At 44.0% G+C, this 60,031-nt stretch overlaps 2 protein-coding genes and 1 pseudogene across 18 annotated transcripts; 1 reads left to right on the top strand and 2 right to left on the bottom strand.

The window, feature by feature from the left end:
• The first annotated feature begins 6,959 nt into the window (after positions 1–6,959).
• On the top strand, positions 6,960–8,774 carry LOC103633611 (putrescine hydroxycinnamoyltransferase 3). The gene has a single exon (XM_020541160.2). The coding sequence runs from the start codon at positions 7,216–7,218 to the stop codon at positions 8,551–8,553; it is 1,338 nt and encodes a 445-aa protein (XP_020396749.1). The 5' UTR covers positions 6,960–7,215; the 3' UTR covers positions 8,554–8,774.
• Positions 8,775–9,856: 1,082 nt separating this feature from the next.
• LOC103633610 (phospholipid:diacylglycerol acyltransferase and 40S ribosomal protein pseudogene) lies at positions 9,857–13,030 on the bottom strand (annotated as a pseudogene). The gene is made up of 6 exons (NR_160855.1): positions 12,720–13,030; positions 11,695–11,916; positions 11,241–11,524; positions 10,590–10,681; positions 10,318–10,489; positions 9,857–10,235 (listed from the first exon to the last, which is right to left on the bottom strand). The product of NR_160855.1 is annotated as a phospholipid:diacylglycerol acyltransferase and 40S ribosomal protein pseudogene (transcript).
• Positions 13,031–18,049: 5,019 nt separating this feature from the next.
• On the bottom strand, positions 18,050–52,787 carry LOC103633607 (two-component response regulator-like PRR37). 16 transcript variants are annotated; one of them, XM_035961207.1, is made up of 11 exons: positions 52,475–52,787; positions 52,253–52,337; positions 51,753–52,108; positions 40,029–40,190; positions 39,780–39,916; positions 32,608–32,812; positions 20,869–21,055; positions 20,510–20,776; positions 20,003–20,417; positions 19,150–19,918; positions 18,050–19,025 (listed from the first exon to the last, which is right to left on the bottom strand). In XM_035961207.1, the coding sequence occupies exons 5-11, from the start codon at positions 39,827–39,829 to the stop codon at positions 18,921–18,923; spliced, it is 1,998 nt and encodes a 665-aa protein (XP_035817100.1). In that variant the 5' UTR covers positions 39,830–39,916; positions 40,029–40,190; positions 51,753–52,108; positions 52,253–52,337; positions 52,475–52,787; the 3' UTR covers positions 18,050–18,920. The 16 variants fall into 16 exon arrangements, with proteins under 16 accessions (XP_035817100.1, XP_035817103.1, XP_035817102.1 ...); XM_035961210.1 differs by having other exon boundaries at positions 20,519–20,776; XM_035961209.1 differs by having other exon boundaries at positions 20,869–21,049.
• Between the last annotated feature and the right edge of the window lie 7,244 nt (positions 52,788–60,031).

Here is a 60,031-nt window from a genome sequence, read left to right as displayed (position 1 = left end):
CTCAAATCTTGGGTAAGGACTAACTCATTCGATTCGTTGCACGCCCTAGATCGTTTAGCACCTAGTTGGGTTGTGGGACCGGCTCGGTAGCGCCAATTCGTGTGTCGCCGGCGATGCGCCGCCGCACAGCTTCGTCACCGCCGCGCTCGGCTGCTGGGATTGGGGAAGAAAAGATTGATCGTCAATTGGCTGATGAGCGGCTACGATTAGATGTAGATACTGATTCGTGGAGAATCCAGCGTGGCCACGAGATCTTGATCCTACGCGCGGGAGTGTCCCTCGCCACTTTAAATCCGAAGCGTTGATCTGCAATCCGAGGGCCGTGATCGCATACCGCTTCATTTTAATGACAATCTAATCCGGGCCGTTCAATCGTGATCTGGCGGCCAGTACTATCTGATACCCCTTCGGTATAAACGTTTTGTAAAAGAGCCCCTAGAGTTTTAGTGAATTCGCCCGCAGTCCAGGACCGTAGTGTGTCCATTGCAGAGAGGTCCAAAACTTTGTAGAAGTAACCCTGGGTTTCTGTTTCATCATGCGCTCAGTCCAGATATTGGTTATAACAGGGAAACTAATTGAGAAATTGATTTTTAATATAAAAACAAATCCCTAGAACTTGTTTAATCCCTAGAAAATTCATATTAAGTCCAAATGAGTCCATTCCAGTTCCTATAATTTCGTAAGATTATTGTTTATTAATTAGTGCCACTGTTTTGATAAAATTTATATCCTATTTAATCTTGTACAAAACACATAAAACCATTAGAAATTCATAACTTAAAATCGATGATTCTGATTTGATCCGTTCAAGTTGCGTAAGAATATTTACTATGCAATAACGACATTTATTATATCATGTCTTATCATTTTCTAATTAGATCATTATTTAACTTATGATGGTTAGTCTCGTTAAACTACTTATCATTATAATCTACTAGAATATAATCTATGGTCAATTTGTAACTTAGATTAAAGTTGTGATAATTATTTATAGAATAACCTTTCGTATGATTTATATTAACCAAATTATAATATAGTTTAATATTTTAATCACACAGATCTTTTATAAAATCATAACTCCTTAATCGTAACTCCGATCTTAGTAGCTCTCGATCCCGCGATCTCGTAGCAACGTGTAGATCATTATTATTCAGTTGGTTCTTATGTTTGGTGTGATGTTAATTTTGCTTATACCATGTTTGTCTGTATTGCTACGTTTAGCAGTGAGAACACGTGTCACCTGAAGAGCAAGTTGGTACCTGGAATCTCAAGTGCCAGGCAAGTTGTGCCCTTGATCACTTCTTTTTACCCACTCATGTTCTAATTAATCATAATGATCTGCATAGGTTAATTTTGATGGGATCCAATAGGTTACCCTAGTTTGATTATCTTTATACCTTGTTTACCACTGAACTTTTTGGGTAGTACTTGCTAGTGCTTTATGTGGTTTTGGGTATGAAGATACATTATTCATGATTATACTTTTGTTATCCGTTGTTATTTACTGTTCATGATAAGATCATTATGTTAATTGGAACATGGAGCGACCACCCAGGAAAACAGTGCTACCACAAGGGTTTATGGACGCCCTTGGCTGATTTATTACGAAAGCTAGTGGAGGACTACCTTACCCAAAAGGGGCAAGGGCAGTAGGGGAGTGGTCAGTGTAGGGAGGTCCTTGGTTGATTTTGCTGCGATGGCGGTCAGGCAAGGGATCCCTGCATTGGAGCTTCCTATAAAATGTAGCGGGTTTTCTGAAGCTAGTGGAACTTTGTAAAGGCCTCGTAGTGTTGCCCTGCCTCGCCTCCTCGGTAGCGGTGTATGGGAAGTCGTGATCCCTTGGAAGATGGGTAACATGACTTGTGGGTAAAGATGTGCAACCTCTACAGAGTGTAAAACTGGTATACTAGCCGTGCTCACGGTCATGAGCAGCTCGGACCCTCACATGATTAATTTATGGAACTAAATTCAAATTGTCATATGCATTGCATCGCAGGTGATGTTGTTACTTTTGTTCTACTACTTAATTGGGTTGGTATTTACTTATACTTAGTAATTGCTAATAAAATTTTGACCAACTTTAAAAGCAATGCTCAGCTCTAACCATTCTCTTTGGTAAGCCTTACACTTCACATGAGCTCTCACCTTTGGCGAGTTCATGCACATTATTCCCCACAACTTGTTGAGCTATGAACGTATGTGAGCTCACTCTTGTTGTCTCACACCCCCCCACAGGTCAAGAACAGGTACCGCAGGATGAGGCGCATGGAGGATGTTGTGGCGAGTTCGTGAGAGGTCTAGGTCGTCGTCTCCCAGTCAACTTTGGGTTGCTGGACCGTTGTCTCCTTATAATGTAATTATTTATTTTGTATAGAACTTCTATTATATAGTAAAGATGTGACATTCGATCATGTGCCATGATTCATCATATGTGTGAGACTTAGCCCCAGCACACCTGGTGATTATGTTCGCGCCCGGGTCTTGGTGCCCCTAAAACCCGGGTGTGACACCTAGGCCCGAATCTATTGAGACACTTAGACAAGCTATCAAGAATTCATCCATTGGCCATGAAGGGATGTCGAATTTGTTGATCCACCACTGTATACGCCGTCCCCTACCCAACCGTCTCCGCCCCCTTAAACTGCAGTTTCTATTGTACATCCATCATCACCTCCTCAAACTTTACATGTTGTTCCTCATTCTCTTTCTGACGCTCCATCTCCGCCACAAGCATCGTCATTCAGGGATCCACCACCTTCTCCTCCTCATCCTCTTGGTGACCCACTGTCTACGCCACCAGCAAGGGATACACCTTCTCCACAGCCATCAAGGGATCCACAACCATCAAAGAAATCTAAATTTTCTGTACCAAAATTGGTGTCCCCGTTCGAGAAAAAGAAGATTAAAGCTACAACTGCTGGTACAGCTCGATTTTTGTCAGGGATTGCATGGAGCCTCAAGTCACATATTATTGATTTGGTAGAGCACGAGCCTGCAAAAAAGACTGATGCAATGACCATAAATATAAAGAAGCCAACTAAGGCATATTATTAAAATGTGCATAAAATATATGTGCCTGACAGACCTCTACTCACTTTTGAGAATCTAAGGAAGCTCCCGGCTGGTATTAAATGGTTGCATGACTGGTACATGTGGGCATCTTCTGTTGACATCAACACTATCAGTGTGCATATACCAAACCATGCTTCTTTTGGTTAAAACCAAAAGGCCTTTGTTGCATTCGAGGACATATGGTTAATGATGCACCTTCAGATACTCGATGTGCAACTTGTAACAGTGTTTGCATTGTAAGTCACTCATACTTCCACATATATGTGTTATTATTAGTGAGCTATATAAATTTTCAATATCTGACATGCACATGTGCCTTGCAGAATGCAACATGATCAGCAGGAGATCCTTTACGATACCAATCCCAATGCCAGTGCCGCTAAAAGGGCTGGATATCTCAACCCAATACTGATATCCGAGGAAAACCACACTTTCAAAATCGGAAAATACAATGAAGAATTAAAAGGAAAGATAGACAAAGAGATTGAGAAGCTTATAGAGAATATGAAGAAGGATTTTGAAGCAAGATATGCCACGTACATAGGACACGCAATGCTTGAATTTCAAGAAAGGGAAGCCACAGTGGCTCCGTACAACTTAAGTAAGTGTGATCTTGCATCAACATCAACATAGCTTTTAGTCCCAAGCAAGTTGGGGTAGGCTAGAGTTGAAACCCAACATGATGTCACCAAAAGGGGAACGACAGAGAAAGGGGATGAAAAAGCTTTTGAGAGCACTAAAAGGGAAAAAGGCCTAATCACGGTTTGGGCACGTGGATAGCTTCTTTTCAAGAACTTTTATCCAAACACAACTCCATTGGGATATTCCATTCCTTCAAGTCCCTTTTGATTGCCTCCTCACATGTCAAGTTTGGTCGACCTCTACCTCTCTTCACATTATTGTCCCGTCTTATGATGCCTTTATGCACCGGTGCCTCTGGGGGTCTCTGGTGGACATGCCCAAAGCATCTCAACCGGTGTTGAATAAGTTGTTCTTCAATTGGCGCTACTCCTAGCTGATCGTGTGTGTCATCGTTTCTCACTCGGTCCAATCTTGTGTGCCCACATATCCAACGCAACATATGCATATCTGTGACACTTAGTTGTTGGATATGTCATCTCTTAGTAGGCCAATACTCAGCCCCATATAACATAGCAAGCCTAATCATTATCCTGTAGAACTTGCCTTTCAACTTCTGTGGCACTCTCTTGTCGCATAGGACTCCCGATGCTTGACGCCATTTCATCCACCCCACTTTGATTTTATGGCTAACATCTTCATCAATATCACCATCTCTCTGTAGCATCGATCCTAAATAATGGAAGGTGTCCTTCTTTGGTACTACTTGGCCTCCTAAACTTACATCTCCATCCTCACTAATTGTAGTACCAAAGTCACATCTCATATACTCGGTTTTGGTCCTACTAATTCTAAATCCTTTTGACTCTAGGGTCTAACGCCATAACTCTAGCTTTCTATCTACTCCTTCCTGGCTTTCATCTACTAGAACTACACCATCAGTGAAAAGCATACACTAAGGGATATCTCCTTGTATATCCCTCGTGACCTCATCTATCACTAAGGCAAATAGATAAGGGCTCAAAACTGAACCTTGATGTAGTCCTATGTGATCTTGCATAAATAAAATTAATAATTTCAATACACATGCATCACAAATGTGACTCATACAGGGACCACTGGATATGCTTCATCATTTATCCTAAGGTTGGAAAGGTGCTGGTGCTCGACTCCTTAAACTACGACCCTTCACATATGCAAAATTCCTCAGCATCTTAGTGTTGTAAGCTTTTTTATGCATGCATGCATGCTTGTATCAATGAGAATTTTAGAATTACACGGTGATTCTATTTGAGATTACAGGGCATATATGTTCTATAAGTGGCAAGGTGGAAAGTATGATTTATCGAAAAAATGTGTGCCACTAGACATCTATTATAACTGGTCGGTAAGTATGTGAATTTATGAATACATATCATACATGTACATATATAGGACAATGTTGCAACTAAATAACCAATCTCCCGTTATGTAGTGCTACAAGCAACCAGCTGGATCGGTCCTGTGTGGGTTCTATTTGTGTGAGTTCATGAGACAGAACAGACAATACATCACGAACCGTGGCCATAATTATTAGTAATAGTCATGTATGTATTTATGTCATTAAGGATAAAATGTGTTATCGAGTGTAAATAGATGATGTTTATAAACTTCCTTTAAAGGAATTTCAACAAGAAAAGCCAGGGAACTTGACCGAAGGTACATTGTATGGCATAATTGAGGACCTATGCACATTCACATTGAAAGAGGTCATTCCCGTTGAAGGAAAATATCACGATGCTACCAGTAGTTTAGAGTACTCATAGAAATTAATGGACTATCTCTTAGCGGAGATAGTTATTCCCTCAGTCCTAGTATATAAGGCATAACCACTTCTGGATCAAAGACCAAGAAATGCATTTAATTCTTTCTATACCACTGCATCGATGTACGTGTGCATAGAGAGAGCACGCCTTATATCTGGGACGGAGGGAGTAGAGCTTAGGTGAAAACTGTGATGTATAGAATTTGTGATGGTTGTAAACACAAGACTTTGGTGTATATAAATGTCTTATAGAATTTAATTCCATGTTGCTTTCAATATGAATATGAATACATATATTTGATTCTATTTGAGACTACAAGGCATATAGGTTCTATAAGTGGTAAGGTGGAAAGTATGATTTATCGAAAAAAATGCGTGCCACTAGACATCCATTATAACTAGTCGGTAAGTATGTGAATTTATGAATACATATCATACATGTACATACATAGGACAATGTTGCAACTAAATAACCAATCTCACGTTATGTAGTGCTACAAGCAACCACCTGGATCGGTCCTGTGTGGGTTCTATGTGTGCGAGTTCATGAGACAGAACGGACAATACATCACGAACCGTGGCCATATATTATTAGTAATAGTCATGTATGTATTTATGTCATTAAGGATAAACTGTGTTATCAAGTGTAAATAGATGATGTTTATAAACTTTCTTTAAAGGAATTTCAACAAGCAAAGCCAGGGAACTTGAGTGAAGATGCATTGTATGGCATAATTGAGGACCTATGCACATTCATATTGAAAGAGGTCATTCCCGTTGAAGGAAACTATCATGATGCTACCAGTAATTTAGAGTACTCACAGAAATTAGTGGACTATCTCTTAGGGGAGATAGTTATTACTCCCTCCGTCCTAGTATATAAGGCATAACCACTTCTGGATCAAAGACCAAGAAATGCATTTAATTCTCTCTATATCACTGCATCGATGTACGTGTGCATAGAGAGAGCACGCCTTATATCTGGGACGGAGGGAGTAGAGCTTAGGTGAAAACTGTGATGTATAGAATTTGTGATGGTTGTAAACACAAGACTTTGGTGTATATAAATGTCTTATAGAATTTAATTCCATGTTGCTTTCAATATGAATATCAATACATATATTTGTTTGTGTGTATATATATATAATTCAGATTTGTTTTGAGAATTTGAAAAAAGCGGGAAACTACCACTGACGATTCCAAAATATCCACAAGTGGAAATGTTGTTTTCACTGGCCCCTAGCACTGGTGGTACTGAAAAATACCAGTGCAAATATTTCTAAAACCGCCAGTATAGAGTTTCTATGTACTAGTGTATATAGAGGCTCTCTCTGCTGTTCACTATATAATATTATATGGATTAGCAAAAATAAAATAAGTATAACATATTCGAGGGTATGACAAATACGTACATATGTATAAAAATTTAAAGCAAAATATGTCTCTAATATAGATATTTAACATATAGGTGAAAAGATACCGAAAATGTTGTTGGAGGAATAGGATATAGAGAAAAAAAGAAATATAAAGGATAAGGTTGAAGACCGCCGCAATATGATTGAACATCCTTGGACTTAAATATACATCACTCCTGCGTAGAATTTTTCCCCCCTCAGATGATCCTAGGGGCCCCTCCTATATATATAAACAGCTTGCACGGCACGAGTGGACCACGCAGTAGCACGAGCTATAACTAACGTCGTACGTACAGAAAGGCCTTGTCTTGTTGTTATATCTTAAAGGTCAATCGAGAGCTAGCAATGGAAGTCAAAGTGCAGAGCTCCAAGCTCGTGAAGCCCGCTTTTATTGCCGCGCCGCCCCGTGAACATGATGATGAGTACGTCCCCTTGTCTGTGTTCGACACGGTCACGTACCAGATGCAGATGGCCATCATCTACGCTTTCCCGCCGCCGGCCCCGTCCACGGCTGCCATCGAGAAGGGCCTTGCAGCGGTGCTGGCCGAGTACCGCACCTTCGCGGGGCAGATCCGCGTGCCCCGTGACGGCGGCACGGCCGCGGTGCTGCTGAACGACCACGGCGCACGCATCGTGGAGGCTACTGTGGACGCCAACTTCGTGGACTTGGCGCCCGCCAAGCCCACCCCGGAGCTGCTGCTGCTGCACCCGGACATCGAGCAGGAGCTCCAAGAGGTGGTGCTCTTGCAGCTCACCCGGTTCCGGTGTGGCTCCCTCGCCATCGGGTTCACGTCCAACCACGTCGCGGCCGACGGCCACGCCACCAGCAACTTCCTCGTGGCCTGGGGACGCGCCACCAGGGGCCTCCCCACGGGCCTGCCGCCTCCCGTGTACTACCAGCCGGGCCAGTTCAAGCCGCGCCCCTCACCCGGACCCGGCCGCGTCGTCGACGACGACTTTGACCACCGCAGCAGGGAGTACTACCACCTGCCGTCGCCTGCTGCTGACAACAACCACGGCTACGGCGACGAGGACGTGATCGACAGCATCGTCATCCACAAGGCGCACTTCACCAAGGAATTCATCGCGGGGCTCCGCTCCAGGGCGTCGGAGGGCCGCGGCCGGCCGTTTAGCCGGTTCGAGACCATCCTGGCGCACCTCTGGCGCACCCTCACGCGCGCCCGCGCGCTGAGCCCCGACGAGACCTCGCAGATCCGCCTGTCCGTCGACGGCCGCCACCGCCTCGGCCTGCCCGCCGAGTACTTCGGCAACCTGGTCCTCTGGGCGTTCCCTACCGCGACGGTCGCCGACCTGCTGGCACAGCCGCTGAAGCACGCGGCGCAGGTGATCCACGACGAGGTGGCCCGCGTGGACGGCAACTACTTCCGGTCGTTCATCGACTTCGCCACGTCGGGCGCCGTGGAGAAGGAGGGGCTGGCGCCCAGCGCCGTCTGCAAGGACGTGCTGTGCCCGAACGTGTCGGTGGACAGCTGGCTCACGTTCCCGTTCTGCGAGCTGGACTTCGGCACGGGCAGCCCGACCTACTTCATGCCTTCCTACTACCCCAGCGAGGGGACGCTCTACCTGGTGCCGTCCTTCGGCGACGGCAGCGTCGACGCCTTCGTGCCCGTATTCAAGCACAACCTCGAGGCCTTTAAGGAATGCTGCTACCACGTGGAGTAGCTATCGCTATTATTATTAGGGCCGGTTTGATAGCTGAGCCAACAAATTAGCTCTGCCACATCGGAGCTAATAATTCTTTTCGCCAACTAGTTAGATAGCTAATTTTTCTAGCCATATATATATATGTATCAAACAGCTCCTAAAATAATTTATGAGATGTCTTGTATTTTTCTAAACATGATTGAATAAAGAAAACAGGCTCTCAGAAACAATTTTACGCATGCACGCGCCTAGAAATCGATTGCTACTGTCAATTAGTAACACCACCAAACATCCATATAAATGCCATCCATTTATCCTTAGGAGCCGTGAGTGTTACCAATCGGCTCTACAATATATATGCAAGTGACTCTCAGATTCTGAATGTGGAAAATGAATTAAAGCCCCAACATGCCCCACAAGAGCCCCAGCAACACTTGCCGCCACCCCGTCGCCTCGGCCGAGCTAGCCACCACCGCCACCGCTAGAGCGCCCCCTTCACTCCGCGTAGCTACTCCCCGACCAAGCTAGCATGTACCCATATCGTAGGTCGCATCTATCCCTACCCTCCACCACGTCTGGGTCATAGCCACCCACCTCCCCCGGCTGATGTCACCTCAGGCGTCCTTCCCACCCCTCCTCTCCCCCTCTCTGTCGTGTCGTCCCACACCTGGTGGCTCGTCGCCCATCCTTTCCACCTCACCACCTTGCACTCCCATCAGCTTCCCCTCCAAAGCCGGATCTCCACTACTACAAAACATGTTATATAAGACGGTTAATTTTCAGTTCTTAAGACGCTTATGAAGTGTCCAAATTTGATGGAGTCGTAAAAGATGTCTCACTTTTAAGATGGTTATAAACCGTTTTAAAAGATATTATATAAGACAATTTTTAATTTATAACCGTCTGAAAAAGGTATTTGTTTAAGTCATTTTGTCCGATAAACCGTCTTCAATTAGGTTTTTGTTTAAGACACTGCTTCTAAAGAACCATAGAGAATACAAACATTATAAGTCATAAAGTATTTATCAAACTGTCTCGAATATCCTACAATAATAGACGATTACAATAGGAAAACCATCTTATTTAGGTGGCTAATAATGGACGTTTTAGAAACCGTCTTATTTAGGAGACTGATATTAGACATTTTGGTGGCCGTCTTATTAAGATTTAAACGAAATGACTTACACGACAGTATCAGATATCACGTTATAATAATTTGAAAGAGAAATATACATACACATATATTGAACAACATTATAATTAATATAATAAAATAAGTATCATTCAATATATCATAAATAAGCATTGTCAAACAACGCATACATAAGTGTACTCTAAATCTAGACTAAAATACAACAGTTTGCACTAATGTTAAGCCTAACTTTATATGAAATCAAGTCTCCACACTTTTGCGGCCACCAAATTTGAATTTCATTCTATGTTTTCCTGTACAACAAAAAGGATAAAACTAGACATAGCAAAAAGCTCCAACCAGCACGTGGATGGTCTCGAAGCTGCCCTTCTGCTTCTCCCTGTTCTTGATCACTCCTACACGCCCGGTGTTCCTCCCGCCGGTCACCATGACCACGTTGCCGACGTCAAACATCAGACAATGGCCTAACCTTGGCATCCTCATCCCTGATTGGGTGAAGACGGAAGCAGCCTGTAGTTCTCGTTTGTCTTAGGGATAGAAATGACATCTGCCAAAAAAATGACACCACAAATCAGCAACCAAAATATGTGTATAGGTATCTTTATGCATTAATAGAGATATAGGCATACCCATAAACCCAGCAGGGTAGGTCTTGTCAGTCCTGACCTTGCCATCAACAAGTACATGGCGTTGCATCAGGATAGAAATGACCTCACGGTACGTCAGTGCATACTTGAGCTTGTTCCTAATGATGAGGATCAGAGGCAGGCACTCCCTGGACTTGTGAGGTCCAGAAGATGGCTTGGGAGCCGACAGAAAAAAAAACCAACCTGAAGCATCAGACAAATGGGGAAGTACAGAAGATTGTAGGTACCAAAACTAGAAAATATTGTTTACTTACAAAAGCTCCGCCAAGATTGTCGAGCATCCAATAATATTCCATTCTTTTGCTATTCCCTTTTGCTTTAAATAAATGAATCAATTACCTTATACCTGAACTAGAACAGTAGCATACATGGAAAAATGGAAAACGACATGCATTTCAAAAAATCATAGAATATTAAAGAGAAAAAATATCAGCTAACATAGAATGATTTTATGCAATGACCCCTATAAGCTAGATTGTGTACCACTTGATCCCCACAAACTTCATCACAGAGCAGATTTTAGTAATTATAGTCAATTCAAACAAAACATTTGATCTTGCATAAACTCAATCACCATGGTTATATGCTAATTTTATGTAAGGTAACAGCAACAATCAGAATGGCAGAGCTATAGTAAATAAGATACAAATATTGTCCAGGAACGATAAGCACAATTTAGAATGGTACTGAGTAAGCAAATAGATAAATGACATTAACAAAAGTAATATGTAAACTATAGTCTGATATATGCTAACTAGTATAGATAAAGAACGAAACATTTCAGACGCAATCTTATAAAGAACATCAATGTGAAACAATATTATCTCAGCAGGCATCACATAGTAAACTTCAACCCTGATAGCATGAAAATACCTACTAAAACTTGCAAACTCTATTTAAATTACCTAGCAACGGCAACATCTTTGGCTTCAGATGTGAAAAGCCCAGCAACAGCCTTGGGAACTCCTAAGAAAGGTCCTCCAATATTCATTACAGCTTTAATATGGTTCTCACACCAGTTCGGACCACCACCGCCCCCCATGGGAGGAGGTGCTTCGACCCATTTCATAAAATGCAGAAAATAGAGGACCCCCATGGAGTGTGGGATCACGACCACCCCATTTCCACCATTTGTTGCTACCATGAGTTCAATATTGCTCTTTATTCTGCTCAAAGTTTGATCATGAACCTGTATATAGTAATCTGTGTTACAAATATGGCAATACATTTTATACCAGAACCATTTACACGGTGGGAACTGGGAACTATCACTAAGCATCAAAAGTTCATAACCAAATAGCTAATCTGTGGTGACTTCTGACTAAAATTTACTTGTATAAGGCCATCCAAGAAGAGTACCTCAGTGTTCTGGAAAGATAACCTCCAATCATATGCAGCCATGTACATGGTCTTTTCTTCATATCCAATACGAGCTAAATTGGCAATTAAGATAGCCCAAAAAAATATCCAGGGACGAAATAGTCTGCTGCAACAAGGCCTGTGACTGACCTGGCCCTTATTCCAGGTTTGTCTAATCCAGTTTCATTGTCCAACGACATATGTTCAACCCAGCATAGAGGTCTGAAAGAATGAATATTTGACCAGAAAGAGAAAGTAAGAGTCAGTGGCCAAAGAAGAGCGCAACTGCCATGGCATAAGATGCTTCGATTATTTCCCATCTTAGTGCCGTTGACCTTACTGCTAGGGGAAGAATGCTAATACAAGAGGTGCTGATATGCATAACAAGCACATTTTTTCACAGTTCACCACAACTGACTTGATAAATATATAATGTCAAAATGTGTTGTGAAACCTGTCCTCATGTTTCATAGGACGGTAAATGAAGAAATTCTGAAGTTCAAGATTCATAAATTGTATGTTCTTCATGATGGGCAATTGAGCATAGTAAATTGGATTTCAACTGAGGAAAAAAAAGTGAAACCATAACCCCTCATTTTCCTGGTAGCCAAAATAATGTCGGGCCCAATGAGGTTTAATGCATTTGAGATTTCAGAATGACATAATCCAAATATTTGCAACCAATAACAATGATCCAACCAAAATGTTAGTGCAAATAAGTAACTGTTTAAAACAAACTGTAAGGCATTTCTTTTCCCTGTAGTATACATGGATAGCTCAACAGCACAAGACTAATGAGATCAAAATTCTGGTCGGTACACTTTCCAGAAAGTATATTGCAGGCAACATGGATCTTTCTATAAAAGCAAGACCTGAATGGTAGAACTGCTAGAGGGGACCAAATTGTTTCTGAAACCTTGCTATGCATGCCTAATACCACAAAAAACTCCAGCTTTTCATGCAAAATGCAGTTTTCTTCTGAAAGTTTAGAAACTATAGGGACGGGACTCGAACAGAACAGGCACCTGGAGGAGGGAGCTACCGTAGGAGACATAGTTGCAGATGAGGCCCTGCGCGGTGATGCGGATCTCGTTATCCTCAATGGTTGACTCGTTCCACGACCGCTCCACCCTCAGGTACCGGTCCATCTCTGCCGCGGACCTCGCTGCTCGTCGTCCGGCGGGTTGCGGGGCTAGGTCAGATGGGATTCGAAGGATGGGGAGGTTGCAGCGGCAGTAGAAGGGAGGTTGCGGCGGCAGTAGAAGGGAGGTTGTGGCGGCAGGTGCTAAAACCCTAGGCGGAGCCAACAATACGGTTTGCCCTGCCCCTGCTTTAGGAAAAAAAATAGGAACGGGTGGTATGATGTGAGACTTAACCCTCTAATTTAGATCCTGTTTCGTTTGAGCTGAATATACTGATTAAATGTCTAATGCATAGCCTGGAGCCTGCCATGTCATGAATCATGAAATGACAATAAAACATAAACAAAAGCATAGCCTGGGAGTTTGGGGCGCCGCGCTTGGGGCACTGAAGACGACGGATTTTGCCTCTCAGCCTCGGCGATGGGCGTCGGACGCAGGAGATGGCATTAACCACCGCTATATTAATAAAACGTATTGTATATATGTGCAATAGGGATATAAAGAGGAATATCTGTGGCATTAACCACCGCTTATCAGGTTGCTTATACCGTACAAAGAGACGATATTATAACTATAAATATACTGTTAATGAGAAAATAAAAAATAATCATATTTCAAACGTATAATTTTATTTGAAGAAGTTTCTTATTTAAGCAAGATTTTTTACCTATATGATATATAGAAACCGTACAAACATACAGTCAGCTAACTAGTTTATTTTAAATTCCAAAAATGTTTAGTTCAATCTAATCAGAATTTACTATTGACTACGTTTTTTCACAATATGTCTTATCAGAAATATCATACGAGACGGTTTTATGTTTACAAGTTTCTAGTACACTCACTGACATCTAAGACAATTTTGTATAGTCTAGATGACTCTAATAATATCTTTATTTGAGATGGTTCCATATACAGAAGTGTCTAATATACTAACAAAAATAAAAGACACTTCTTGTAAACTTAACGCCTCAAAAGGTATATTTATTTGAGACGGTTTTCAAAATCAAACTGTATTAAATCAATATAAGACATTTCCAACCATATATCTGTCTCAAAAACCTTCTTCATTAAAGACGGATGTCCAACAAACCGTCTTACCTTACTCAGCACCATATGATAAAAGACGCTTCTATAAAATGCACTGATATTTGTCTTAAGATGTATGTCTTAAATAAGCATATTTCTAGTAGTGCTCTTTGCTCTAGGCTCTGTGCCACCTCTCTTTCTTGCTCAACAACGACCAGGCTCCGCCCTAATCTCCCTTCCGACGTGTCCTCCCCCCGGTCGGATTTGGTGTTGCTCTCACGCTGTATTCCTCGAATACCTCATCGCCTTCGGCGGCTCCCAGCGATGGGCTTGGTTACCGGAGGATCTAGGATACTTCGTGCCCGGGCTACGTCGTTCCTTTGCCGTGAATCTAGGCTTTGGCGGTGGAAATCTCGTCGATCTCGAAGACTTCTTTAGTTTCGCGCCCTGCCACTGCTAGGCGCCCCCGCGGGCGTGTCAAGGAGCTTTGCTACGCTAGCCGACTGACATCAGATTTCGGGTATGCACTTTCAAAACTATGTTCTTAAGAAGTTTGGAATGAAGAATGCCAAACCCATCAAGACACCCATGGGAACAAATGGGCATCTCGACCTCGACACGGGAGGTAAATCCGTAGATCCAAAGATATATCGGTCGATGATAGGATCTTTACTCTACTTATGTGCTTCATGACCGGATATTATGCTTTCAGTATGCATGTGTGCAAGGTTCCAGGCATCCTAAGGAAGTTCACCTTAGGGCCGTGAAAAGAATCATGAGATATTTAGTTTACACTCCTAAGTTTGGGCTTTGGTACCCCAAGGGATCTACCTTTTGATTTAATTGGGTATTCCGATGCCGATTATGCTGGATGTAAAATTGACAAGAAGAGCACATCAGGGACTTGTCAGTTTCTGGGAAGATCTCTGGTGTCTTGGGCTTCAAAGAAACAAAACCCAGTTGCTCTTTGCACCGCCGAAGCCGAGTATATTGTCGCAGGACATTGTTGTGCACAATTACTTTGGATGAGGCAAACCCTTAGGGACTATGGCTACAAATTGAGCAAAGTCTCTCTCCTATGTGATAATGAGAGTGCAATCCGCATGGCAGATAATCCCGTTGAACACAGCCGCACTAAGCACATAGACATCCGGTATCACTTTCTGAGAGATTACCAACAAAAGGGGATATCAAAATTGCTTATGTTAGTACCCACAACCAATTAGCCGATATATTTACCAAGCCACTAGATGAAAAGACCTTTAGCAAACTTAAGAATGAGCTGAACATCCTAGATTCTCGGAACTTTGATTGAAACATTACACACATAGCTAATTTATATACCTTTGATCATATCTCTTTCATATGGTACAAATGAATATTTCTTATTCTTCTTGTGCCAAGGCTAAGGCTAATGTGCTTTCAAGTATACTTCTATGTTTAGTCTCACATTGAAAGGGAAATGAAGTATTCGGCAAAGACAAGGCTTCCACTCCAACTCTGACGGTATCTTTTATCCTTTATCGTTACTCAGGAAACTCTCAATTGATATAAACCTTCACTCATATTTCTTTTACCGAAGGAGGAGAATTCAAAAGGGCTCTCAAGTTCTTTGTTTTTGGCGATTAATGCCAAAGGGAGAGAAAGTATTAAGCCCAAAGCAAAAGGACCGCACCACCATTATTTTAAAATTTTCAAAACTAAAGGAAGAAATTATTTCAATTGGTATTTCATTTAGTCTCAAAATTTCAATTGGTATAATTTCATTTGGTATCTGTTTCAAAAAGGAAAAATCATTTCAAAAACCCTCTTGACAGCTAAGGGGAGAATTTCTTCAGGGGGAGCTTTTACTTAGTCTAAGGAAAAAGTATTTGAAACAGGGGAAGGAATTTCAAATCTTAAAAATGCTTCTTGAAATCATATTCTTTTGGCTATTTGCAAAAGAATTTGAAAAGACTTTTCCAAAAGATTTGCAAAAACAAGCAAGTGGTGCAAATGTGGTCCAAAATGTTAATAATAGAAAACAATCACGTGTATTCTTAGACATATGTATAAAGCCTTTCAATTGGTTTAAATCTAAGTAACATATGCACATCAATCATAATTGCAAACTAGTTACATTTTTACACTCTATATTTTCTTTGGTTTGTGTTGGTATCAATCACCAAAATGGGGGAGATTGAAAGAAAAATGCGCTTAATCATTTCCTATAATCGATTTTGGTGGTTGACGTCCATCACAAACCACGTGGACTAATTAGTTTGCCAAGATGTCTTTTTATCTCAGGTGCATAAGGTTCAACACAAACAAGAAAGAAAATAAGTTGGGGGCTCAAATAAAATTTGGAGCAAAGACTTGAAAGGTTGCTGCAAGTGGTGCACCGGACAGTGTCCGATGTGCACCAGACAGTATCCGGTGCCCCAGGCCGAGCTCCACTCGAACTGACCACTCTCGAGTTTTACCAGGGCGCGCTCCGTTATAATTCACCGGACTGTCCGGTGTGCACCAGATATGTCCGGTGAGCCAACGGAGCAACGGTAACCTGCGCTCAACGATCGACTGTAAAAGTGTACAGTGCAAAGTCAGATGTCAGGCTGCGAAGTCAGAACGCACCGGACATGTCCGGTGCAGCTACAGGACAAAGGGTTCCAACGGTCAACCGCTCCAAACCCCAACGTCGTGTTGACGTGGCACGCACCGGACAATGAACAATGCCCTGTCCGATGCACCACCGGACTGTCCAGTGTGCCCATCGACAGCAAAAATAGCCAACGGCTAGGAAGTGGTTGGAGGCTATAAATACCCCCCAACCACCTCCTTCAATGGTATCCAAGTGCCAACGGCTAGGAAGTGGTTGGAGGCTATAAATACCCCCAACCACCTCCTTCAATGGTATCCAAGTTTTCTGAAGTTCACATTCAATACAAGAGCAAATAGCATTCACTCCAAGACACATTCCAAAGATCAAATCCTCTCCAAGCCTCCAAATCAACTCAATTCATTAGTGACTTGAGAGAGGGTGTTTTGTGTTCTTTTGTTGCTTGGATTGCTTTCTCCTTCCTATTCTTATTTCTCTAAGTGCTTTGTAAAGCTAGCAAGAGACATCTAAGTGTGTGGTGATCCTTGCGGGGTCTTAGTGACCCAAGTGATTAAGGAGAAGCCTCGACCGGTCTGAGTGATCGATTGAGAGAGGGAAAGGGTTGGAATAGACCCGGCCTTTGTGGCCTCCTCAACGAGGACTAGGTTCTTTGGAACCGAACCTCGGTAAACAAATCACCGTGTTCATTTGTGTTGATCTACACTTGATTTGTTTCCCTTTCTTTTCTCTCTCTAAAAGTTCCCTTGCTCATATAGTTTTGAGTTTTCTCCCAAACATTATCCGCATTGATTGAGCAACTCTAAGCAAGGAGAACTATCTTTCGAACTCCGATTTAATTCTAACGCTAACCCCGGCCCACCGCTCATCTCCATGTTTGTAGAAAACTATCTCCCTACATATCTGGAATCTTCCTCATTCATTTGCCCGAGTTACCGACTGGGGTTTAGCCTGTCGGTTGATCGCAACTGCTCCGCTTGATATGCTCGTGCTCCCGTAGCGCTTAACTCAGACGTTGGTCTTCGCCGGCTTAGATTGGCCTTGCTTGGGCTGGTTACACTCGATTGGCCCATCCGTAGAATGACCCAAGAAGAGACCTGCTAGGCGGCCCAGGACGCGTTTTAGTGTGCGTGAGGACCCAGGGATATCCATCCCCCATAGAATCCACCTCCAAGTGTTGCCATCAACAAAAGACAGTTAAACCAAACTATTCTAAAACATTTTTTATTATTCTTGCATTCCTCTCAATACCTATATTTTTCGTTTCGCTTGGTAAACAACCAAATTTTAATTGTTAATATTATTCTTGGTGGAGTCATAAGACGAAAGTCCATTTATACTAACTCTATCTAAGTATTTGGGAAGTTGTCGAACTAGGAATGAATATTTCGGATAGCGATGATGAGAACTACAATTTGGTGGAGGCTGAGCAAATCGTCCATTCTTATCCATGGTGGATACACATGGAAAAGTCCGCACATTAAGCTGAGCATAATATAATTGGAGCAGAAAGGTATAAACCATGTGACATTATGTTGGACATTTCACTTTCTATATTTGTTAGTCCAACAAGTACTGGCAAACAATGTACATAGAGTTTACATTCCATTATTTATGATGTGGTAACTAGAAATCAGTTTTTGCAACCTATTCAATTGCTTATAATCAAGATGTATAGCTTCATAAAAATTACATTCATGCCCTCAAGCCTATACGCATGAGCTACAAAGATGATTAAGGGTATTGTCGTCTTTTGCCTTAGTAATCTTGATAAACAAGTCTCTGGGATTTGGCCCTTCTCTTGCCACCTACCTCATCACGTGCATGCGCCGCGGTCTGAAGTTTGTAGCTTCGTCTTGGCAACCGTGATCACCGCGCATCATCTTCGAACGAAGGTGTCCTTTAGCATTTACCCTGTTACACTTGAAACAGACTCAAAAAATAACTGATTAGTTAATGTTTTGAGGACCTTCATCTAAAGCAGACCCCAACGTGTATATATCTATACAGTGATTTATGTATGCACTGAATTCAAGATTGTTTGTTGTCTACCTACCAAAGGAAGGACTATTACAATATTTTTAATTATATACATCTCATCAAATTAATAGTAGTTGTGGGCTAGTAATATATTGACAGAAAGTGATCCAAGACCATACATGACAACACAACAACACTTCAGTTACATCACATAATGTAGGAGAGCGAGCATGACTCTACCTAAAATTATCTAGAGTCAAGACACACTTATTCTTCTACATGATTAGAAATGCATACACATGTATAGAAGTTCCTAGCTTATTTTTTCCCGGTCAGGCAGTAAATTCTAGATGTGAAGAAACCAATGAAGAAAAGGAAGGATGGTGTGTTGTCGATCATATCAGATCACACCAGAGAAGGAAGAATCATCAACCGCCACGTCTAACAACCATGAGCTGAAGCCAGAGGGGGGGGGGGGGTCATCTCTCTCCATCTCCCTCTTGATTTTGCACAGCTTGCTTCACGAACTGTCCACGAACCCTTGGCCGCTGGTCGGCTAGCCTCTTTCTGCTCTGGTACCGCACCTGGAAATGGCAGACAGCCATCAGAAAGAAACCAGTCCTTCTATCCAATGCTCTCTCTTCTTAAACATATGCAATTGAAAACAAATAAAGAATAAATATTAATATGCAATTGAAAACAGGCTACCTTTTTCCCAAAGTTCCGATCTTTCTTTTTCTCTCTATATTTCTTTAGCTGTTCTTGTCGTGGTGTCATGCTCGCAGCAAGCCGTCTGACATATGTGTCATTGCCACTCCCACTGCCACCTCCAGGTCCACTTTTATCGATAGCCCGTATCTCTGTATCTGTCCGTCCAGCATTTGCAGCAGCCGTGCTCGCACCAGCTGTACTCCCATTATTCTGCCCCTTGTTGCTGCCTGAGTTGCTCCCGGCTTTCACACCATAGTTATTGGTAGCCTGGCCTTCAAGTGGGGGATCAAATACATTGGAGGAACCACATTGCAGGGCACCTGATCCACTATTCTCAAAATGGACGTAATGAAGGGTTGGACGATGTTGTTGCGTCAGGTTGCTCTGCACGTCACCAGGATGACTATTTCTGCCTGCATTGTTGGCCACTTCATCAGCCTTCGCTTTCCCTGCTGTCGCATTATCTGGAACCATCCACTGCTGCACAGGATGGAATGTTGACGTGTATCCATTAGCCTTAATAGCAGAGGGCAACATCACCCTCTCGTTATTTGTGCTGGGTTTTGTCACAACATCCTTTGTAGTGGAACCCATGTCATTGTTATTGCTACTGCCGTTGGAGCCTTGTTTTATTGCGGCAGCATCTGAATTTGACTTCATGTTGTAAGTAGAATCCGTTTTCACAGCCTCCGAGCTGTTATCATGCGGCGAACAGCTACCTACCAATCCTGTCCCACCTTGATTGGAAGCCGCAGATGTATGGTACCTTGCAATAAAAGTGGTAACTGTTAGTACCCAACATACTGTTGCTTTCATAACTCACTAATGACACTGATATTATGTTTTGCACCTTGTAAAAGCCGAGAGATTCGATCGCCTTAATGCACTATTCCGCTGTTCATCGTCATTGACTGTATCGTTGGCACCATCTCCACATGATCTCGACCTCTTCAAACTCAGCTCAAGTGATGGCAAAACATAATTATCATGCTGGTCATTCTTACCTTTCCCTTCTGGCACTTTGGAAGAGAAATTAGGGGTATCTTCTGCAGCTCTTGCTGCCTGTTGGGTATCCATGTTTTTGGCCATTGAACCAATTAGGTCAGCAGCTCGAACAGTTGGCTCCTCTAAATTTTCTATCATTGACTCCTTGGAGTTGTTTTCATGATCTGCTGCTTTGATGGGTCTCTCATTTGGGGAAGATTGGTGATCCATATATAAATTTCTAGGGCCACCTATCTCCAAGTCCTTTCCCTTAAAGTCATCTGAAATCAACCATCAAACTTAATAGATAAAATGGCCAGCAAGTTTAATTATTTTGTAAAATTGCATAGTGCATCAGTTGAGCATGACATACCATTCTTACCTTTCCCTTCTGGCACTTCAGAAGAGAAATTAGGGGTATCTGCAGCTCTTGCTGCCTGTTGGGCATCCATGTTTTTGGCCATTGAACCAATTAGGTCAGCAGCTCGAACAGTTGCATCCCCTAAATTTCCCATCATTGACTCCTTGGAATTGTTTTCATGATCTGCTGCTTTGATGGGTCTCTCATTTGGGGAAGATTGGTGATCCATATATAGATTTCCAGGACCATCTATCTCCAAGTCTTTTCCCTTAAAGTCATCTGAAATCAAGCATCAAACATAACAGATAAAATGGCCAGCAAGTTTATTTATTTTGTAAAATTGCATAGTGCATCAGTTGAGCATGGCATACCATTAGTGTATTTTTGCTTCTTGCAGTTTCTGTTGCTGCTACCTGGTAGCCATCTGTGGCTACATATCTCTGACTTTGAGTGGATTACTTGTGCACAGGTGCTATTGGCTGGATCGGCTAACTGGTCCAGAGACATAGCTTGTGGACTGTCGATCTCCACAGCAAGCTTAGTCCATGAGTTCTGTGCCTTATGAAATATTAACAAGGAAACAAGTTATAATGTGCCCATGCTTTAATTTTGATATATACATAGCAACTCCACTGGGGAACATTGCTTTAATTTCCGATATATATAGCAACTTCACCACTGAGATCTTTCAGTGCTACATGGGCTTAGACCCACCTGTCAGTAAGATACCTTACCACAGAAAAACCAGAGACAGAAAATAGGTATGGCTTAGTTCAAAAATAATTGATACATGACTATGTAACTAAAGTAAAAGAAAGAAAAACAAAATTCAGTTCATCTCGAATTATAAGAATAGATCACCTTGTTCATAACCCGTTAATGAAAAATAATATGATTTAAATCATGAAATTCATATGTTCAAGATCCAACCTAGAAGAAACTAGACGTTTTTTTAATTAAAAATGAAAATAGAGAAATAGGCACCCAAATTCAAGCCGAGGCCTTGTACCTTCGGTGATTGGGTGCACGACCACACCTACCACCCAACCAGCTGAGCCATGTTTTAACACTTCAGGTCCAACATTTACTACCTTGGCTTGGAGGTATACACTTTGTTAACAGCACCCAAATATTTCAAATCAAAGGTATGGACCAATGTTGCGTTGACACGGTAGCCATCACCAACAAATAAACCACAATACTTTCTGGACAAGTTATCATGCAGACATATGCAAGCTGATCTAATGGTCATGATAATCATAAAAATGTACTTACATTCTCTGAACACCACCCAACCCTACTAGATCCGTTGAGCACCATATTTGGCACCTAAGCACGGTCGGACGGTGCGGCCATGTGCCCCAAACGGTCCGCGAGATAACTCGGACAGTCCGCGATCAGATTAACTCGGGCGAGAGTACTTATCCCTTGGAAGAGGATCTGGAAATGTTGGGCACCTGGAAAATGCAAGTTCTTCATGCGGCTTGTGGCTCACGGTCGCTGCTGGACAGCTGATCGTCTGGCAAAAAAAGGGTTACCTCACCCCCAAAACTGTTTGCTATGAGATCAGGAGGAGACCTTGAACCATTTGTTAGTCTCCTGTGTTTTCTCTCGGGAAGTTTGGTTTCAGATTATGAGATCTGTTGGGCTGCAACACCTTGCTCCTGGCCATGATAATTCTTCTTTTAAGGATTGGTGAGAAGGAGTTTCCTCTTCTACTGTTGGACCAGCATACAAGGGGCTGCACAAGGGTCTGAATTCCCTGATCATTCTTGCAGCTTGGGCCATTTGGAATCACCGCAACCGCTGTGTTTTCAACGGTGTCCAGCCTTGTACTAACTTGGTAATCAATTGGGTCAAGGAGGAGTCTCATCTTTGGTGTAGGGCTCGAGCCCGTGGATTATCTAACATCCTAGCGCTCCAGCACACCAATCGGTGACCTCTGGTTTGGGGTCTTCAAGGTCACGGGTCTAGCTGTCTATTTTTGTAAATCTGCATCTATTATAGTGTGTGTGGGTTTTGCGTGGAGTTGTATGAGGTTCTCTTTTTACCTCACCTTTTCTTCTTCTTAATATAATGATACGCAACTCTCCTGCATTTTTCGGAGAGAAAAAAAGTACTTATCCCAAGCATGGTTATCTTAACCTATTCGTGGGAATCTGTTGGATCTCGCCTACGAATGGGTGAAGACCCCCCCTATAAATATAAAGGGTACGACCGATTGATAACCCCCGAACACAATCCAATCGAACCAATTTATTTACATTACCTTATTTATCATTCATTTCTTAAGAGTAGATCTAGCGTAGCTTTAGTCGTAGTTTCCACATATCAATCTTCACCTCTATTCGACTCCACATCGTCTAGAGGTGTCTTGGGTGGCCTGTCGGCCCCATGACGACCTTAGAATCTTTCCCTGACAAGGTCCCTCCCGGGGGGCGAGATCCAAGAGCTCTTTGCACCATCGTGGATGGTCTACCGCCCTATCGCGGACGGTCTGGTGCCTACCGCGAACGGTCCAGCAACCTATCGCGGACCAATCGGCACCTCGCAGAGCCAAACTTGGGGTCCTGCACATCACGTGAAGGACCTAGGGTTCATTGCTAGTTGACCCTAAGAAGGTGCTAGCATAGAGGTGAAGTTCAAAACCATATTATAGGTAGTGTTATTTGTCTTATATTTTATCTACCATCTCGTAGAGAGGTTCCCCAAGGTCTCGTTCCCCTCGAGCGGGGTCTAGGGATCATTAGTGTTTGGCCCAAAAAGGCGCCAACACACTTTTTGGTGACTCCGCTGCGGATGACTGAGATTAGATTTATTAGATCAGATCCATCAGATCGGATCTATTAAGTCAGATCTATTAGGCGGTGAACTTTCTGACTCCGCTGGCCATCGCACGAACTGTCCGGCTCCATATGTCGGACTGTCCAGTGCAACGCGAGCCCGCCATGTGGCACACATGCGGTGCCAAATACTGTCGGTCAGTCCAGATATAACCTCGGACAGTCCGATTTCATAGCAGACCTTTCAGCACCTTACGTCGGGCAGTTCAGAGCCACACCGAGCCCGCCACATGGCTCGCATGAGATGCCAGCACAACTGGACAGTCCGGGTACAGTACTGGGTCGTCTAGTCCCTTCGCGGATCGTCTGGCCACCCAGGTCGGACGGTCCGAGTACATCTACACAGGACAGAGTGTTGCACGTCAGGAACAATTTTCCTACTCACCTCAGCGACACTACACCCCACCTACAGCACATCGTAGTCATAGCATGCCATCACCCATGCATGAGGTTGAATATTTTTCGATCCCTAGGGAGCCAGAAAGGTTCACCTCATACCAAACGACAATGGGGTATGAAACAGGTATGCCTCAGGGGCCTATACCGAACGTCACCTTTGATCGTCCTAGTGCAGAAGGCCCGCATCAGGATAACCGACCACATGAGCCCCATGTCCCGAGGACCGATGGGTTACCATCGATCGCTATGGATGAAGTTCGAGAAGAAATAGTCGAACAATTTCGGGATAAATTAGGTGTCAGTGTATCCGGCCTAGGATAGTCCCATCAGAGGCCATACGACCCTCAATGGGACACCGTTCCATATCCTCCGGGGACTAGTATGTCAGATTTCTCCAAATTCTCAAGCGAAGGCAATAAAGGCACTCACGAACACGTAGGCCAATTTCTAGCACAATTGGGGGAATTGGACGACACAGAAGCTTTTCGTGTTCGCCTATTCTCACTATCCCTTACTGGCACTGTGTTCGCTTGGTATGATGTGTTACCTCCTAACTCGATTAATTCTTGGGATGATTTATAGCATAAGTTTCATGAACACTTCTTCTCTAGTGATTACGAGTTAGATTTAGTTGATCTGGCATCGATCCAGAAAGAGGACGATGAATCTATTAAAGATTATATCTAGAGATTCTGGAATACTAGAAACCAGTGTTCTCGAATCCAGGTCGTGGACAAGCAACTAGCAGGGTTGGCTTTCAATGTGTTATGTCCATACATGAAAGAAAAATTAGACAGGATCTAGTTTTTTCGCTAACTAAATTGCACCAGCGGGCTTTGACTTGTGAAAGCCAAAGCAAAGAACAGTCTTGTCATGATGAGCGTCGTGGCAGTAGTAGCTCAGATGACGAGCCAAAAGAGGTACATCCCGCTAAGCTTATTTGTCTTGCTAAGGCTAAACTTTCTGCTTGCTCTTCCCTACAGCCGATTCAAAAGAATCGGTGGGGAGAAGTTAAGTTTACATTTAATGTTGCTAAGTGTGATAATTTTTTTGATGAGTTGCTTAAGAATGGTAACATTAAATTGTCTCACACAATTCCTCCGATATAGAAATTGAAAAGGCGTGTGCATTGTTGGCTCCTTTTTTCATGATACCAATGATTGTAATGTCTTCCGTCGGTAAATACAATCAGCTATAAATGAAGGTCGATTGAGATTTCAAGAAATAAAAATTGACAGGCAACATGTCCCTGTCAACACATTAGAGCCGACAGACAAGAAAGTCTTGGTTCGGCCGTGTGCGGCCGATAAAGGCAAAGGCGAAAATATTATTATTGGTGACCCTCGCACGCCAAATCTATCACGTGGAGTGGTTAGTCGAAAGGCTCCGGACAAAAGAAAGGCTAATAAGTCTGAAAGCACCGGGGGGAAGCACGATCGGATACCCGATCTCGGTCACCTATCCTGGGTATGCCGGAAGGTCTGGACACTAAGGCCGGATAGTCCAGAACAGATGCGAATAGTCCAACCATAAAGGTCGGACAATCCGCGGACAACTAGAAGCGGCGGCGACCTCAGACCGTCAGACTACAACATCCTGAAATATGTACTGGGTGTTAGAGTGGATGCACTAACCAGTTCAACCTAAAAGCTTAAGCTGATGGGAGAAGGTAGTTTATCCACTTATACATTTCAACACCCTCACTCACGTGCAGCCAGAGAGAAAGGTGCAAACGCAGACAAAGAGAAAGACACAAACATGGAAATAAATGGGTGGAGGCACAAATAAAGCCTCTGCCAGGATTCGAACTCGAGACCTCTGGCTATGATACCATGTTAGAGTGGACGCACTAATCAGTTCAACCCAAGCTTAAGCTGATAGGAGAAGGTAGTTCGTCCACCTATACACTTCAACACTGGGAAGCAAAACACCCCCAAGACACTTGGTTGGCTCAGCAGTGCTGACCCTACTTTTGATCAACTTCTTGCCAAATATATGAAGGAGAAGGCCGTTTTGCACCACCGGCCAATAAAACAGTCAAAGAGGCGATCTGTGCAAAGGCAAAGGCTGACTAAACCGGCCCGAAAAGTGGTGCAGCCAAGGTCACCTGCTCATCCACCTCCAGGGATGTCGTGGTACTTTCCGGTCTATTCATCGCCAATGTGTTGTCATACTCAAGTGTGAGGTGATACGACAATGAATCTGTATTACTTGCCCAATCTGTTTGCTTATTTAGGCTGGGGCGCACCACATGTTTTTGCCTATTGACATATTGATGAAGTAGATATGGTTGAAGAGGATGCAAACCTAAACGGTCTCTGTGCATTAGAGTTCTATCAAATAGTTTTATCTGATCACAAGAGCCAATGACATATATCGGGCTAGAGTTCATATTTCGGGAACAAGGCAAGTTGCAGAATCTATGTTTTCTCGAAAGATTCTGGTAGTACCAGGTGCTTTTGGTTCACCAAGCTCCATCAAAAGGCAGGGGGTATGTGTTGAGCACCAGATTTGGCACATGGGCACGGCCGGACAGTCCACGATCAGACTAACTCGAGCGAGAGTACTTATCCCATGCATGGTTATCCTAACCTAACCGTGGGAATCCATTGGATCTTGCCTAGGAACGGGTCCAGACCTCCCCCTATAAACATAAAGGGGTACAACCGATTGAAAACCCACCGAACACATTCCAATCGAATCAATCTATTTACATTACCTTATTTATCATTCATGTCTTAGGAGTAGATCTAGTGCAGCTTTAGTCGTAGTTTCCACATATCAATCTTCACCTGTATTCGACTCTACGTCATCTAGAGACGTCGTGGGTGGCCTGCCGACCCTAACAAGACCCTAGGCCTGACGAGATCCCTCCCAGGGGCGAGATCCAGGTTCACCCAAGAGCTCTCTATGTCGTCACGGACGGTCCGCTGCCCTATCGTTGATGGTCCGACAACCTACCGCAGATCGTCCGGCACCTCGCAGAGCCGAATTCGAGGTCTTGCACTTCACATGAAGGCCCTAGGGTTCGTTGCTAGTTGGTCCTAAGAAGGTGCCATCATAGAGGTAAAGTTCATGAGCGTATTGCAGGTAGTGTTATTTGTCTTATATTTTATCTACCATCTCGCAGAGAGGTTCTCCAAGGTCTCGTTCCCCGCGAGCGGGATCCAGGGAGGCAGGGACCCTTAGTGTTTGGCCCAAAAAGGCGCCAACAAGATCGTTTAAATCCTGTCAACATGAAAACATCATAGTTTATCCTAATACGTACATGTGCTTGCAAGGTTGCCAGGAAACCATACAGCTTCACGTTTTCAAGACTACAAATTTGAAAATATGCACTTCTTTTGCCTCATAAGTTCTTTTGAGGACCTCATAAGTAATCCACATATCATAATGTTATCGTCTTTCACACATAACCAAACTATGTCTTCACTGTGTAATTTTTTCCTGCTTATGTGGTAATGGTATACAATTATTAAAGGTTAGTCCACCTAGTTATTATCTGCAAGAAAAAATCTTTTATTTGGTTTCCATATCAGGTTATGTCTAGTTGTGTGATGGTAGGATATAATATGCAAACCAAATATCTCATGTTGCACTTAGTTCATTTTGTAAATACAGTACCCATTCCCTAATGTCGTTTATCAGTAGAAAAAACTCTACCTGCGGAGATAAGACCGCCCCACGGCAATATATTAATAAGACATTATCACGTAGGTCTACAAAACCCCCGAATCCCTACCCCACCATGCACAGCGGCACGGTAGCCCATTGAAAACGACTGCGACTGGGCAGGCCTTAGAACTATGCTTTGGCGTGGGAAGACGAGGTGATTTTTTTAACCACGTCATGAAATTTGCTCCCACGGAGAGTCAAACTCCGGGCCTGAGGAGTGCTACTTAGACCACCTAATCAACTAAGTTAGAGGCCTTTTAGACATATCAGTAATAACTTAGTAGTACATTGGAGAAACAACAACAACAACAACAAAGCATTTTAGTCTCAAGTAAGTTGAGGCAGGCTAGAGTTAAAACCTAACATAAACCACAAGATTCAAGCATGTGGATAGTTGTTTTCTATTCGCTCCTATTCAAGGCTAAATCTTTGGGTATATTCCATCTTTTCAAATCTTATTTTAGTCTCTCACATCAACTTCAACCTTCTCAATAGACTTTGGGCGGGCTTCCTGTTTTTGTCCTGTCAAAGGCAAGGGTCTTGTTTGATATGGTTGTTCGCACTACTGTTGGAGATGGAATGTCAACAAAATTCTGGACAGATAGGTGGTTCGATGGAAAGTGCGTAGCTGATTTGGCGCCATCTCTACTCTCTGCAGTCCCAAAGAGGGCAGTCAAGAACAGGACTGTGGCTCAAGCCCTCCTCCACAATAGAACCTGGGTTGCCTCTTTCCCTCAGGAAGCTAAGCAAGGAGCAGCTGCAACCACTAATCGATAGGCTTGCGGACCTCTTACCTAATTGGAAGGCCGACCTGATGACTCGAGCTGGCAGAGCCATCCAAGTGCAGCATGTGCTCACGGCAACAGTTATATATCACGCCATGGCATTGGATTTACCTAAGTGGGCTATCAAAGCCATTGACAAGATTAGACGTGGCTTTCTTTGGAAAGGTCGTAAGGATGTGCTCGGTGGCCACTGCTTAGTCGCTTGGGGCAAAGTGACACGCCCAAAGGAGCTTGGTGGGCTTGGCATCTCAGATTTACAAAAGCTGAATTGGGCCCTTCGGGTTAGATGGCTGTGGTTGGAAAGAACAGATCACTCGAAGTCTTGGGCTGATTTACCTCTCCAGAGTTCCAGCACTCTGAAATCTATCCTCTCTACAGCTTTGATTACAGAAATTGGTGATGGTCGTAACACCTTATTTTGGAGGGACAGATGGTTGATGGGGTTGAGGATTGAGGATCTAACTCCTCATATTTTCGCCCTCGTCCCGACCAGGATTACCAATAGGAGAACGGTGGCTGAAGGTGTCGTGGAGATGGCTTGGATTCGGGACCTGAGAGGCACCATCACTTGGGATGTCCTCTCTGATTTTTTAACTCTTAATGAACTCATTGCAGATTACTCCATTAATGTTGGAGTGCCAGACAAGCATATCTGGAAATTCTCCCCGACAGGCCAATACTCTTCAAAGTCGGCTTATGATATGTTATTTCTTGGTTCCACTTCTTTGGGCGCATATGAGCGCATCTGGGAATCTTGGGCACCTTCAAAGTGCAGTTTCTTCCTTTGGCTTGTCATGCATAACAGATGCTGGACCGCAGACCGTCTTGCTAGAAGGGGGCTACCCCACCCCAGTGTGTGCCCCCTTTGCGACCAAGAAGAGGAAACAATACAACATCTTCTCATCTCTTGCGTCTTTGCACGACAGTTCTGGTATTCCTTGTTAAGCAGGTCTGGGTTGCCTAACCTTTCACCAGATAATGCTAATTGCAGCCTTGATGACTGGTGGAGCAGGGCTGTGGAGAAGATTCCCCGTGATCTCCAATCCGGCTTCAATTCTCTAGTTATTCTTGGAGCTTGGAGCCTTTGGCGTCATCGCAACGACTGTGTGTTTAATGGGAGATCGCCGAGCCTGGCGAGTGCTCTCACCCTCGCTGGCGATGAGCTCAGGATGTGGTGTAGTGCCGGGGCGAAAGGGTTGAACCTGCTTTCAACTCTTATGTTTATGCTTGACCAGGGGGATAGTCTAGTGGCTTGTTCAGAGTGGTTGTGTGTGGTTGCTGTGTTGCGTCTTGTGTCTTGTTGTGTCATGTGTGTGTGTGTCGTGTCAGGTGTGTGTCGTGTGTGGTGTGTTGTACCTTCTTCTATCTATTAATGGAATGATACGCAAATCTCCTGCGTGTTCGAGAAAAAAAAGAACCTGGGTTGCTGACATCAGAGGTGCTCTATCTGTGCAAGTGCTGATTGAATATCCAGTGATTTGGGACTTGGTTGATGACATGCCTCTCCAGCAGGGCGTGTCTGATCAACACCACTGGAAGTTCACTCAATCCGGAATTTATAGCAGCAAGTCAGCCTACTCCATGTTCTTTTTGGACTCTGTCAGTTTTAATGGTTGGAAGAATATCTGGAAAGGCTGGGCTCCCTTGAAGTACATGTTCTTCCTTTGGCTTGCAAAAAATCACCGTTGTTGGACGGTGGATCGCCTTGCCAAGTGAGGTCTCCCATACCCCATGGCCTATACCTTCTGTGATCAGGCAAACAAGACCACTGTTTTCAAGTCGTCCAATTAATCGTGATTAATCATCCAAGTCAGTTTGGACCGATCACGATTAATCGTCCAAGTCGTCCGATCAATCGTGATTAATCACGATTAATAGCCCAAGTCGGTCAGCCAGAATGACCAGGAAGTCGTTCGACTTGAAAACAATGGACGAGACCATCCAACACATCTTCGTGGGCTGTGTGTTCTCACGACAAATCTGGACCATGATCCTTCACTCCCTAAACCTTGCCCCTCTTACGCCTTCTACAGCTGATACTCATTTCTTTTCCTAGTGGCACGCTCCATCAAGATGGTGCATAAGAAAGTGCGGAAAGGGTTCAACACTTTTTGTTCATTTTAGTGGCTTGGGAGATTTGGAAATTCAGGAACTCTTTTGTGTTTGAGGCCAGTCAGCCAGATGTTCGGCGGGTTCTCCAGTTAATAGATGACGAAGGTTTGCTTTGGTGTAGGGCCGGAGCTGCCAACCTCCTAGAGCAAAATAGAAGGTCGCAGGTCTTAGCTGGGTAGGGCTATTGGTCCGGGTCGTGACTCCTCTTTGAGTAGTCCCATGTTGGGTGTCTGTGGCGTTCGGGTGGGGCATTTTTGCCTACCCGATGTAATTATTTTTCCTCCTTAAATAAAATGACACAATTCTCCTGCATGGTTCAAGAAAAAAAACTGATGCCTCTAGAGATCTCCATTGAACATGTCCAAACCATCTCAATCGGTGTTGAACAACTTTTCTTCAATTGGTGCTACCCTTAGTCTATCACGTATATCATCGTTTCAAACTTGATCCCTTCTTGTATGGCCACAAATTCAACACAACATATGCATTTTCACAACACATTGGAGAAACTACATTTTATTAAAATGCAAGCGGTGTTCAAAAGAAATTTACAAAAGGAGCAAAAGATTATTGAAAACGACAAGTTTAATAAGTAAAATTAACTTAACATATCTGAAGTTTAAAAACATTTTTTATGTTTAAAAGATACAGTAAATATCACTCCTAAGTTACAAAATGTTCTCATGTGGACAAATGGCATTGAGAACATCAGTGGCAAACGTGAAAATTTCAAACTTGGTTCTTACGTGTATTTGTTAGGATGTTCACTGACTCAGCAACAGAACCAAGTTGAATAAGCACCAAACTCCCCAAAAGTGCATGGTGTCGCACGCCCTGATCGGGGGCACAAACCGAACCTATGGTTGCCCCCCCCCCCCCCCCGGGTCACGAGAACACAACATAAATAGGAGGCCTAGGCCAGCAGAGACGCCAACACATTCTAGCGCCCGAAAACCCTAGCCACCACAATTCCCGGCGTTCTCAGCGACCGGAAGAGCCACAATCGATGAAGTCCATAGAGCCCAGCCACCCCCACAGGGCCGGGATCCGAGGAGCCCCCACTTTCTCCAGCTAATCATGGGGCAGGACAATGGAGGAGGACAACAGGGAGGTGGAGCACCAGCGATGGGCAGTTGGGCACGACGGCGATGCCCAATGCCGCCATTACTCTTGGACAGTAAGTATGCTAGTTTTCCCTTCCCCCTCAACCCTTCAGATTAGAATTAGGGCCCTTATCATCATTGAGGTTGTGTCGGACTTAGGCTGATCCAGTGGGTCTCTGTTTTTCTATCAGTATGAGCTTTTGACGTCAAAACTCATGGACTGTGGATATGAAACAATAATTTGTTTCTGAACCAAACAGTTCACCTCAAGCTTTTCCACAACCAAATATTTCTAAATGGATTCTGAACAAAGAACTGGTTACAGTGAACCCTTGCTACTATTTAAGCAAAAGTCTGGATGCAACTAAACTAACATATAATTGTATAAAAATACAAGGGGTGATATAAGATACATATCTCTCATGTGTGTTCAAGAAACAGTAAGATAATACAGTCGGCATTTTTCTTTTAGCCTAAAAATAGAACAGAGCGAAAGGGCCTCTAGCTGAGTTGGTTAGGTGGTCTGAGTAGCACTCCTCAGGTCCTGGGTTTGACTCTCCGTGGGAGCGAATTTCAAGCTGTGGTTAAAAAAATCCCCTCGTCTGTCCCACGCTAAAGCACAGGTTCAAGGCTCAGCCCCGGTCGTGGTCGTTCTCACATGGGCTTCGATGCCGCTGTGTATGGGTGGGGTAGGGGTTCGGGGGTTTTCTCGACCTGTGTGAGAAGGTCTTGTTCTTAATACAATGCCCGGGGGCTGTCTTACCCCCCGCAGGTCAAGTTTAAAAATAGAACAGAGGCAAGATGGACTTAAGTGTGTTAGGTGAAATAAAACCACATCACAGGCATTCTCTAGTTCATGTGCAATTTTTTAGAATTAAATTAAGATCCAGAGTAATTTACTCATTTGTTTCAACCAGGAATGTGGTACCTCTAGCATATATATAGAAATAGTTATCCTAAGAAATTAACATTTAGTAGTGACAGCAATACACTGTCTAATTCTGTGGTTATAAATGACAATTAAATTTAGCTGCTATGTGAACTGACCTCTAATACATTCCATTTGGTGATTATAGGCAGTTGCGCCAAAATGTTTCTTGTATTCTAAGTGTTACTACGTTCATACCTTGAACAACATGATAACAGCCAGTAATAAGCTTTAGAGAAGTAAAAAAAAGTATCAAAACCCATACTTGAGTGCCACTGCCATTATCACTGTCATCCCTTGCATTAAGTCCCATGCCAGCTTCATCGTCGTTGCTACCACTGTTGTTACCGGATTCATTGGCACCTTTTGACTTGGTACACTTCTGCGTCTGAATGCCACTTTCACTTCCACTACCACTGGACTGAGTTCCAAATAAGTAAACTTTTTTTTTTTTCGAACACGCAGGAGAGCTGCGTATCATTGTATTAAGAAGAAGGGTCTAAAAATTAGACCAATTACAAACACAACAGAAAAAGAAATATAAAGAAAAAGAAAAAGAAAAAGGAGAAGAAAGAAAGCAAACTAGACCAACCTACCCCCACAATCTAAACTTAACCAACCAACACCCTTCCCTAGTGAGGTTAACTACTGAACTCACTCCTAGATCCCTACATGACACCTGGAATGGGAGCTGTAATAAGGGCAAGATGTTTGGCCCCCGCAAAATTCCAAATAATAATTTCTTCTTCAGCTCTTCTGATAGCACCCTCCATGCTAGGTGTAGCTCTATCAAAAACACATCCATTTCTGTGGTTCCAGAGAGTCCAAAGCCCAAGGGTAATCAAAGAATTGAATCCCTTTTTAGCAATCCCCTGTAACTGCTCACTGCTTCTGCTCCACCACTCCATCATTTTAGTTTCTCCCATCACAGGAGTAAAGGCAGATAAGTTGACCTGTCCCAGCAGCTGAAACCAAAAACTCCTAGCAAAAACACACCCCACCAAAATGTGATCTATGGTTTCTTGCTCTTGGTCACACAGGACACATTTGTCAGGATGGCTAAGACCTCTCTTCTGCAAACGATCTGCTGTCCAGCACCTTCCAAGATCAGCAAGCCATAAAAAGAATTTACACTTGGGAGGGGACCAGGTTTTCCAAATTAGTTCCCAATACTTAGCCATGGTCGACCCGATGAAGAGGCCATTGTAAGCTGCTTTCGCTGAATAAATTCCATCATTAGCGAACCTGAAAATATGTTTGTCCTCCCTGTCTGAATGAAGCTGGACACTTTGAAGTTCATCCCAGAGATCTAGGAGATCGGCAAAGACACCTACTGTCAAGGCCCCTTTAATATCAGTTAGCCATCTCCTGTCTGTCAAGGCCTCAAGCACAGTTCTGCTGTTCCTAATTCTCTTTGGTACCGCTGCAAGCAGTCGAGGAGCAATATCTTCAATATTCTTTCCGTGGACCCAACGATCCAGCCAAAATAAGGTTGAGGACCCATTTCCAATTTCAGTGAGCAGGGCGGTGCAAAAAAAGGCCTTTATTTTGTTGGATATCTGCATGGGCAATGAGGACCAAGGCTTATCCGGATCCGTTTTGCGCAGCCACAACCATCTCATTCTTAAGGCCCATCCTAGTTCTTTAAGACTAGAAATCCCAAGTCCACCAATTTCAAGAGGTCTACAAACTCTTCCCCAAGCCACTAAACAATGTCCTCCTCTGACCTCTTTCCTCCCACGCCAGAGAAATCCTTTTCTGATCTTGTCGATAGCTTTGAGCGAGCCTGTGGGAATGTCAACTGCCATGACTAGATATATAAGCATGCCAGTCATCACGTACTGAACCTGCACTCTTCTACCTGCCCGTGTCATGAGGTCCGCTTTCCACCCAGAAAGTTGATCAGCCACTTTGTCAATAATGGGCTGCAGCTGATTATTGGACAGCTTTTTTAAGGACAAAGGTAGACCAAGATATTTGCATGGGAAAGACGAAAGTTCACAAGGAAGCCAATCATTGAGGATGTCCAGCTCATCCTGCCCACAACGGATTGGATACACACTGCTTTTCTGAATATTAGTTTTTAATCCTGAAGCTTCTCCAAACAAATTCAGAATACCTAGGACAGTATGAATTTCACTCTCCCTTGGGTGGAAAAAAAGAACCGCGTCATCAGCATATAGCGAAATTCTGTGGTGCAGTGGTTTGGAAGAGAGAGGCTCAAGCTGCCCCTCCTCATCAGCTTTGGCCACAATGCAACCAAGGATGTCCATCACTAAAATAAAAAGCATAGGGGAGAGGGGATCCCCTTGCCGCAGCCCTCTCTTGTGGGGGATGGTGTTCCCCGGAACTCCATTGAGTAAAACCTGTGTGGAGGAAGTTGCTAAAAGGCCACTTAAGATATCCCTCCAAATCTGCCCGAAACCCAATCTCTGAAGTACTTCAAGCAAAAAAGGCCAAGAAACAGAATCGAAGGCTTTAGTGATGTCAAGCTTCAAAAGAACCCTCGGTTGGCCTTGCTGGTGAAGCAATCTGGCAGTCTGCTGAACCAGCATGAAGTTGTCTTGGATGAAACGGCCCTTGATGAAGGCGCTCTGCCTAAGAGAAACAAGATCATGCAGTCGTTGGGACAATCTGTTGGCCATCAACTTGGTGACAAGTTTAGCAATGCTGTGTACCAGACTGATAGGTCGAAAGTCTTTTACTTCCTCAGCCCCCTCCTTCTTAGGGATAAGAGTAACAAATGCAGTGTTAAGTCTTCCAAACTGCTGGAATTTTCTGCACCAAATTGCAGCAATAACAGCCATCACATCCGTCTTGATAATTGGCCAACAAACTTTATAAAATCTGCCTGTGTAACCATCAGGCCCCGGAGCCTTATCAGAAGGTAGTTGCATTATGGATTCCAGAACCTCATTTTCATCAATCTGCGCATCTAAATCAGTCAGGTCATGAGAAGGTAGACCCAGGTAATCCAAATCAACAGTCAAGGATCTGTCCGCCTTGCAGCCCAAAAGTTTGAAATAAAACTCATCTACTGCTCTAGCCTTCTCGCCGTGATCAGTGAAAGTGTTCATCCCTGACACAATCTTGGCAACAAAGTTCTTCCTTTGCCTGTGCCTAGCATGCATATGGAAAAGCTTAGAGTTGGCATCGCCCTCCTTTATCCAACTGATTCTGGACCGTAGGCGGGCAATAGTGCGTTTGAGGGAGGCAAGGGCTAAGGAGTGTTTTTTAAGCCCTCTCAAGAGCCAAACCTCCAAAGGAGACAGGAGCCGAGAGTCTTGGGCAATCTCCAGCTGATGAAGAATTTCTCTAGCAAGTGCCAACTGGGAGGACACATGGCCTACCTTCTTAGCACTCCATCTCTGCAGAGCCTTGGCAGTTGATTTCAATTTCAGTTCGAATGTCAGGAAAGGGCAACTTCTTTCATTAACCGAATTCCAGGCTTCCAGAACTACCTCTTGGAACCCTTCCAATTTTGGCCAAAAGGATTCGAAATGAAATCGACGCTTGCCAGAACACATACTGTTAAGTCCAAGAATCAGTGGGCAATGATCTGAGTCCTCTGAAGCAGCACTTTGAAGGAGATGGTTAGGGAACAACGCTTCCCAATCAGTAGTGCAGAGAACTCTATCCAGTCGGACCAGTGTTGGTGAAGATTGATGATTGGACCAGGTATATTTGCGACCAATTAGGGGAGTATCAATCAGACCAACATCATTGATAAATTTTCTGAAGCGACCCATCATAGATCTATTAATATTATCATTATTCTTGTCTTCAACCTTGTAGATGAGATTAAAGTCTCCCACTATTACCCAAGGCTCAGAGCAGATGCTTCTGAAATGCCTTAACTCTTGAAGAAAAAGGATCTTTTCAGAATTACTTTGAGGTCCATAGACACAAGTCAGCCACCAAGACTGCCCATTATTTCTCTGGAATTGCAAGGAGATACTATAAGAATCCACTCTGTTCAGCCCTGTCACCTTTATATGCTTTTTCCAGGAAATCAGAATTCCCCCCCTAGCACCCTCGGACGGCAGCATTACATACTGATCAAAATCTGTTCCCAAAATAGCCAGCACCTTTCCTCTGTTAATTTCCTGCATTTTTGTTTCCTGAAGACAGATAACGTCTGCGCCACAAGCATCAATGCAAGTTCTAACAGAACATTGCCTAGATGTAGAATTGAGACCCCTTACATTCCAGCTCAAGATTTTTTTTGGATCCATTACAAACCTCTTACATCAGCGACCTCTACAGGACAACTCAACAGGCACTAATGCCAACACTAATGCTGCCCACCTTGAGATCATCTGGTACCACCCATCCAAAAAAGGACGCCAGCGCTTCAATATGTGAAATAGGAAGTTCAGTGGAGAATACTTTCAGATAGTCTTCTTTGGCTTGCTGGGTGACTGCCCCAGGATCCCCAATTACTTTCAAGGCCTGCATAACTTTCTTTGTGGTTCTTGAGGATAAATCCATGTTGTCAAATTCAACTCCCACGCCAGCAATTCGACGGCTGCGGCGTGGGATAATTTCTGCAACTTGGGCATTTTTAGACGTCATAAAAGGGGGATCTTCTGGTGTTGCAAGGAGGCCTGAAATCTTTTTGGAGAGCTTGCTAAGGAATTGTTTGTTCTTGAGCTGCGTACTGCCTGTTTGGGTCTCTTGCGAAGTTGACTGACTACCATCAGTAGTAACAGCTAGGCTGACCTCTCGCACCGTGGACACTGTATTTTCATCAGTATCAATCCTCAGTACAGAAGCGATTGGCCCACTCCCTTCTTCATTCATATTTCCAGACTTGTCCCTACTGTTGAACCTTTTTCGTGAGTATACCATCAGCTTTTTGGATGATTGAAGGCCCCTAATATGTAGCATCCCTGGCTGTTCAATGCCAGTAGTGCAGTGAATGGATTGGTGTAGCAAATTCCCGGTTGAGGACTTCCTTCCGCTGTCCGCAGCCACATGATCGCCCAGAGTCAAGGTCGTCCTCTCAGTCTCAGAAATGCACATTTGATGGGTGAGGTCCGTCGTAGCCCAATCCACCGGTTCAGCCACAAGATCATCCTGGCGTGCTTCACCCGTAAATCCCAAAGGCCCAGTAGCTTGGGGCGAATCAGTCCGGTCCCCCTCCAGCGGCCCAGCAGCTAAATGGTACTGGGGCGAGGCTGACCTCAACTGATTCAGCGACCCAACAGCTAGTGGCACCTTGGTTCTTTCTTCATCATTAAAGGAGGCAGCTCGGACCCCAAGGTCGCGTGCCTCATTAGCCAACTGTCTACACTGCTTCCATGAAGGGGAAGGCGACTCCTGGGATCTCTCCACCGATATGAAGGAGCCGGCCCGAGCATCGAGCTGTGCGTTATTTAATTGGGCAACGCAAGCATCAATGGACGGCTGGCCGCATATCCGCCTGGAAGGACCCAAGGCGCCACATATCTGCCTGGAAGGACCCGAGGCGCCACAGACCAGCTGCATTCCCATCTCATCTCCCCAGGTCGGGCAATCTTCAAGGGGCCGCATTGAATGTTGTGCATTAAGTCCCGAAGAGGCGCCTAAGCCCATCCTTTCAGCTTCCTCAACCGAACACAGCGCCCTACTCCTTCCAGACACAAACTGGGCGCCTATCCGAAGGTGAACAGATTCCCTAGGTGGCTGAGGTGGAAGGCGGCGCTGCTGGGAGTCAGCTGGATCACTGTCATTTCCTTCATCAAACTGACCATCGTCAGAGGAAGGGGATAGAGTTTCAGTGCTATTGGTCATCTGAAAGGGCACCGATGACACTGTCATGGAAATGTTGTATGTCAAACATCGTTTCTTCTGCTCATCACTGCCCGGCTCGACGATATGAAGTTCCATTTCTGAATGCAGATATTTTGGGTCAAAACACCAGGCGCGTAGCAGAAATGCTGTTCCTGAATCCCTTAACAATTCCAAAACCCAGCACGAATCCTGTAGTAACATTTTTGCCGTGGAGATATCCCAAGCATGAGCTGGAATTCCTCGAATCTCAATATCAACCAGTGCCGCCATAGACGTCGTCGAGGCATGAGAGAATCTTGTCCATCTTTTAAAATTGAGAGAAAATCCAGGGCCTCTGAAAGGTCGTCCTTCGTTAAGAATTTGGGTCGCTGTGTGTTCATCAGGCAGGAATAGTAGGAAATCTTCCGGCGTGGCCTGCTGGATAGACATATCATCAGGGTTGATGCTGAAACTTCGCGCCAATTCCTCAATCACCTCATCCCCGCGAACCATCGGCCTGGTGCCAACCACCGAAACAAACAAGGCTCTCCGAAGAGCAGCTTCCTTTCTTGCCAAATCAGTGGAAAACTCCAATACGCAGGAAGGTTTCCGCGGCAAGGCGCTCTGGACAGCAACAGGGGGATTGGGATGCGGCTGACTTGGGCCCGACTGCAGTCCCGAGCTGCCTTTCCCGCGTTTAGAACGTCTTCTCTTCTTCTTCATACGTCCAACAGGCAGAAGCATGCCACCCTGTGCTTCTTTTTCCACTAATGGGGAGTTCACTGGAGGGGAAAGCCTTCGCCAGACTGGGGCCTTGCGCTGAATGACTGGACGATCCATCACCGTTGGGCCAGAATTGTCCACTCCAGACAAACGCAGCCACACCGGAGTACGATCTCCACCAGAGCCCAGCCGCTGCCACACTGTCTTTCGCCCAGCTTCCGGCAAGGGGCACCTTGCCGCTTGATGGCCAAACTTGAAGCAGCGATAGCACCTCGTAGGACGTCGGCAGGAAGCTACCAGGTGGGAGGTAGAAAGGCACTTGTAGCACTTCCCTCGGAGATCCACTATGGATCCTCGACGAGGAAGGTGGCGCCTCCTATGCTCAACCACCTGCCAGCCATCCTCCTTTCGACGTCGACTTTCAGCAGAAGACCCTTGCACCTCTGACTGGTCACCAGCTTTCGTCTTCAAGTGGGGAATAGGGGGAGCAGGGGCGTTACCACCATGACCAGAAGGTTGAAGGAGAGCTTCTTTATAGGAATGATAAGCAGAGGAGGATCCTCCCGATGAGTCACCATCAATAACGTCATCACACCATCTCTGGGACTTAGAACGTCCTGCCTCCTGGGGGATCGGGCGACTGGCCTGACTGGGGGCAATCTCCGAGGGGGTGGGGGCCGAAGAGTTGGTCGACGGGTCCGGAGTGGATTCCGGCGAGAGGCTGGTGGAGGTGTGAGGGGGAGAGGGAGAGGGGCTGGGGGAGGGAGAGGGGCTGGGAGCGGGAGAGCTCATCACGTCTAAAGGGACAGCCTTATGTTTTACCAGACCATACCTCAATAGGTGTCTTCTTGTTTCCCAAATAAGTAAACTCTTGTTAGAGTAATTATACAATTTTACCCAGAGAAACATGAATAACGTCAAAGAACTTACAATATTCAAACCAGACCATGAACAACTTACACTGTGACACCGTTGTCTCCACACATGCTGCCAAAGGTTCTTAAGTTCATTCTTACGTATAGGCTTGACTAAAAAGTCAACAGCACCTTTTGACAAACATTTAAAGACTGTACTCATAGCATCACTCGAAGACATCACTGCACACAAACAACATCAGTGTAGCAGCTAAAAGCATTGGGACTAAATAAATGATGAAAGCAACATTTTAATCATGATATGAACTACACTGTAGAGATGAAAGTTACTTACTAATCACTGGAATGTTCTTGCAAATATTGTGGCTCATGATTCTACTCAGCAGAGAAATACCAGATACACCGGGCATAAAAACCTCAGTCAAAACAAGATCTATGTTGTTTCTCTTATCTTCAAGATAAGCCCATGCTTGCTGGCCATTTTCGGCAGAGATAACTGAAAAAGGTTGGATAGCATAACTAAATTTCTTAAAGAACAATAACAATCAGTCAAAGAAACAACAACAACAAAGTCTTTTGGCCCTGTTTGGCACAGCTGCTGCTTGTTGAAAAAGCAGCTTATCTGATAAGCTGGTGAAAAGCAGCTTCTGCTTGTTGGCTGCTTTTAGTGTATTCTGAGAAGCAGCTGAACTGATAAGCTGCTGCAGAAGCTAGCTGTTTGGCAGAACTTCTGCTTAAATTTGTGAAGAAGCTGAAAATAAGCTGTGCCAAACAGGGCCTTTATCCCAAGCAAGTTGGGTAGGCTAGAGTTAAAAATCCAATAGAACCCACAATCAAGATTCGGGCACATGAATAGTTGTTTTCCATGCACTCCTATTAAGGCCCTGTTTGGCACAGCTGGTGCTTGTTGAAAAAGCAGCTTATCTGAGAAGCTGGTGAAAAGCAGCTTCTGCTTGTTGGCTGCTTTTAGTGTATTCTGAGAAGCAGCTGAACTGATAAGCTGCTGCAGAAGCTGCCTGTTTGGCAGAACCTCTGCTTAAATTTGTGAAGAAGTTGAAAATAAGCTGTGCCAAACAGGGCCTAAGACTAAATCTTGAATATATCACATCCTTTCAAGTCTCCTTTTACAGCTTCTTTTCATGTCAACTTCGGTCTTTCTCTATCTTCTCATTGTTATCGCGCCTTAGGATCCCACTATGCACTGACGTCTCTAGAGGTCTCTATTGGACATATCCAAACTATTTCAACCGATGTTGGATCAACATCAACTTTTCTTCAATTGGCGCTACCCCTAGCCTATCATGTATATCATTATTCTGAACTCGATCCCTTCTTATATGGGCCACAAATCCAACGCAATTTACCCCCTTCTTGGTCATGCCTGACACAATATCAGCAATGCGTTTCCACCACTGCAGGAAGATTGTGTCATCTTGGATAGGGGCAAGAATGTGGAGCCCGAATTTCCGAAGAGTGATGTACCAATATAATCTGGAAAAGCTACAAGAAACCAAAAGATGGTTGATGGTTTCAGGCTCTTGGTCACAAAGAGGGCATCTAGGAGGATGATTTAGTCCTCTTTTTTCAAGTCTGTCTGCAGTCCAGCACCTATTATGAGCCACCAGCCAAAGGAAGAACCGACACTTAGGAGGTGCCCAAGTTTGTGGTACCCTCTTGTCATATAGAACGCCAGATGCTTGATGCCACTTCATCCACCCTGCTTAACATTTTCATCAATATCCCTATCACTCTGTAGCATTGATCCTAAATACCTAAAGGTGTCCATCCTAGGGACTACTTGACCTTCCAAATTAACATCACCTTCATCATGTGTATGTCGAAATCACATATCATATATTCTATTTTAGTTCTAGTAAGTCTAAAACCTTTGGATTCTAGAGCCTCCCGCCACAACTCTATTTTCTATTTACTCATGCCCGTCATCAACTAGAACTACATCATTCGTAAAAAAAAACATACCCTTGTATGTCCTTTGTGACCTTATTCATCACCAAGGCAAAAGGTAAAAGCTTAAAGCTAATTCTTGATTTAATCATATTCTAATTGGAAAGTCATCTATGCCATCATCACTTATTCGAACACTAGTCACAACATTTTTGTACACGTCCGTAATGAGCCAACGTACTTCCTTGGAACTTTATGTTTGTCCAAAGCCCACCACATAACATTACTTGGTATTTCATCATAAGTCTTCTCTAAGTCAATAAAAACCATGTGTAGATCCTTCTTTTGTTCCATATATTGCTCCATCATTTGTCATATTAAAAAATGGTTTCCATGGTTGACCTTCCAAGCATTAAACCAAATTGGTTCAAAGAGATCTACGTTATTCCTCTCAGATGATACTCGATAACTCTCTCTCTCCCATAGCTTCATACTATGGCTCATCAACTTAATTCCTCTGTAATTAGTGTTAGAGTGGACGCACTAATCAGTTCAACCCAAAAACTTAAGTTGTTAGAAGAAGGTAGGCAATCCATTTATACATTTCAACACCCACACTCACGTGCATCTATAGAAAAAGGCACAAACATGAAAATAAAGGGGCGGAGGCACAAATAAAGCATCCGCCAGGATTCAAACTCGAGACCTTAGGCTTTGATACCATGTTAGAGTGAACGCACTTACCAGTTCAACCCAATCCATTTATACAGTTCAACACGTGTAGGTGCAGAAGGACAATTAAAGGGACAAACATGGAATTGTTAGGAGACCTCTAACTTTGATACCATGTTAGAGTGGACGCACTAACCAGTTCAACCCAAAAGATTAAATTGTTAGAAGGTAGGCAATCCACTTATATACTTCAACAATTAGTACAACTTTAAATATCTCCCTTATTCTTGTTGATCGGTACCAATATACTTCTTCAGCTCTCCACTCGTCAGGCATCTTGTTCAACCGGAAGATATGGTTGAACAAGTTGGTTAGTCATACAACAGATGTCTCTGAGGCATCTCCATGCCTCAATTGGGATACCATCAAGGCTCATCGCCTTACTCGTATTCATCCTTTTCAATGCCTCCCTAATCTGTAACCTTAGATTCTTGGATCCTATGCACAAAGCGTCTATGGTGTCATCAAAAGGGTCATTCAACTAAAAGGTTGTGTCCCCATTGAACAATTTGTTAAAATACTTTTGGCATCTATGTCTGGTCCCATCCTCCTTCACCAAAAGGTGCTCTGTTTCATCCTTAATGCACTTCACATGGTTAAAGTCTCCTATCTTCCTCTCACGAACCTTAGCCAACCTATATATGTCCTTCTCTTCTTCCTTCGTACTCAAGCGTTGGTAAAGATCCTCATACGCCCTACCCTTTACCACATTTAGAGCTTGCTTTGTAGTCTTCTTTGCTACCTTGTACTTCTCTATGTTGTCCACATTCCTATCATGGTATAGGCGTTTGTAGCATTCTTTCTTCTCCTTAATAGCTCTTTGGACTTCCTCATTTAACCACCAAGTATCTTTAGCTTCACCTCCACTCCCCTTAGTTACTCCACATACCTCTGAGACCACCTTCCGAACGTAGGTTGCTATCTGCGTTTTTGACAATAAGAGTCCTAGTGTGGCTGCTGCTATTAGAAGCATTGGTTTGGAGATTGATCTTTGGGTTATGGCTGGTGCAAAGAAGTTGTCCTTGCTTACTGCCCCCATCCCAGGTCTACCTGTTAGCTAGATAGTTGTAGTGCTGTTTTGGTAGCAGTGTTTTTGTCATGGATGGTTTCATTTATGCTTGTTTTTGGCCGCCATAGGGCGGCCTTATCTGTATCTTGGGGTCCTTCTTGGACCTTTTTTTCCCCTTCTTAATATATTTTCGCGCAGCTCTCCTGCGCTTTCGAGAAAAATCTTCTCCCACGTGTTGTTTGTGTCATCTCTTCTTTCCAAACGTCCTCTTTTAGTCCTTGAAGACTTTTTTCCCTCCTCCCCTTTCAATTTCCACCAGCTTGTTCTCGCAATCTTGTCTTGTTTATCCCTATGGACACACACCTGAAAACAAAAGACCGCCACCACAAACTTATGTTGAGAGACAACACGCTTCCTAGGTATCACTTTACAATCCAAGGATGGTCGTTTATCTTCTCTCCTTGTGAGGACAAAGTCAATCTGCCCACGGTGCCCTTAAACATATCCTTTCGTAGGGGGTTGGTTCACCATCTGGGGGTCCAATGGTTTCAACTGGTATCGCTGGTAGCACATACTAATTTGAATTCTAATAGGGATTCGTTCAGATGGAACTAGACTACCAATGGGTTGTTTACTGTTCAGTCTTTGTATCAGGCAACTCTCAACAATGGGGTGGGAATGGATAACAAGGACCTTTGGAAACTTAAGATTCCTTTGAAAATAAATTTTTTTATGTGGTACCTAAAAAGAGGTGTAATTTTAACAAAGGATAACCTGGCTAGGAGGAATTGGAACGGTAGTAAGACATGTTGCTTTTGTAACAGACCGGAGACAGTGAAACACCTGTTTTTCAGGTGTTTGTATGTGTCTTTCATTTGGCATTAGTTACAAATAAGTACGGGATTGAGACCTCCTCGGGATGCTAATGATTTGTTTGGGGTTTGGGCGAGTGGCCTGTTGTCCAGATCACGCAACTTACTATTAACCATTGCATCGACAATTTGTTGGGCTATTTGGTTAAGTAGGAATGAGGTGTTTTCAATAAATTGTCCCCTAAATCTTGTTTGCAGGTAACCTTCAGGACAACTTATTGGTGTCACTTCTAGACACAGCTTCAGCCTAGAAGGGAGGACCAAGAATTAATTAAGTCTTCATGTCGTCATGTGGAGTTGGTGCTACTACAGTTCTTTCACAATTTTGGATGGGGGTCTTCGTTGCGTTTAACTTAGTTGTAGCTTTGATTTAGTAGTTGGTGTTCTTTGGTGAGGTCGTGTGATAGGTCAAGGCAATATGTTGCCTTCAGTTGTAATAATTGGTCGTAACCTCGTTTGAGGCCAAGGTCGGACTATGTTTCCATTATCTAAAAATAGGTCACTAAATGGGAGTCTCTCTTCTTAAAGGTGTTAGCTATCAACAGGTCAAAAGCTATCGCAAAATCCAATCCTAAATGGGAGTTTGGTGCCATGCTAGTGTTGTTGGGTTGGTTGGCTTATGGCCTTAGAGGATGTCATTGTTGTAGGGGGCGTGTTGCTCAAGGTGATTAGTTTGTAACTATTATTGCTACCTTTCGGTGGCTTTATAGCGGTCTATTTTGGACCTCTCTTTCTTCTTCTTCTTCTTAATATAAAGATGTGCAGTTCTTCTGCGTGTTCGAGAAAAAAAGATAATCCTATCTTCTTGCCTCCTCACATCCACCACACTGTTCTTGAGACTCGTATCAATCAAAAGTCCTACTCCATTTCTATTTGCAATTGTCCCTATGTACCAAAGCTTGAAGCAGGTATTATCCACCCTAAATATTAAACACTAAACAATCAAAGAAAACATAAAATATTATATATGTAAGATTTTAGAAAGTGAAATTAGTTCCCAGCTCAAAACAACAAAGTTGCACCATTTCAATAGATAATACACAACTTGGGAGATTATCCTCCATATGAAACAAATGCTAGGAAAGGGTCTTTTAAAATAATATAAGTGCAGGCTTAAGGGGTCTCAACCTGATCCCAGTACTTGTAAGTTGCACACTCGGCTCCCTAAACTTATGAGTTCTCGTTCCCATCCTCGTACTAGTAAATTGCACATTCAGCTCCAAAAAATTGTATTACTATACCATCCCAGTCCACCCCTCGCCCTGCATGACACCGTCCTTACCCCATTGCCATGCATGTGCACACCTCACCTGCGTCGTGTTGCACCGTGATCAATCTACCATCCCATGCTTACCTACGCTGCGTTGTTGACGCGGTGCCACACCCATTGCCATGCTCATTTGCACCACCAAATCGTGCAAGCCTAGCTTTCTCGAAGATGAGTGTCTAGGCATGATCCTACCTTCAGTGCCCTCTTTGCTCTTGCTCGACTCGCTCCTACACCTTGCAGCACCACCAGCGTTACCCCTGCCCCCGCGGTAATTGCACTCAACTCCAATACTGACACACTCCTTGTCTCCTTTCTCTCACCCATTGCGCATGCTCTCATGATCATGATCTCCTCACCCCAGCTCTCTGCCCTTCCAACCTTCCTCGTCTCTTGTCGCGACAAGCTCACTAAGTGGACGTACGCCTACACCACCATGGGAGTGAGGCGCCTCGGCAAGGGCACAACATGGTAGTGCATCATTGTGGCATGGTAGTATGACATTGTGTCGGTGATGCAACGCAGGTAGGCAGGCAAGCATGGTGAAGCACAGAGTAGCCGCGTTGGTGAGACATGCACTTGTGGAGTGATGGGTAAGGACAACATAGTGTGCAGGGGTTGGACCTGGATGGTACAGTAATATAAGTTTAGAGAGTTGAGCACGCAATTTACAAGTACTGGAACCGATATGAAAACATAGAACAAGTTTAGAAAGCCAAGCGTGCAACGCAAGTGCCAACACTAAGAATTCGAGATAAGTTTTGGGAGCTAAATGTGCAATTTGCAAGTACTAGGACCGAGATGAGAACATAGAACAAGTTCAAGGGCTGACGGTAAAATTTACTCTTGTGGAAACATCCCTTAATCAATTTCCTGTTCTCAATAGATTATAGGGTGAAAGGGTTTGTAGCCCAGTGGGTGCAACAACCTTAGTAGCACCTTAGGTCCTAGGCTCGACTCCATGTGAGGATGCATTTAAACATGCCTAGGTTAGAAAACCTCGTTTTTATATTATTGAATTATATGTGTAACCATCTAGACTCACTTTCCACAAGATACATATGGCCACAAACATGTGTCCTAGCACTCGATGGCATGTATAGAACAACCAACTTTTTGAGGTGTTTCTTGGCCTGCCCATGAGATACTCCTTAGTGCAATACAATGGGGCAATCTTTCCTTACGTGTTGTTATTGTCAACAAATATTTTTGTTGTGCATGTGCACTACACCAACCCTTGGCTAGCACATCCATCCACGTGAGTACATCTACTTTGCACACACCTAGGTGCTCTCCAACAGCTTGTTGGGTCTGTGTCTCTAGGCCCACATTGACATAAGAGTCTGCCTACATCTCCATGACGTAGGCTTCCAAGTAACAACAATAACAAGTGTTGGTTTGGGGTCAAGAGTGACTAATTTTGGCCCTTAACAACACGTCCCTCAAGACTCCTAAACCTTGGGAGATAGATACTAGTCCGGCCTCCCACAATTATAAAAATATGGTATACTACTCTTTTGCCTTCCCCATACCCATTACTTCATCACAATAGGCAATGGCAAATAGTATCCTTGTTTCATGAGGTACTTTCATTCTTATCACGCCATAATCAAATTTCATTTGAAATAATGTTCTGGCCATACCATCACTTATGTGTAACCTTTTGGTTCATTAATTCACGCGCGACAATAGTTGTTCCAACAAATTTGACACTCTTGGTTTTTTAAGCACTTCTAAACCAGGTGTGTAATTCTTTGTTTGAATAATGGCAATAATCTTAACACCTTCCCCCTAGTCACCACCCCTGCAACTCAAGCTAACCTTATCATCTCATCCTTCGTTTAGCACCACCACCTTGATCATATTACTATAGTCGTTCTCGACAACCCCTAGAATAAAGCTCAAGCTAGCCTTATCGTCTCTTCCTCCATTTGGCACCACCACCTGGACAATCCTGCTATAGTTGTTCTCGACAACCTCTAGAATAAATCATTGATGACTAGGCTGGCAGGGCCATCCTAGTTCAGTCTGTCCTCACTACCACCATTATTTACCGTGCTATGGCTCTTGAGCTTCCAAAGTGGGCGATTAAGGCCTTTGACAAGATTCGTCGTAGTTTTCTTTGGACAGGTCGCAAGGATGCCAACGGGGGTCACTGTTTAGTGGCATGGCCCACTGCCACTCGACCTAAAGATCTTGAGGGTCTTGGTATTTCCAATCTTCAGTATTTAAATTGGGCCTTGCATGGCAGATGGTTGTGGTTGCAAAAAAAACTGACTCTTTAAAACCTTGGGCTGCTCTTCCAATGCAGTCCCACTCTATGGTGCAGTCCATATTCTTATTTGTTATGGCCTTTAATATGGGAGATGGCAAAACTACTCTTTTTGGCAAGATAGATGGTTGTTGGCTCCGAGACTGGTGGACTATACCCCTCGTGTGGTCGCCCTTGTCCCAAAAAGGCTTTGGAAAATTCACGTTGGACTAATTGTTTCAGGGGGGTTGTTTTCTAGGAGGTCATCCTGGACTTTTTGACCCTTTGGGAAGTTTTCTATGATTATGTGCTGCAGCATGCGATTCATGGTAAGCATTTTTGGAGCCTTTCCAATTGTGGAAAGTACTCCTCTAAGTCGGCTTATGATTTGTTGTTCAGTGGCTCTACTTCTTTTGGTCCTTTTGAGCGCATTTGACAATCTTGGGTGCCGGCCAAATGTTGTTTTTTCTTTGGCTTGTGATGCACAACCGGTGTTGGACAGCTGATAGGTTGGCTAAAAGAGGCCTTTCACATTCGGTCTTTTGCCCCTTATGTGACCAAAAGGACGAAACAATTCATCATTTGTTGGTGTCTTATGTTTTCGCTAGACAATTTTGGTTCAACATCTTCCAGAAGAGGGGACTGGCTGCGTTGTCCCTGGGCATCGAGGAAAGCAATTTTGAGGCTTGGTGCAGTACTTCAATTACTCGCCTTAATGGAGGCATCCAAAAAGGCTTCAACTCTAGTGATTTTAGGAGCTTGGTGTATATGGCGACACTGCAACGTGTCTGTTTTTGAAGGCGTTCTGCCTAGTGTCGCTAGGGCCTTGTCTTTAGCTGAGGATGAATGTAATTTGTGGTGTCTTGCTGGTGCTAAGGGTTTGTCCTTGCTCTTAGTTTATGGTCATGACCTAGGTTGAGGCATGTGTTGCTTCTCTGGAGTAGATGTTTTAGTGTCGTGTTTTTTCTTTCTTTCTTTTCCGTGTAGGACCTTTTGACCCCTGTATTGTTCTTCTATCTTTTAATGCAATGATACGCAGCTCTCCTACGTGTTCGAGAAAAAAACGAGAGTATCTTCTCGTCCCCTCCAGACATTGAGCACTAGCAACTCACGTCGATCGCTCTACTATCCTCCAATGTTAAGCACCCATGTCTCCTACAGTGGCACCTCTCCCACAGTAGTGGAGCCAAGATTTCAAAGTTCAGTATTTTTAAGTTTAAAAAATACCCAATGCAAAAAAAATGCTAAAAAGTTCGTTCAAAACAATATAGACATATTAGAATGTGAGTTTCCTTCGCCAAGCAATGAGTGTTGCCGATAGGTGGCCTATTAACAATGGAAATGCTACTTTAAAAGTATCCAGACATCGCTAGAAATATCTAACACATGTTTGGCACACTCCCAACAACGCTCTCTCCTCCCCACTCACTCATTCTTATCCACACTCTTCACCAAGTATGTCAAAGTTGAGGCCAACGGAGCATACGATGGCCTCCGTGGTGGCGATGTCTGCACGCCATCATCCTCGGCTGCTCATACTACCTCCCTACTTCAGCCCACAGAGGGGGCTCATGGGACTTCGATCCCTTGGCGCGAGGAGCCCGATATGACCTAGGGAAATAGGAGGACGAGGAGTCATAGGACCGGTGCCAAAGGTGGGGACCTATTCCCTCCTCCCTCCAACTGGCTCAAAGGTGATGGGCCAATGGCTAGAGTTGCAATTTGGGCCTCAAATTAATCCCCTTGTTGTTGTACATCCTAGCCCATATGACCAACAATGTTGTGGTTTCTGATTTATAATGTTGTGTACTTGTGTTCATTGTTTCTGTGTTGCATGGGATTTTCGAGATGTTGCAACAAATGTTTTTTGAATGTGCAAGTGTGTTATAGTTGTTTTATGTGTTCAAATGCATGTTTCAAATGTTGCAACAGTTCAACTGGATGTCGCGATAGTTCAAAGTGATGTTGTATATGTTGCAACGGTGGGCCCCACCAGTGTTCAAACGTTAGCACCCATTAGACGTCTGAGCGCTAGCATAGCCATGCCGCTAAAGCATCATTTATGCAATCCGTACTCTTCTTACCAAGCTACCAAAAGCAAAAGCACCTCATCCCCGCTCTGGAGACATCTCATACATCCCAGCCACGAGGCACTAACCAAACTTGTTCATTATTCTGCCATCCAGTCTTGTAATAAAGATATGAGCACTTTATGTCATGCGTGTTAGCTCGGTCGTCGTGTTCATCTTTCTTTCAATGTGCCAACATCTCATGTTAAGAATAATTTCAACCTTATACATTGTGACTTGTGGACTTCATGTTGCCATTGTCTCCAGTTACAAATACTATTTGGTTATTTGTGATGGTTGTTCATATTTTTTTTGGATTTTTCCACTGCTACTCAAGTCGGACACGTTCCCTACTCTATTTTTTTTCTTATGTCTCCACTTAGTTCAGTGCCTCCGTTAAGGCCATCTAGTGCGAGTGTGCGACAATAGCCACGAGCTTGATAGAATCTAGCGCCCGCGCCTTCTTCCTTACACATGGTGCCCAACTCAAGCATGTCATGCCCCTACACTTCGACTCAAAATGGCAAGGCTAAACGCATCATCCGATCTATCAACAACATTATTTGCTCCTCATTACTGGGCTGAAACCCTGCATACAGTCACCAACCTTCTTAACATCCTTCCTACAGGCACTAAATTACTAAACCCCACGCATCACCTTCCCTGGCTCCCCACCGATGAATGATCTTCGTGTTTTTGGTTGTACTTGTTACCCCAACCTTTCTGCCACTACTAGCCATAAACTTGCGGCTCAGTACATTTTATGTGTCTTTCTTGGGTACTCTCCTCACTATAAGGCCCCCTTTGGAATGCAGGAATTTCAGAGGAATCATACAAGAATTTTACAAGAATCAGTTCATTTTCACAGGAAAAACGCAGGAAACAGCAAAAATTCCCACATTCCAATGAGGGCCTAATACCCTGTTTGGATGTAGATATTGGAACACAAAATTGAGAATTGGAATCAGCTTTTCAAAATTTTGTTGTTTGGTTGCACATAGAATTGAGGTTTGGAATCAGAGACCCAATTCCCTGGAATTGGACTATAACTAGAAACTCAACTTTCCAATACAGAGCATCACCCCTCGGTATTGCGTGGATTAGACCGCACAATTCCAAACTCCAATTCAGTGACATCCAAACAATAGAATTGGTTCAATATCATGGTTGATTTGGTATTGAACCCAATTCAATTCCTTGCCCTCCAATATCGACATCCAAACGGAGCCTAAAGGATATCGGTGCCTCAACTTGCAATCCAATAGGATCATCATCTTTTGACATGTCGTGTTCAATGAGTCCATTTTTCCTTTTGCTACACCATCTCCTAACGGACCTTGCATTCTTGCATGAACAGGCTAATCTATGTCGCAGCATTGACTCAACACTATGTATCCTTCCTGCAGGTCCTCTAGCGTGGCCTCCATAGGTGTTGCTCCCTCACGCACCATTTTCATAGGCATAGCCGACCCGATGTGGTCACCCTGATCATGGAACCCTAAACACTACCAAGTGTGGCTCTTGTTGCACAGCCACGTTGGCATCGTCATCACTTGTGATGTCCTATGCTACCGCTCTCCCTGCTCCACCGATCGGGAGCAATCCAGTCCGTACACCACTGTCACGCCTAGCGCTCCTTCCTCGGCTGCAAGAGGCCATCTACTATGTACCAGCTGTGGTAGATTACTAACGGGCAACCGCGAGTTGAAATTGTAAGTTGATTTGGTCAGTTGCCTTACTGTTTCAATATATCAATTATCCATGATACTTTGCAAATGTTTATGAAACACTGAAACTGAGACCGATGTTTATCATTTCGGTGTTCCATATCTATATGCTGCGAATTGGTATTTATAGATGTTAAACAGCTCCAAGTTATGATCGATGCTATGAATATGCGAAATCATAGCCTGTCAGAAAAACGACTGAAGGATGAATTGGGATAAAACAAACCTTGGTACATGCAGCAACGAAGCAGGGCACTGACGACCTGCCTGGTTGAATCATCACTCTCCACAAGCAAGACGTTGAGAGTCTCCTTGAGGAGGAAGCGCTCCCAGCAGGCCTGCTGCTGCTGCTGGTTTTCCGTATCATCATGCTGGAGCAGGCCGGCCGGATCGCGGTCATTCGCAGGCGTCCTCGCATCTCCGTCCACGGAGAGTTGCTGACAGGCACCTCCCATCAGCCTGACTCGAAGAGGTAGACACAAGTGGTGGGATTGGTTGGATGCAAGTCTTTGGTTAATGAATAAGCGGCGGTGCGCATTGGTTTGCCTTCAAGGGCTCCCTCCTCGTTTGCATCCAAAGTTTCTGCATGTACCAATGTGGTTGCTGAGAGCTTGAGCGACAAAACAAATCGTGTCCTGGCTCTGAAGAAAGGAAAAAAAAAAGAAGAAGAACTGGATGCGGGCGGGGCGGAGAGGGAGGCAGGACAGGAGTAGAGAGACGACATACCTGTGTGTGTCTGTGTAGGTGAATCGGCAAATGAATGGAATGGAGGTCGGTGGTGACCCGTGGCCTCCGAAAAAGGCGAAAAGTGCTGCAAGAGCTTAGGAAGCCACAAATCAGGAACCCATTTATTTCTGCACCGTACCGCAGAGTGTTTGCCTGTTCTAAATCGGCCGCCGACTACACCAGTAGCAAGCAAGCAGGTGGATAGTAAGGAGTTGGGTTTACCTTTAGGGCCCGCGGTCGGATCGAGGGCGGAGGTGGAGGAGGAGGAGGAGGGAAGCGGCGGCGAAGGAGAGGTGAAGGAACAGAGGTAGTAGATATACCGGTCCCAAGGGAGGGAGGCGAAGGAAGCCAGGCCAGGAGGTGGCGAGTGAGGTGGAGCAAAAGGAGGTTGCCTGGGGCCCGCCGGCCCCGCTCCCTCTCAAGATACGATACGATGAAATCAAAATCCGTGGCGTGCGCTCCCGGTCCGGTCTCAGGTCTCACGCCTGCCCTCCAGCTCAGCTCAGCCTAGTAGCATGTGGTCTAGGGCCAGTCCGCGGTCCTGACGTCATCCTTCTCATTTAATACAAAAATGAAGTAAAATTATAGGTTTAAATCTTGGTTGTTGGTAAATTTTTTTGTCTTATTAAAACAAAGTATACTAATATAATAATATATAAACCTTGACAATACACGAGCAACAAAGTATGTCTCCGTTCAACAATATCTATGAAAGAAATTGTTACTGTATATACAGTAATATAATAAACCAACTAAAATCATGTGTGATAAGAGATTGAGATACATAACAACCGAGAGGGTAATATAGTTCTTGCAACAGATTTAAGTGAACTAGTGCTCAGCTCAGCTCAAACTGTATCTAATCCAGAAGAAGATATATAGATAGGCATCACTTCAAAATGACAGCAGTATGTTGTGAGACAACCTCATGATCGCCGCGCATATTATATACATTGGCGTCTTTTAAATCGCGGAATAAGCAAAAAAGGATACGTGGCCAGGGATTTAAAGTCAGCTCTCTTAGCTCGAACCATCCAGCTTCTACCACTATAGCACATATCTATTTGTGTTATATAAAGAAGTAATATTGTAAAATTGTATTGTTGGAGACTTGTTCTCAAGTGCTAAGAGTTAAGAACAAGGCAACATAGAAAATGTTAATCGTTAATATCCTTCGTCCTCCGAAGCATTATTTTCCTTAGGATTTAATGGCTTGCGGACGAAGGTTATGAAGGTCATACCTTCATAAATTCATCAAACAATGACGAAGGATGAAATATAAAGAATGTAAAAGAAAACATGAACAATCACTTATTATTATTGAGCATAAACAAAAATATTATTGAACTACAAGTGTACCTTCAATCGGAAGGAAATGACAGTACAAGTGTGACGCAAAAAGCGAATGCCAAGTCAGCGTGAACAGTACGGGGATACTGTTCACCTATTTATAGACACGGGACACAGCCCTTACAAAATTACATTCATGCCCTTTACATTTGATAATAACTCTATAGTAGTCTATTGAGGTCTGAATAGCCTTTTCATCTTTAAGTCGGTTCCACTCTTTGCTGTCGCGCCGAAGCTTTTCTGCTTGCACCTTCGGCTCTGAGTCAACCTTCGTATTATTTCGGTCCACTGCAATGCCGACTTTAGTCCGAGGATACCTGTTTACACATTGTACTGCAGGAATACTATTAAATCCTGTTTTTGAGGACCTTCGGACGCCGAAGGTCCCCAACAGTAGCCCCTCGCAATATTAATTTGTTCGAAATAATAAATTTAGATTGCGATATGGACGAAGGCTTTACGCCGAAGGTCCGAAAAAACACCTTCCCTTTGCTAGAATAGCAACATTCAATGACAAGTGGGGTCTTTCAGCTTTCAACGCACCGAGCGTATAAATACGGTCATACCGCAAACTCATTCTGCACGCTTTCTGGCCAACCACCCTCGCTCACTCAATTTTTAGCTCTTGTGCACTGTGATTTGCTAAGCTTTTAGCTTTGAAGCTTCGGCTTTGAAAACAGTTTTTTTTAGTGTTTCCGAAGATGTCTGAAGCTGCTAAGAAAGCTGCTGCTGAGATGAAGCTGAGTCTTGATGAAGAGAAGAACTTAGGGTTTCTTATAGCGATGTCGAAGACCAACACAGAAAAAATCACCAAGGAGATTCTGGAAGGGCTGTCTGAAGATACTAGTGACAGTGAAAGTTATGATGTGGACAGCGGTGGCGAAGATTCTGAAGATCGCCCCTGGCGACCAAGCCATTCAGTTTATGGTAGATCAACTATCAAAGAGAATCATCTTGTTAACATGAGAGGAAGGTATTTCCGGGATCTGTCCGTTGTGAGGGCCGACGAAGGGGAGAAGACTTGTCCACACCCCGAAGAGAATGAAGTCGTAGTGTTCCGAAGCTTTTTGAAGGCTGGGCTGCGATTGCCCTTGAGCAGCTTCGTCGTGGAGGTGCTGAAGATCTTTGAAGTCTATCTTCACCAACTTACCCCCGAGGCAATCATAAGGCTGAATATCTTCGTGTGGGCCGTGCGAAGCCAAGGCCTGACGCCTGATGCAAAAAGTTTCTGCAATATGCACGAATTATCATACGAGACAACACCTTGGGGTAAGGAACAGTATCACAATAACTTTGGCTGCTACAGTTTTGTTTCTCGGTCTGGGTCAAGCTGCCCCGTGCCAACTTTTCGGAAGAGGTGGCCTAGCGGCTGGATGACAGAATGGTTTTATGTAAAAAATGATCTGAAAGCACGAGAAGATATCAAGGGTATAACTATGCGCCCTATTTGGCAAAGCTTCGGCCTTCGCAGGCCGAAGGTTGAAATAAATGAAGCTGCCGAAGAATGCCAGAGGGCCTTCGGCATTGTCTGTTCTTTTATAGGAACAAGAGACTTAGTACAAGAGCATATCGCCTTCAGGGTGTGGCCGCTTGCGGAGAAATGGGAAATGCCACAAGAAACCATTAAAGAGGCCGACGAAGGTGGACTTATCAGGTTTAAGTACACTTTTAAGTTTGGAGATAAATTTATTGAGCCAGATGATGAGTGGTTGAAAAGCATTGACAATTTAAGTGATGAGCTGCTTGGGACCTACTCGAAGGCCGAAGATACTGCAATGTCAGCAGCCTTCGGAGGCCGAAAAAAGAAAAGGCTGAATCGGGTATTTGATGCCATCGGGTTTGTGTACCCTGACTATTGCTATCCCACCCGAAGGCAGAAGAGAAAAAACACAACCTCTGCAAAGGAAGAAACTGCAGCTGCTCCTAGCGAGCCGGAACCGAAAAGGAAGAAAATAAAGGTTCTTACGCATCGGCCGCGCTATATTGAACCAGCTTCGGTGCCCGAGTTTACCGGAGAAACTTCTTCGGCCGCCGAAGCTGAAAAACCAGCCGAGCCAACTTTGCTGCCAGCAGTCGCAGAGACGGCCGAAGTGCCAACAAAGACAGAATTGGAGCAATCAAAGATTTTGTTACTGGAAACGAAAGAGAAGGCCGAAGCGCCATTCACAGAAAAAATGGAAGAGGTTAAAGAAGCAACTGAGGGCTCTAAAACATCAGAAGTTTTGAGTCCTACAGCAATCATTGGGACAACAAAAAATGAAAAAGTGCCAGCTGTAACTCCGAAGAGAAAGAGAATGGCTAATGTGCTAGATGTACTAGAAACGATCAAATCTTCGAGCACACCTCCGAAGAAGGCTGCTGTTACTCCTGAAACAACAGTTGAAACTTCTGGTTCTAAAATTCCAGAGCCAGAGGCTGAAGCCGAAGCTGGGCCCTAGAGCCCGTAAAGGGAAAACCCTTGAAAAGTGAGGCAGAAAAAATAACAAAGCCAACTTTTGCTGAAGAATCCGGTATTGTTGCCCCCGAAGCATCCCCTAAAATTCGTGATTATATTTTCCGTCATGCTTCGGGGAAAAAATTATCAGAAAAAGAAGAACAAGAGGCCCAGCATTATGCCCAAAAACTGAAATATCCAAAGGGGGCGTTAATATTTAATGGCAGTGGAGAAGAAGACTTCTTGTATTGTCTTCCCGACAGCAAGGAAATTTCCGTCTGCCGGGAGATGAGCAAGAGCTTCGGATTCCCGACTTTAGAAGACGGGCTCTCAGTGCTGTCGAAGAACGATTTGGCCGACAGCCTGGCTTACAATAGCTTAAAGGTACGATATATGAAATCCTTGTATTTTTCCGTTGAGTCCAAAATTTTTCGTTTGTTAAAACCTGATGACGCATACATATTTCTTTTTGCAGGGCCTGATGAAAGGGAATTAGGCTTACACCTAGTTCCTATATAATTTTGGTGGTTGAATTGCCCAACACAAATCCTTGAACTAACTAGTTTGCCCAAGTGTATAGATTATACAGGTATAAAAGGTTCACAATCAGCCAATAAAAAGACCAAGCTTTGGATTCAACAAAGGAGCAAAGTGGCAACCGAAGGCCCTCTGGTCTGGGCGCACCGGACTGTCCGGTGTACACCGGACAGTGTCCGGTGCACCGCCGGACAATGTCCGGTGCACCAGAGGACTCCAACTCGAACTCGCCACCTTCGGAAATTTCTAGAGGCGCTCCGCTATAATTCACCGGACTGTCCGGTGTACACCGGACAGTGTCCGGTGCTCCAAGGAAGCGCGGCCTCCGGAACTCGCCAGCCTCGGGAATTTGATTGAAGCCGCTCCGCTATAATTCACCGGACTGTCCGGTGTACACCGGACTGTCCGGTGTACACCGGACTGTCCGGTGAACCACGGAGCAACGGCTACTTCCGCGCCAACGGCTACCTGCAGGAGCATTCAATGCGTGCTCTGCGCGCGCAGTCGTCAGGCGCGCCCATACTGGTGCACCGGACAGTGAACAGTTCATGTCCGGTGTGCACCGGACCTCCAGGCGGGCCCACAAGTCAGAAGCTCCAACGGTCAGAATCCAACTGCAGTGATGACGTGGCAGGGGCACCGGACTGTCCGGTGTGCACCGGACTGTCCGGTGCGCCATCGAACAGACAGCTTCTCCAACGGCTACAAAATTGGATGATGGCTATAAATAACACCCCAACCGGCCACTTCAGGGTGTGGGAGTCCAAGCAACATTCCAAGTCATCTAGTTGACATACTCAAGCCCTCCCAACCACATATATTCATTGATCCATCCTATACACAAGATTTAGTCCGCTACAACCAACACAAGTGCCACAAAAGAGAGAGCAAGCAATTGAGAGCTACTCAATTGAGTTTAGCCCTAGCGCCTTGTGAGATTCATTGAGAGATAGTGTGTGCTACATCTTTGTGTTCATTTGTGCGTGGAGTATTGACTCCCATCGAACTTCCTCCAAAGTTTTGGAGGCTTGTAAAAGCTAGCAAGAGACACCAAAGAGTGTGGTGGTCCTTGTGGGATCGAGAGTGATCCTTGAGAAGAAGAAGAGCTCGCCGATCCTTGTGTGATCGGGGGAGAGAGAGGGAAAGGGTTGAAAAAGACCCGTCCTTAAGTGGACTCCTCAACGGGGACTAGGCCTTCGAGGGCCGAACCTCGGTAAAACAAATCACCCGTGTCCATTGTGTTTATTGCTTGTGATTTGTTTTCCCTTGCTCTAAGTTTTCTTGCATCTTTATTTGCTAATATCATTTGGTGTTGCTTCAAGTTAAATTCCCATTTAGTGAAGCAACACGTTGCAAGAAAGAACTTGTCCTAGTGCTCTTCTTATCTAAGGCTTCTTGCTTTGTTATTCTATAATTTACTAGTTGTATTGATTTATCACTCCCGCATTATTTAGCAATACTCTTTTCAAGCAAGAACTTAGTTTCTATTCTCCGATATTTGTATATCTTGTTCTAACCTCTTATCAAGGGATCTAGTTGGGGGATAAAGTTTTAATATTCAGGTTTCGCCTATTCACCCCCCCTCTAGGCGACTATCAATTGGTATCGGAGCTAGGCACTTCATCTTGAGTCTAACAACTCGAAGTGATGGCTCGTAGAAGATCCCAAAAGAACAAGAAGACTCCTCCATCGAACGCAACTCAAAAGGAGGTAACTCTTGAAATATTATTTGATGATTGTTCTAATTATGACTCATGGTCTACTAGTGTGATAAATGCTTTTAGAACCATAGATCCACGATTAGAACAAATTATAGACAAGAGTATTTTTCCCTCTAATTTCAATGGAAAAATTAATTCCGAGGAAGATCAAAGATGTTATCGCTTAAACTATCTAGCTTTTGACATCTTAACTAATTCTCTTAGTAAAGAAGATTATCGTGCCTTCATATCAAATTATGACGAATCAATCCATGATGCGCATGATATTTGGACTAGAATCAGAAGCAAATTTGATGAGTCCTATTATGATAGTTCATTTTGTGCTTCTACTTCTTTCGATATTTGTGATACTAACCCTTGCAAGGAAGAAGAAGAAAATGAACGATGGAGACCAAACGATGAATCCACCTCTCCAATAGGTTTGTCTTCCCATTTCGATTCCCACATGTGTTGTGTGGCTAATGAAAATGATAGCGGAAGCACAAATGAGGATGAGGAGGAAGAAAGAAGCTTTGTGCAACTCTACGCTCGCCTAAGCCAAGAAGATAAGGCAGTCATGCTCAAACTTCTAGAAAGAGCGAGAGAACAAGGCGAAGCTCGTCAAAGGCTAGAAAATATTCTCTCCATGAAGATGCAATGTTTTGACGAGTTGACTAAAGAACATGAGGAGCTAAAGTGCTCTCATGTTGATTTGGTCCAAAGGTATGAAACAATTTCAATTGAGCAAGATAATGCTTCACAATGTATCGCTCAATTAGTAAATAGGAATACCTTGCTTAAGGACCAAGTAGAAAAGCTAAAAATTGAAAATCTAGCTTTTCAAGAAAAATATGATATGCTCTTATGCTCTCATAAAAATCTTATGGATGATCATATCATATTAGTTATTACTCATGAGGTTGTGATAGAAAACTTAAAATCTCAACAACCTCACACCTGCACATGTATTCAAATTGAAACTATATTACCATGTGCTAATGCTTGTTGTCCGTCGACAAGCAAATCTTCTTTTGAGCCAGAACTTGCAGAAACAAATGATGATACATATCAAAAGCTCAAAGAAGAAAATGAGAGGCTAAAGATGAGCTTGACACAACTTAAAAGGAAGTGTATTGCTCAACCTTCTCAAGATAACCGTGACCACATGGTGAAGAAGCTTGAGACGGGAACAACCGTGGCATGCACTACATCCCTTGAAGAAAATGTCAAGGACTTGAGGATTGCCAAGAGGAAGAAACAAAAGATGAAATTCAATACCTCCTCCAAAAGCCTCAACCTCGCCTCCACAAAAGGTAACATCCAAGGTAATAATCTAGCCACACTTCACACTAAGAAAAATAAGAAGTGTAGTGAATGCTTTGAAGAGGGACACTTGTTTAGGTCATGTCCCTACATTAAAAATGGCTTGATTATTAACAAGGATGATAGACTTTGTTTTAAATGCTCAAAGAAGGGACACTTAGTTAAATCTTGTCCCTATTTAAAACAAAAAGGCATGATGTTAGAAAAGAAAGTTTTTACTAACCATGTAGCAAGCAACAAACAAGGAAAGAAGAAAGTTTCAAAACTTGGAAAACGCCTATGCTACACATGCCGGGAGAAGGGGCATCAATGCAAAGATTGTCCCATTGGTAAAAATCCCACTCCTAACTTGTCATTAGATACATATATAACTAGGCAACCCAAGATTGCAACTTGTGCTAGAAAGGTAACAAGTCTACCAAGCGCTAGCACAAA

The sequence above is a fragment of the Zea mays genome, chromosome 7 (assembly GCF_902167145.1).
Source record: "Zea mays cultivar B73 chromosome 7, Zm-B73-REFERENCE-NAM-5.0, whole genome shotgun sequence".
Classification (NCBI taxonomy): domain Eukaryota; kingdom Viridiplantae; phylum Streptophyta; class Magnoliopsida; order Poales; family Poaceae; genus Zea; species Zea mays.
Note: the sequence above shows the minus strand (reverse complement) of the source record. Positions and strands in the feature narration are given on the sequence as shown.

Bases quoted from the DNA above. Each gene is read 5' to 3' on its own strand.
- LOC103633611 (XM_020541160.2), top strand. From the start codon at position 7,216: ATGGAAGTCAAAGTGCAGAGCTCCAAGCTCGTGAAGCCCGCTTTTATT.
- LOC103633607 (XM_008655319.3), bottom strand. From the start codon at position 51,981: ATGGGAGGTGCCTGTCAGCAACTCTCCGTGGACGGAGATGCGAGGACG. The intron at 40,191-51,752 runs GTTTGTTTTATC...AACCTTTTTCAG, and splicing joins TCGTTGCTGCATGTACCAAG to TTATCTCTGCCGAAAATGGC. The intron at 21,056-32,607 runs GTATGGGTTTTG...ATATTTCATAAG, and splicing joins ATAATGGCAGTGGCACTCAA to GCACAGAACTCATGGACTAA.